At 46.1% G+C, this 69530-nt stretch overlaps 6 protein-coding genes across 10 annotated transcripts; 2 read left to right on the top strand and 4 right to left on the bottom strand.

Annotated features, from left to right (window-relative positions):
* The first annotated feature begins 7594 nt into the window (after nucleotides 1-7594).
* On the top strand, nucleotides 7595-9069 carry LOC125547617 (uncharacterized). Its single transcript, XM_048711436.2, has 2 exons — nucleotides 7595-8007; nucleotides 8100-9069. The coding sequence occupies exons 1-2, from the start codon at nucleotides 7741-7743 to the stop codon at nucleotides 8826-8828; spliced, it is 996 nt and encodes a 331-aa protein (XP_048567393.2). The 5' UTR covers nucleotides 7595-7740; the 3' UTR covers nucleotides 8829-9069.
* A 6838-nt stretch (nucleotides 9070-15907) lies between these two features.
* On the bottom strand, nucleotides 15908-21261 carry LOC147977800 (uncharacterized). 3 transcript variants are annotated; one of them, XM_087545966.1, is made up of 8 exons: nucleotides 21096-21261; nucleotides 20886-21005; nucleotides 19838-19928; nucleotides 19209-19309; nucleotides 18818-18892; nucleotides 17654-18205; nucleotides 16477-17493; nucleotides 15908-16379 (listed from the first exon to the last, which is right to left on the bottom strand). In XM_087545966.1, exons 6-7 carry the CDS (start codon nucleotides 18195-18197, stop codon nucleotides 16478-16480), a joined length of 1560 nt encoding a protein of 519 aa, XP_087402092.1. In that variant the 5' UTR covers nucleotides 18198-18205; nucleotides 18818-18892; nucleotides 19209-19309; nucleotides 19838-19928; nucleotides 20886-21005; nucleotides 21096-21261; the 3' UTR covers nucleotides 15908-16379; nucleotide 16477. The 3 variants fall into 3 exon arrangements, with proteins under 3 accessions (XP_087402092.1, XP_087402094.1, XP_087402093.1); XM_087545968.1 differs by having other exon boundaries at nucleotides 17654-18141; XM_087545967.1 differs by lacking the exon at nucleotides 18818-18892.
* Nucleotides 21262-22450: 1189 nt separating this feature from the next.
* On the bottom strand, nucleotides 22451-25180 carry LOC125547611 (beta-fructofuranosidase, insoluble isoenzyme 3-like). The gene is made up of 7 exons (XM_048711431.2): nucleotides 24908-25180; nucleotides 24762-24770; nucleotides 24271-24664; nucleotides 23622-24111; nucleotides 23103-23506; nucleotides 22915-23008; nucleotides 22451-22817 (listed from the first exon to the last, which is right to left on the bottom strand). The coding sequence occupies exons 1-7, from the start codon at nucleotides 25077-25079 to the stop codon at nucleotides 22623-22625; spliced, it is 1758 nt and encodes a 585-aa protein (XP_048567388.2). The 5' UTR covers nucleotides 25080-25180; the 3' UTR covers nucleotides 22451-22622.
* Nucleotides 25181-40647: 15467 nt separating this feature from the next.
* On the top strand, nucleotides 40648-42122 carry LOC125547612 (uncharacterized). Its single transcript, XM_048711432.2, has 2 exons — nucleotides 40648-41060; nucleotides 41153-42122. The coding sequence occupies exons 1-2, from the start codon at nucleotides 40794-40796 to the stop codon at nucleotides 41879-41881; spliced, it is 996 nt and encodes a 331-aa protein (XP_048567389.2). The 5' UTR covers nucleotides 40648-40793; the 3' UTR covers nucleotides 41882-42122.
* Nucleotides 42123-48957: 6835 nt separating this feature from the next.
* On the bottom strand, nucleotides 48958-54311 carry LOC125529930 (uncharacterized). Of its 3 annotated transcripts, none has more exons than XM_087545969.1 (8): nucleotides 54146-54311; nucleotides 53936-54055; nucleotides 52888-52978; nucleotides 52259-52359; nucleotides 51868-51942; nucleotides 50704-51255; nucleotides 49527-50543; nucleotides 48958-49429 (listed from the first exon to the last, which is right to left on the bottom strand). In XM_087545969.1, exons 6-7 carry the CDS (start codon nucleotides 51245-51247, stop codon nucleotides 49528-49530), a joined length of 1560 nt encoding a protein of 519 aa, XP_087402095.1. In that variant the 5' UTR covers nucleotides 51248-51255; nucleotides 51868-51942; nucleotides 52259-52359; nucleotides 52888-52978; nucleotides 53936-54055; nucleotides 54146-54311; the 3' UTR covers nucleotides 48958-49429; nucleotide 49527. The 3 variants fall into 3 exon arrangements, with proteins under 3 accessions (XP_087402095.1, XP_087402097.1, XP_087402096.1); XM_087545971.1 differs by having other exon boundaries at nucleotides 50704-51191; XM_087545970.1 differs by lacking the exon at nucleotides 51868-51942.
* A 1189-nt stretch (nucleotides 54312-55500) lies between these two features.
* On the bottom strand, nucleotides 55501-58230 carry LOC147977799 (beta-fructofuranosidase, insoluble isoenzyme 3-like). The gene is made up of 7 exons (XM_087545965.1): nucleotides 57958-58230; nucleotides 57812-57820; nucleotides 57321-57714; nucleotides 56672-57161; nucleotides 56153-56556; nucleotides 55965-56058; nucleotides 55501-55867 (listed from the first exon to the last, which is right to left on the bottom strand). Exons 1-7 carry the CDS (start codon nucleotides 58127-58129, stop codon nucleotides 55673-55675), a joined length of 1758 nt encoding a protein of 585 aa, XP_087402091.1. The 5' UTR covers nucleotides 58130-58230; the 3' UTR covers nucleotides 55501-55672.
* Nucleotides 58231-69530: the final 11300 nt, after the last annotated feature.

Here is a 69530-nt window from a genome sequence, read left to right as displayed (position 1 = left end):
GCCACCCACGTGAAGGAGGCGAACATTCGGTCTATGGGGACATGTGTCCTGGTTATCCAATGGGTCAATAGGTGCATCGCGATTGGCAGATAAAGTAACGTCTGGGACTATACGGTTTGAAGGGAAAGTTGGAAAGTTGATTATTAACCTGACGAACAGTGCTGTACTAGGCGGTGGAACAGGTTGGTACAGGATCTGCCGGCAGGGACGACGCGCTTTCCATCATCCATGGATAAATGCTGTACTGTAGGAACACTTCACCTTTTTGCAAGAACGAGGTCTTTGCCAGAGGCCTGTCGTCAACGTAGCTTGGTTAAGTGGGCGCGTAAGAATGTCTTTGCGTGTGGTACAAATGAACTAAGAGCAATTTTAATGGGGCGACCCATTTCGTTCGCGGCCGTCCGTTTGGGTCGGTGCGGACAAAAAAGCCAGTCCAACGCGCCGACCTAAATGGACGTGCGTCCGCTTTCGTCCGCCTGTCGACCCATTCCCGGCCCATTTTTGAGGCTGATTTGCGTCAGCGCGGACATAAGATGGACGCGCACGCGCTCGCTTTCTTTTCTCACCGGGCCCGCTGGTCGGTGGCACATTGGATTCACACACTCGCTCGTCTGCTACGTCGCCGATGCGGTGCCGAGGACGAGACGTTTCTCGCGAAACCAGATCTCGGCGGAGAAGGCGCCGGAGCGGCGCTCGCGGACTCCGCGAAAATCCGAAGCGCATAGGCAACGGATCGACATGGTGGTGTAGAGGCGGCGAGAGTGGGTGGCCGACAGAGTGTGGAGGGAGCGCCTTCTTTTATAGCGAGCGCCGACAGCGGCGCGCGCTGGAGCGCCAAAACCAGCGCGCGAACCTTTCCCACGTGCTGGAGCGTCAAAATCAGGGCGACGGCACGATGTTAAACGCGCGCGGACATGAAAATGGGTCGGCCCGTTGGGTGCACTGCCGACCCAAAACTAAAAGAGGGTAAACGGCGGGCGGCCGGCCGACCCAAACGGATAAAAAAGCGGACAAAAATGCCGTCCGTTTAGGTCGGCCCGTTGGAGTTGCTCTAAACTGTCATGTTTTGAAAAGATCGGCAGGAAAAAGGGACTAATTAAATAAGTATAAAAAGTAGATTTATTCAGGACTAATTAAATAAGTACAAAAATTAATTGGTAGTATAGCGGAGGGGAATTTGGTTCTTTGTACATATGTATCCTAAATGAAAAACTAAATTAGAAATTCAACAAAAAGTCAAAAATTTATGAATTTTTTTTTTGAAATAAACTTGACCTTTAATTGTACTAGTGAGAGAAGTTTCACAAAAAGAATTTTTCTCTTTGACTTCTTTCCAAAGAAGACAAATTTTCAATCAAAATAGCGTGAATAGTGACATTTAATAGCAAATAAATTTTCCCTTCTATGCTGTGAAGTCAAGGTTTTTTCTTCGTGAAGTCAAGTTTAATCTAAAAATACTTTTGAACTATTTTGACTTTTTATTTAATTATTTATAAAATAATCCCCATATAGGGGGTATATACATGTGGGAGCGAAAGGGGATTTCCCGTAGTATAGCTCACTATTCATTATTTTTATTGAAAAAACATTAGACTGCTTTGATAAAGGTAGTCAGAAGGAGATTTCTTTCTATTGATTATCTACAATGACTACAATAAAAAATCGATATTATATGGAAAAACAATTGCAGAAACTATTGACTTATTGTGGAATTACAGATTTTTGTAGTACAAGGGTGTAGGTGTCCCCATACACCATTGTAACGAGTACAAGAAATCTGCGTCTGCGGTTTTTTTGGTCGGTTTAAGAAACTAGGAAACTATGAGATTAATTATTTTTCCGTGATGATTGTCTGATTGAAGTTGTCTTGCTCAATCCCCGTCGTGTGTAGTGATAAAACATGTGATTGGCTATAGGATCTCCTTTATTGTCTAATATTTAATTACAAAATCTATTGCATGTGGTCTTTGTTACTATTTTATTTTCTGAAGTACAAGGGAAATATTTAGTTATTCCCCAAAAAAATGTACTAATAAGAACAAAGGAAAATGTAATTAATAAATGATGGAAAAAGTGTAGGTTGCTGGTTTAAACGGGGGGAGAATATTGCAGTAACATTATATAATAAGTTTTTGGTGGGGAAAAACCCAATGTTTCCTGGGGAAATATGTACCCTGTAAGGTGATTTTTTTAATGGTTAAACAAAAAGTCAAAATAGTTAACTATTTTTAGAATAAATTGGAGTAACTTGCGCAATAGTATATAAATTTTCACAATAAAAGAAGCTGCATTAACTTCATAGCGAGAAAGCCAGAATTTATTTGCTATTATAGGTCATATTCATAGCAAGGGAAAAAATGAATCTAGATAATTAGTTTTTAGTGTCATGTGGCAGTTAATATAAATGAAACTAGTGCGTCATTTATTATTAGTACTAATCCTTGGCAGGTGAATATGAAACCAAAGTACTACGTAGATGATGTCTGGAGTAATCATATTCATCAGCGAGTAATCAAGTCGCTTATCTGTAAGTGTATGCATTTGTCTCGATGGTGTACAAAGTAAAGAACAACAATCATCCAGGGGAACCGGATCCTCTAACATTCTCAAGGAATGTCATGTAAACTACAGTAATCGTGACATTCCTTCTTCATTGAGAATGTCACGTAAACTACAGTAACCATGACATTCCTTCTTCACATCTATATGGTTAAGCCCAAAATGATTATAATTAATTTGCAAATTACAAATCAATTGTATACATTTACAAAAATTACATACAAACAAAATTATGGTGTAATAAAATTATTTTGTAATTTATTTTGTAATTATGGTGGTCATATTGTTGTTTTTTGTTGGTGGCAGGTAGCTAGCCTATATGCCGTATGTGCCGATCGATGACAGTGGGAATGGTGGGATGTGTGGTGATCTGGGTGAGAAGTTGTGACGCGTCTGCGTTGCTCCTTTGTACTATCTGGTTACGCGTGTCCCTTGTGGTGACACATGTATCCTTTTCTTTTTATGGGCTCTCACGTGTTTGTTGGTGTTGTCATCCAGTGATGGAGCCAAAAGCACTCCACTGTTAATCAATGAAGCAGGCACATGTGCAAAAAAGAACAAAACTTGCGCTTACAATTATGTTCCTCAATGTTTCTAGAACAACATGGACCTGCAATCGTCAACCTTTTATCGCACGTTTGTAGGTACTTGAAAGAGAAGACAACATGAATACATGGACAAACTAGCAATAATGAAATTGATTAAGAACACGGCTTATATATATACCATATATAAGTTTGGGAATGGAAACCACAGTGGTGACCCACAATTTGGCTCGTATATCATGAAGAGCATTGGCAAGGTACTCAATTTGGCTCGTTTATCATGAAGAGCACTGGCAATGTACTCCACTAGTCCACTCAATGGTCCGTCTGACCCTGGAAGTACTTGGCCGCATCGCCATCGCTCGTCGCCAAATCCATATACACATCCTCCGAGCTCCACAGCCGATCCAGGGGGCATACCATGGATCTCCGAACTTCCTCCGCAACATAAAGGATTTCCCAGCTACAATATCCTCGGCTTCCTGCAGCTCCTCCTTCTTTGCCCTCATAGCAGAGCGGAGGTCCTTTCTTGTCGTAGCAGCCTTCTCAAGGTCCGATGCCTTCGCCTGGTTTTCCTTTTCAAGAACCCGGCAACGGTCGGCGGCGGCTTTTAATTCTATGGCCATCTTGGCCATCTTGTCTCGGCTCTCGCCATGTGCGGCCTTCTCGGCTTGCAACTCTTCGGCCGCCTTTAAAGCAGCCGCATTACCCAACCTCGCTTGTTCCTTGGCTCGGGCAAGTTCTGCCCGCAAGGCTTCAACATTGGCAGCCCCATCTGCAGTCACAACATATTAAAGATACTGGCATCATGCTACTCTTCCTATGTGACGTTCACCAGATAATGACACTTACCCCGTGCCTCGTCAAGCCTTTTGTTAACAAGCTCGATGTCGGCGTCTGTCGCATCCAACTGCCGTTCTAAATGGGCAAAGTTGCTAGTCCGGCTAGCCACCGGAGCTTCCATCACCTGCACATCGAGAAAGTATGGTTATTACCTGGGAATATGATCCTCTGTTTGTCGTCGTTTCCGACGACAACCAGAGTCTTAGGGGATACTATCTACACAGGGCACACCTACTATGTGCAGGACTATCATACATTATTTTACGTACCTCAAACCCTGTTAGTAGACTCGTAAAAGCTTTATGCAATCCGCTTTCGGCGGACGAGATTCTCTCCATCACCGTATTCATCTGCACACGGTGTTCATCTAAGATGGCCGCTCGCCCCACCAACTCCCTCAGAAATCCGACCGCACACTAGACGGTGCCGGACTCGTTTGTCTGCTCTCTTCGGGAGCCGGACACTGGGAACTTCGGGGGTCGACAGGATTATCTTCTGGCCTCGCCGAACTCGGAGAGGCCCTCCGCGACGACACTTCAGGGTCGCCCGCTTCCGGAGCGGAGGAGTCCGAAGGGGGCGTTTCGCTCTCTATCATCTCTGGAAGAAGATCCCCCGAAGACGAGCTCATTTGAGAGGGGCTAAGGCCCGAACTGCAAAGATACATGCAGCGGTTATCTTCTCAGAAGAAAATATGACATATCTGTACTATTAAGGTATTTTGGGTCACTTACGACTCATGGGAGAATTGATCCCCTCGCGGACTTTGTGCGGCAACGGCGCCCCCGAGGTAGGACCCTCTGTGGGAGACTTCTTCCCTCGTTTGGAAGTTTCGGCTTCCGAATCCCCGGGCGCAATTCTTTTCCTCTTCTGGTCGTCTTCCTTCATGGAGACGCTCGCTCCCTCGGCTAGAATGGGCAGCGTTGAGGGCCTGCGTCCGCCCGCATTACCATCCATAGTATTTTCCTTTAAAGGCTCCGGGCAGGGTGTGGTCTGGAGCATCTTCTCCAATACCGGATTTTCCAAACCCTCGGGGAGGGGGGCCGAACACCGAATCAACTTCGCCTTTGTTAGCCAGTCCTGGTCAAAAAGCGAACTCTTAGAAATAGCTTCGTAACAAAGGAGAGATAGTACGTTCGGCCGGAAGATGCCTTACCTGTTCGGCGGCGCGGTTGCTACTCAGGCCCGCGTCCTCGGTGATTTCCGGACACTCCACTTGAGGTTCGAAGAACGACTTGTACATCTCCTCGAGCGTCAGGCCGAGGAAATTTTGAATGGCCCGCGGTCCCTCGGGATTAAACTCCCACAAGCGAAGAGGCCGGCGTTTGCAAGGCTGGACTTGGTGAACCAGCATAACTTGTGCTACCGCAACCAAACTGAAATCTCCATTAAAGAGATCTTGAATGCGGCTCTGCAGTATAGGCACGTCCTTGGCCGGACCCTAGCTCAATCCTCTGCTAATCCATGACATCAGTTGTGGTGGAGGGCCCGGGCGGAAGACAGGGGCGGCCGCCCACTTGGCACTTCTAGGAGCCATGATGTAGAACCACTCCTGTTGCCACAATTCAGACACCTCTGGAATGGAACCTTTGGGCCATGCAGCTCCAGTCATCTTGCGTATTGAGGCACCTCCACACTCCGCATGTTACCCCTCGATCATCTTCAGTTTTACTTCAAAAGTCTTGAGCCATAGGCCAAAGTGAGGGGTAACCCGGAGGAAGGCCTCGCACACAACAATAAATGTCGTGATATGAAGAAAGGAGTTTGGAGCTAGATCATGGAAATCTAGCCTGTAGTAAAACATCAAGCCCCTGACAAAAGGATCCAATGCAAGGCCTGGACCTCGGAGGAAGTGGGAGACGAACACGACGCTCTCGTTGGGTTCGGGGGAAGGGACGGCCTGCCCCCGGGGAGGCAGCCGATGCAGAATCTCGGCGGTCAGATATCTGGCCTCCCTCAACTTTTTGACGTCTTCTTCCGTGACGGAAGAAGGCACCCATCAGCCTTGAAGGCTAGATCCGGACATGACTGAAGGTTCGAAGCACCTAACCTGAACTTTGGGCGTTTGAGCTTGAGGTGGGGGAAGGATTCGATTGAGCACGGGAGGGGAAAATAAAAGGCCTCGTCCCTTTATAAAGAGGGTGGATATCGAGCGTCCTCCCCGTGTCCGTTTGGACTTGCCTATGATCTAGGAGTCCTAGAAGCGGTTGGGTTACCCACGCCCGTATTGATGAGAATCCCGGAATAAGGGGACACGATCTCTGCTTTAACAAGACGTGCCAAGGAAACCGCCTCGCATAACACGCTAAGATGGGACAGTAAAACGGTTCGAATAAAAGCTTGGCCGTGGTGTGATGTCACACTACGGAATACGTCGGCAGATTAGATTTGTGTAAACATTATTCTCTCTATGGCAATATGTGGAAACTTATTTTGCAGAGCCGGACACTATCTTTGTGTTCAAAATCTTCTAGAAGTACTTGGAGGAGGAACCCGCCTTGCAATGCCGAAGACAATTTGCGAGCCGGACTCGTCGTCGTTGAAGCCTGGTTCAGGGGCTACTGAGGGAGTCCTGGATTAGGGGGTGTTCGGATAGCCGAACTATACCTTCAGCCGGACTCCTGGACTATGAAGATACAAGATTGAACACTCCGTCCCGTGTCCGGAAGGGACTTTCCTTGGCGTGGAAGGCAAGCTTGGCGATACGGATGTTCAGATCTCCTACCATTGTAACCGACTCTATGTAACCCTAACCCTATCCGGTGTCTATATAAACCGGAGGGTTTTAGTCCGTAGGACAACATACACATCAACAATCATACCATAGGCTAGCTTCTAGGGTTTAGCCTCTCTGATCTCGTGGTAGATCTACTCTTGTACTACCCATATCATCAATATTAATCAAGCAGGACGTAGGGTTTTACCTCCATCGAGAGGGCCCGAACCTGGGTAAAACTTCGTGTCCCTCGCCTCCTGTTACCATCCGGCCTAGACGCACAGTTCGGGACCCCCTACCCGAGATCCGCCGGTTTTGACACCGACAGCGGGCACGGCAACAGTGCCACGCCGCACGAAGATCTCCTCAGTACGGTGTACTGTGACCATGCTTGCCCTTGGAAAGGGGTGGGAGCAGTCTTCACTGTAGCCACTCCCCTGTCCTGTCCCTGTTGATGAGGACATGGGGTTTTGCTGGAATCGTGGGCCGACTCCCCAAGGTCGGCTTCTCTGGAAGTCGCCAGTCAAGAGTCGGCTTATCTGAATTCGTCCCCGGGACTCGGCCGTGAGTGGGCAGTCGGTCGCCTTGCCTGCCCCGATGTCTTAAAAGGTTCTGGAGCTCGGGTTAGCCTACAGTGGCCCATTACTCCGACAGTTCCTCAATGTTTCTAGAACAACATGGACCTGCAATCGTCAACCTTGTAGGTATTTGAAAGAGAAGACAACATGAATACATGGACAAACTGACAATAATGAAATTGATTAAGAACACGGCTTATATCTATACCATATACTCGTTTGGGAATGGAAACCACAGTGGTGACCCACAATTTGGCTCGTATATCATGAAGAGCATTGGCAAGGTACTCGATTTGGCTCGTTTATCATGAAGAGCATTGGCAAGGTACTGGTACTCCACTAGGTTAATGCTATCCAGGACCGGTCAATGAGGAAGGAAGGAAAGCATTTTTAGTCTACTTGGAACAGTGTGGAACTTTTGTTCTTGGACCTCTCCACTTCTCTCTCTCTCTCCCATCTCCTGCTAGAAAGGTTTTCTTTCCCCAAAGTCCGGCCAGCCAGGATGCAGGGCGCCGCCGCCGAGGGGAGGAGCAGGGCTTCGCCGGACCAGGCCGACGAGGAGAGCGCCAAGAAGCCGCGCCTGGACCTGCCCGACGCCCGCGTGAAGCAAGAGCTCGTCGCCGGAGGAGGGGAAGGGAGCCCCGTCGTCGCGGCGGCGGCGGCGGCGGCGGCGCCGTACAGCCCGAGAGAGGAGCTCGCCGTGAGGATCGACAAGCGCCTGCTCCACTGCCACCTCTGCACCCTCCCCTTCAAGCCCCCCGTCTTCCAGGTTCCGCTCTTTCTTTCCTCGATTGGCGCTGGTGAAAGCTCGATTCTTTCCTTCCTCAAGATTCGATTTGTGCTCCTCTCCTGCTGCTGCAGTGCAAAGCCGGGCACCTGGCCTGCGGCGGCTGCGTCGCCCAGCTGCCCTGCGGCCAGTGCAAGGTGTGCGTCGACGGGGGCGGCTTCTTCGACCCCTGCCCCGCGCTCGACGCCGTCGTCTCCTCCACCAGGATCGAGTGCCCCAACCCCGGCTGCACGAGGTACGTCACCTACCACGAGGTCGCCGACCACCAGACCGCGTGCCCGCACGCGCCCTGCCGCTGCACCGAGCCCGGCTGCGGCTACGTCGGCGCGCCGCAGGCGCTCGCCGGCCACCTCCACACCGTCCACTCGGTGCCGGTGCGCGCCCTGCAGTACGGCAAGGCCAGCCAGCTCCGGCTCCCGGTCTCAACGCCGCGGCTCGTGCTCCTCGGCGACGACGACAACCGCGTGTTCCTCCTCACCGTGGGCGCGCTCGGCGCCGGCGTGACCGCCGTGTCCGTGGTGTGCGCCAGGGCCAGCGCGGCGACGCGGCCCCGGTTCGCGTGCAAGATGTGGGTCAACCTCGAGGCGGCGAACTGCGGCAAGGAGGACATGGTGCTGGTGGACATGCACATGAGGAGCAGCTCGTCGCCCGGCGCCGTGGTCGCCGCGGGCGAGCCCACGTTCCTGATGGTGCCGCCAATGTACCTGGTGCCAGCAGCAGCAGGGGATGGGGCTGCGTCCATGGAAGTGCCTCTGCACATCCGCATCGACAAGCTCTCCCCTTGGTCCGACGCATTGGTGTGATTAGCTCCAGCACTCAAGGCAGTTCGTGGTTGCTTAGTATTTTGGTGTTCCAGCTTAAACTAAGTATTTGGGTCATGTTATAATTAGGGGATGCAGTTCATCTTTGATGGTAGTCCTAAATCATTGTAGGGTACTTACCTAAATCGGAGGATATTAAGCTTGGTGCTAATCGGAGGATATCTTCTTCCGGTGTTATGTCATTCCAACTTGCAAGCATTTCATTTGCATCTGTTGCAATCTATCTATCTCAAGTCAAGAGCAGAGCTCAATCTCATGTCAAGAAATGTTATCCATGACACCAAAGCGACGCTTAATGCGGGTTTACTGGAGCATAGCAAGGAAGAAAGGAGGCCTTCTGTCAAACAATCTCCCTTCTTCTTTTTTTGCGGGACTGTCAACTCTTCTCTATGTATGAATTTGAATATTCAACATGCATGATACCTAGCCAATGTTGATGAAGCTTCTCTCAGAGTCTTCCTAAGGAATGGATCAAGCAACCATTCCATATTTGTTCAAGCGTCTGCTATGAAAGTTTGTTCAGTTTTGCAGGCACAAGCAAATCAATGGGACTTCTTCTAGTTCTAGCGGCTGCAGTCGTCAATGCTTTGAACTGGAACACTGTTTCTTTTTTCCTCTGATTGCAGGACCTCGGTACAAGTTCCGGAGGCCAAGGATTTGATTTGGCATCCTGGACATTGGAGCATACGACATGCTTTGTTGATTTCTTTGATCTTGTCTTCACTCTTCATTCTTACATGATTGAGCACATTGCAAGGAGCAAAAGTCTTATGGCTCATAATCTTGCTAAGAAAGCCTCCTCTAGCTCTACTTTTCTTTGCAGCAAAGGTTCTAGATGTAATTCCAAAAGGTCTTTTCAAGCCATCTCCTTCCTAAGGGGGAAACTTATGTCTGTACACTCCTTAGATTGCTAATAATAAAGTGTTAAGCCCTCTCTGAGGGCTGGAGTTTGCCCCCAAAAAAACTAGTAACTTTTACTACACATGGCCACAATTCTTCTTTTATATGAATGCGCTTTGTTGGCAAAAAAAACCATTTTCTAACAAAACAATCTTTCTATATTAAAATAAAAGCAAGTCATCGACACTATAAGAGTAAACATCTGCTGGGCATATGTTTACTCTAACAAACTGTTGGTATTGACTGATGGGCATGGCATGCGTTTGTATAACTCCCAAAATTTTAGATCCGACTCACTGATTTTTGATTTATTTTTTGGTTTTATTGATAGCAGAAGACTACGTCAGCTAGTGGAGCATGAAAACGCTTGCTTTTTTTAGCTGCCCCTTTTGATTTTCCGCCCGATGCATGTCGGCATATTTAAAAGCGGGGTACCCCGAGCGTAATTACAAATGGACCAGCCCAAAAAGCCACGTCGGTAAGGCTTTTTACTTCAGAAACGGAAAAAATTTGGACGTCATAAAAATATGTAAAATTTTGAAAATTCGAAAGTTATTTTGGATTTTGAGTTTCAAAGGTCAACATTTTTTATTGATTTTAAAACGAATTTAAATTTTAGTTTGAATTTGGCTTGAAATTTCAGGGTTGCAAGTATTTCAGACTCCACTGAAATATGCGAGATTTTGTTGAAAATTTGAATCCTCGGTGCGAGAAGAAACTACACTGGAATTCCTCTTCACAATTAATACTACAACATCCCAGAAGGAGCTAATTACGTGGCGGCATGCGGACCTTTGTGTAGGTTTACTGTCAATTTAAAATACCCTGGTTAAACTTGATCTACCAAAACGTCAGCAGTGACGTTTTGGGACGGTGCTAGGTGTCACGAACACGGGCCTCCTCAACACACCTGCCTCACGTGTAGACAACTTTCACAGAGGCCGTGTGAGGTCACGTTTTCGTCCACACATTTAATGTGAGTGCAGGCTATGGCGCATAGCCTACCGCTATCGGGGGTGACAAGTGTCGAGAAGTCCGCCTCGGTCATCAAAGACGACTTCCCCACACAACCGACACTCTCGGTCAAGCCTATCAACTCCACATGCTCCCGCATGGACTTCCCGAAGTTGCTCTTTCATGGGGACATCAAGCAACATATATCTTTTTATATTACAGAGTGTGATTTAAAAAAAATCAATTTGTCTCATGCAAGCGTTTGATTGCATATATATATATATATATATATATATATATATATATATATATATATAGTTACTATTCATCACCCAGGGTGCATAATAAATTATTCTTCACCTGAGGTAATCTTACGATTATTTCATAATTAAATTATGTTTCAAATTCAAATAGTTATTTTCATATTGATTCATTACGTAAAATTTGGCATAAGAAAATAAAAATATAGGTCATAAGACTAGAAAATTTGCAATTTATGTGTATTTTACACTATGTTTTTACGTTTGTAATTTTACATAACATAAAATATTTTTTATGACGATTATATATTTTCTTACGGTCTCTTTTTACGTCAGAAATAAGACAGAACTTACGCAACGTAAAATTACGGTGCATTGATGGTAAAATAGAGGGGGTGAAAAATAACTATTCCTCACTCAGGGTGACGAATAGTCAATCCCTATATGTCTTTGTTTTTCTCATGGCTTTTCAGTACTATTATTGATGCAAATGGTATGATGCGTCAAACTTGATGAAAACGGACCTCACTAAATGTCCGGAGACACATGCAGCGGCTTGTTCGGACGCATTCTATCTCAAGTCAAGAGTAGAGCTCAATCTCATGTAAGAAATGCATGCATTTTGTGCATACCATTGCTATCTGATGGAACCTTTTTTCCCCTGCACAGTAAAATGCTCTGTTCAGCTAGTAACTTCTACTACCACACGTGATCATAATTCTTTTTATTATATGAATGACCTTTGTGAGCAAAAAATATCATTTCCTGGCAAAGTAATCTTTCTATATTAAAATAGAAACAAGTCATCGACACCAAAACAATCTACTTACAAACTCAATGGCAGCGGAGAGTTACCCTGCCAAAATATTGGAGTTGACTGATAGGCATGGCACGCATTTGGGTAACTCCCAAAAAATTTAGGGCTCTAGCCCAGCGGTAAGGACACATTGGTGTTCCTTTGAGGACCGGGGTTCGACTCCCATCGAAAGCAAATTTTCACGATCTCATATGGATGGGTTCCTTCTATAAAAAAATTGGATCCAAACCAGTTGTTTCTTTTGTTCCATTCATAACAGAAGTATGTCAGCTAGCGTAGAGTGAAAACCCTTGCTTTTTCGGTTGCTCCTGCTGATTTTGCGCCCATGAGCGTGATTCACGTGGCCACGACATCCCTTTTTTGTAAATTCACCCATGTTTTGGTATAACGGGTGCACACACAATCCAGAAGGGCCCGTAAATGCCCACATCACCTACGACGCCCCATCAGGCCATAGGGATCGCCATCATGTCGTAGTTACCGCCCCAGACGACGACCTCCGCCCGGTGCCGCTCCTCCAAGAAGAAGAGCATGGCACACTTTGACAATGGGGCCCACCATCATCTTGGAGATTGGACCCCGCAGCCGCATTGCGAGCATGACGGGGCACGAGAAATGCCGGGCCCGGGGAAGAAACCCTTGGCCTTTGCTTTCTCGAATGAACACAATCATAAATTTATTAAAATAGAAAACAAGTCAATGAGACTAATGGCAGCCGGAAGTTACCTTACCAAATTGTTGGCTTTAGCGATGGGTGAGGCATGCATTTGGATAACTCTTATGCCGCATGTAGTGGCCCGTAGTATCCAAGATGAATTCCAACTGTGGATTAGAGCCAAGATAGGTGGACTAGCGAGAGATGTAACGTAGCAAAGCTATAGATTGGTCCTGTGGACTGCGCTCTTTGCGCTGTGTAGTCATCTTGTAAATGTTCTATCGTCTCTCTTAAATGAAAAAGCGCGCAATGCTCTTCGGTAACTACGGGGTACCCCGAGCGTAACTATGGATGGACCAGCCCAAAAGGCCATGTCGGTAAGGTTTTTTATTCCAGAAACGGAAAAAAATCGGACATCACCAAAATATGTAAAAAAAATCAGAAATTTGGGACTTATTTCGGATTTTGAGTTTCAAAATTCAAAAATTACTAATGATTTTTAACCTAATTTAAAATTTTAGTTTGAATTTGGCTCGAAATTTCAGGTTTGCAAGTATTCTGGACTGAACTGAAATACGCAAAATTTCGTTGAAATTTTGAACCGTCGGTACGAAAAGAAACTACACTGGAATTCCTCTTCACAATTAGTACTACAACATCCAGAAGAAGCTAGTGGAGAGTGAAAACGCTTGCTTTTTCAGTTGCCCATGCTGATTTTGCGCCCAACAAGTGTGATTCACGCAGTCACGACATCCTTCTTTTGTGAATTCGCCTACGTTTTGGTATGACGGGCGCACACACAATCCAGAAGGGCCCATAAATGCCCACATCACCTATGACGCCCCATCGGACCATAGGGAACGTCACCATGTCGTAGTCACCGCCCTAGACGACAACCTCCGCCCGGTGCCGCTCCTTCAAGAAGAAGAGCATGGCACACTCTGACAATGCGGCCCGCCTCCATCTGGAAGATTGGCCCTTGCAGCCGCATTGGGAGCATGACGGTACGAGAAAGGCCAAGTCCGGGAAGAAGCCCTTGGCCTTTGCTTTCTTGAATGAACACAATCATAAATAAATTTATTAAAAACAGAAACAAGGCAACGAGACTAATGGCAGCCCGAAGTTACTTACCAAAATTTGGGCTTTACCCATGGATGGGGCATGCATTTGGATAACTGTCAAAATTTTGGATCCGAGCCAATTTTTTGTTGCCCCTCCCAATTTTGCGCACAGGGTGAAAGATTCGTGTGGCCGCGAGATCCTTTATCAACAAATTGGCGTCCCCCATGTTTTGGCATGGTGGATGCACGCACAATTCAGAGAGGCGATAAAATCCCGAAACCCCCTATGACACCCCATCGGCCATATGAATCACCACCATGCAAAAGTTACGACAAACCACCGCCGACCACCCCTCTGTCGTCGGCCACAGGCTCCGGACAAAGGTGCTGCTCCTCCGGGAAGACCACCCGCCACACTTTGACAGCCGGAGGGGGAAGCGGTGGCCGACAAAGCATTTTTCACGTGGCGGCTGCATAGGGTTGTGAAAAAACCCATGGCATTCGGACGTCGTTTGGCTTGGTGATTCTTCCCGACGAACGGCACCAAGTAGCAAGTAGGGTGTGTGCATCGCCTCGCCGGGCCGAGATTTCAATGGCCGTGTGATGCCGGAGATGGGAACGAGACAAGCACCAGCAGTTCACAGCACTCATTGCAGGGTCAGGTTTGAAACAGAAAGCTAGTACGTAAAATGCTTTGCAGGCCCAGTCCTTTACGTACGTGCAGCACAGCACTAGCCACCGATCCCATGGGGAAGGTGAGGGGTACTACTACTTTGAGTGGTCAGTTCCCAGAGCAGTACTACTAGCACGCAGCTTTACCCACTCCGAGTAGACTGCTGTCTGTGTGGCGTGTGAGACAAGGGAAAAGATTGATCCAATCTCTTTAATTTATACTCGTACGTATGTATGACCCAGATTGTTCTTTTGTACTGTACTAGTATAGTCCAAATGCATCCATCTTACTAGTGCATGCTACTCCCACACCCTCAGGCCCTTTCAAAATTCAAATAAGATGGCATTTTGTTGCTCAACTGGAAAATATCGATCATGCTTGTACTCCATTACCATCAGCTTCTTTCTAACTAGTACTTCCATACATCTACCTAGTGCTATATTTTTCTGCCATGTGTTCTAGAAATTGAAATGTGTGTCTCGATAATAATAATAAGAAAAATTGAACTTCTAACTCGACCTTTTAAAAAAGGATAGCTACTCATAGCCTTTTCCCAAAAGGAATAATCATTCTTTTCTAAAAAAAACAGATTTTAGGCCTCATTTAGTATGAAGGATTTTCATAGAAAAAACATAGGAGCAAGGATTCCGTAGCAGAATTTTCTAGAGATGCATCCGGTTTGTAGGGTACATGTACATGAATTTCATAAAAATACTATTCATTTCTCATGTTTTCAGAGGAAACGACGCGCCCACTCAAAGCTCTTCTTTTTGCGTAGAAACAAGGCAAGAAATTTTTTTAGGATCCTACCAAATTTCCGTACTACTTTTAATTCCTACGTTTTGATTTCCTCCAAGTTGAATGAGTCCTTAAAGGCTTAAACCAAAGGATATTAGATCGAGTAGTCAAATTCCCCACCCTATAAAAAGACTAGTCAAATTTGTAGGAGAAAATCCTGCATTTAACATCTTTTCTAACAGCGTGAAACATTTCCCCTTTTTTCTCAAATATCTCTGAGTTGTTCACTTGATCTTGTCAAGTTAAAGAAAAAGAAGTTGTTCACGCTCACTAACTATTGTCTCTTTCCATTTTTGTTACATGCAGGTGGTATGTCTACAATTTTCTGTTCATAGTTAGAGCATCTACAGCCGTATATGACAAATATGACCCCTTAAACGTCCACGGATGCGTCCGGACGTGTCCGCGGGCAGTGACCGGACACTCTTTAAACTAACACAACTGCATCCGGACATCTCATATTAGATTCTCAAATCCATTTTTCTGCCATGTGTTCTAGAAACTGAAATGTCCGCATCGTCCGGTGCTTGCACGGCTACATCGTCATCTCCTCCTCGTCCTCCGACGGCTCCGACGTCGACCCACCTCCTGCTACGGACACCTACAACATCTTTTCTAACAGCGCAAAACATTTTCCCCTTGTTTTTCAAATATCTCTCGGTTGTTCACTTAACAAGAACAAGTTAAAGAAAATGAAGTTCTTCACGCTCACTAACTATTGCCTGCTCTCTTTCCGTTTTCGTTACATGCAGCTGGCATGTCTACAATTTACTCTTCACAGTTAGCATCAAGTCTTGTGTGTGCTTGTTTTTTTCTCCTTCTGAGCAACCTGGACTTTGTAGTTCTAAACATGCTCCAAAAGTTAGCGTTCACGATTCAAATAAATCCTGGTGTGTTATATCTGTGTTTCTGAACCAACCATATCAACAACACCCCTGTCCTGTCCTGAATATCATCAGTTATACAGTTTTAGTGTTCTGAACTAGTATTTGAAAAATATGAGACGATTTCAGACAATATGTCTCTGCAATATTATTATGCTTACAGTTGCTCACAAATTATAAGAGTATATGCTCCGGCTCGGAACTTCGAGCAAGTACCCTCGCCAAAAAGAAATTACTTCCAGTAAGTAGCACTAACCGACGTTGTTCAACATTCACAGTTGTAAATTCCCCTGTGAACACAACTAAATATAGTTCCAGCCTCCAAATAAAAAACAGAGTTTTTCACAAATTTCACACAGCAGTTGCTCACAATTTTCAACCTATTGCTGGTTGGTTACATGATTAGTGCACACTTGCATCTCAGCTTGCAGCCTGATGTTGTTTCTCAACTCCCAAGGAACAGCTTTCTTCAAGTACTACTGATGTTGTTCAGCCTTCACAGTACATGGGGCAACGTGAGCTCCGGCCACACTACAAATGCAACAATGGTGGTTCAGTAAACATGCATGAGACAATCTAGAGAAACAACAGTTCGAAAGTTTCATGGGGATCATATTCAGTCGACTACCTTAGTTCAGAGAGTCAGTAGACGGGGCCTTCGCAGATTCTGCATTGTCAGGAGAGGCAATTAATTCTTCTAGTGTGCGGAACCTCTTGTGATCGGCTGCCGGTTCTTCCACGGGCCCCTTGCGACGTTCATGCTTCAGTTGAAACCTAGGACTTGTCCTAGGAATGCCAGTATGGTAGTCCTTCCTAGCATGTTTCACCTTGCCCCTCACCAGCTCTGCATCAGCACCATCAGAGGTCAGAGCCTCAGCTGGCAGCTCTTCCACAGGCCCGTTACGACATTCACGCTTTGTTTCAAACCTAGGACTTGTCCGAGGAGTGCCGGTATGGTAGTTCTTCCTAGAATGTTTCACTTCCCCTCTCACCAGCTCAGCATCACCACCTTCAGAGGTCAGAACCTTGGCTGGCATTTCTTCCGCAGACCCGTTATGACATTCACGCTTCGGCTCAAACCTAGGACTTGTCCTAGGAGTGCCAGCAGGGTAGTTCTTCCTAGGATGTTTCAGCTTCCCTCTCACCAGCTCCACGTCGCCAACTTCAGAGGTCCGTGCCTCGGCCGGCAGCTCTTCCACAGGCCCGTTATGATATTCATGCTTTGGTTCAAACCTAGGACTTGTCCGAGGAGTGCCGGTATGGTAGTTCTTCTTAGGACGTTTCACCTTCCCTCTCACCAACTCCGCATCGCCACCTTCAGAGGTCAGAGCCTCGGCTGGCAGCTCTTCCACAGGCCCGTTATGACATTCACGCTTCGGTTCAAACCTAGGACTTGTCCCAGGAGTGCCGGTATGGTAATCCTTCCCAGGATGTTGCATCTTCTCTCTCACCAGCTCCGCGTCGCCACCTTCAGAGGTCAGTGCCTCGGCTGGCAGCTCTTCCAGAGGCCCGTTCCGACATTCAGGCTTCAGTTCAAACCTAGGACTTGTCCTAGGAGTACCGGTGTGGTAGTTCTTCCTGGGACGCTTCACCTTCCCTCTTACCATCTTTGCATCGCCACCTTCAAAGGTCGGAGCCTTCAGAACTGTAGAAGTCGGGCATGCAGAAGGTGAATGTTAATTTTTTTTTTCTGAGAAGGGTGCTGTTAACTTCAAATAATAATAATTTGTTGCAATGTTTGCATGATATGGACTGTTTGCAAGATAAACACACAACTGTACTGAGAAAGGGATAGAGGAATATACTGGGGAACGGCGCTGATGTGGGAGTGCGAGGACAGTTGTGCGATTCAGCCATATCAAGAGGTGCTTTTTCAGTAACCAAAGGCGACGCTGTAGCTTCCAAACCATTTCCAGAGTCAGCAGCTTCTTGACTTCCTTCAGTAGCTGCAACAAGCACAACCTTCACATCTTGGCTTCCTTCACGAGCTGCAACAAGCACAACTTGCACATCTTGGCTTCCTTCACTAGCTACAAGAAGAGGTTCTTTTTCCGTAACCAAGGACGATGTGGTGGCTTCCAAAGCATGTCTGCAATCAGCAGACTCTTGTCTTCCTTCACTAGCCGCAGCAAACACAACCTGCAGATCTTGCCTTCCTTCACTAGCTGCAACAAACACAGCCTGCACATCTTGGATTCCTTCACCAGCTACGACATGCATAGTCTGCCTATCAAGCGACGCCGCCCGGTGCTGAGTTGCAATATGATCCTCCTGAACAGTCTCGTCATCGCTGCTGCTCAAGTCAATAATATCATGATCACTCAGATCTATGAAATCTATTACAGTCATTTTGTGGCCTGAAATAGTAAAATTGCGTGAGCAATGATTAATGAAGAATGGTGCAGGAATAAAAACAAGCTGAAGCTATATCCATCCATCAGACATTTCACCCCTAAGGGAAAAGAAACAAGTAGCAAGGATAATAAAAATAACCAAAGTCACCTACCCTTTTTAAGAATCGAGATATTTGAACATTTATGTAGCTATTATAACATGAATGGCTCTTTAACTTGGAGCACCGGCCATGAACTCTCTTTTTTAGTACATGTGGTAAAAAAACAATGAATGTACTATCGAAGACAAATGCAGTAAGATTATTTTCATATAACCCGTCATATATATTTTAATGTGCAAATTCAAATAACTCTGAATCCAGAGCTCTAGCGGTTGCTTTGATTCCTACATATCCATTTAGTATATCTTGATTGAAAATGAAGCTATCATTTCCTTCTGTATATTGCTAAATGAATAGATTTCACAAGAGGTCGAGAAGCTCGAGTAGTAGTAAGAATTAGAGTTCTTCCTCAATTATGGATTTTTTTCACATAGCTCGGGTCAATTAGCATCTCCATGTGTTGAGTTAAAAAGTAACGGCGACGTTGCTAAAAATCGAACAAAAATGGCTTTACCGGATCCAAGTGTGACCAAACTGTCGCTTTCTTGATCGTATCCACTAGAATGAGGCTATTTGTGAATCTTGAGACCTGAATTTGATATAACCTTTAGGATAGCAAGAGCTGGAGCTGTTGTAAATAGTACAAGCGCTTGAAGTTGTAATGAGTGCTAATGCAAAAAACTCATTGTAATGCAAAATAATAAGAAAAGAGAAAAAAATAACATTGAATCCTACAGAAAAAGATCATTGGATGATATTATCTAGGTTCACAGTTTTGAGACATAGGAAAGGATAATGTTTGTACAAGTCTTCATTAACAAGAATAATGGGTCAAAAAAATTCAAACAACATTTGTTTCACCAGCAATGAATAATGACAAGGCATGTAAGGCAAGACCAGACTACCTTCAGCTCAAATTTCATCCTTGCAATAACTTGAAGGCCAAGGTTCTTAGCTTTCACCCCATTGACTAGTGCAATTGCAGCAGCACCATCACTGTACAGTGCTGGAAGATAAGAAAGGCACTGCAGTTACACTTTAATGTAACATCGCTTCGCTTAATTCATCTTAACCGTGCAAAAAAGAATAAAATTTGAGCTCTGAAATAATCTAGCTCTTCAGTACTCTCTTAAGATGACACAGAACAGACCGATGATTTATACTACTGAATATATACAACATTGTTTGGCTGAAGCTCTGAAATAATCTAGCTCTTCAGTACTCTCTTAAGATGACACAGAACAGACCGATGATTTATACTACTGAGTATATACAACATTGTCTGGTCATGTAAAAATAAATCTACAATGCTAGACCAAGCAGTATCATAAATCTGAATGAAAGTGTTATGTTAACAAATACTGAATAGCGGCACTTTAAGCACATAGCTCAATTCTAGTAGCTGGATGTTTTTATTCAGGATTATGGTACCATACTGGAATATTGCTGTTTAAACTATTTTGCAAAGTTACCATCTAAGTAAATATCCATATAAAGAAGTAAAACAAATAACAAGGGTACGAAAATTGCAAACCTTATATATAGTAGATAGAAGAAGTGCCAGCAGTTACAGGCCCATTCTTCTTAAACGCTGGCCCAAGTTTCCTCAGTTTCACTGGATCAATCTGCACACGTAGATGACCAGAGAAACCATGAAGAAGCAGTATGGAAAAAAAAAGGTATGCTGATGGTTATGTATTTGCTTTGTCTTGATGTGTTATTCTTCTGTGTACCACAAAACTATATTGAATCTGTAAGTCAAAACGGGACCATGTTGGTCTATCAATAAAAATGAAACCACGTGCAGATGACATTGAAGAAATTCAACACATTCCACAAATTTAGTAATCTGTAAGTTCAACACTAGTATAAGCTGACTACTGGATTTTCAACTAACCCCTGTTTAAGAATGGGGATACTAATATCATATCAACGAAACAACTATCTTTCCTTAATTAACTGCTATTTTCGCCTTTGCATTGAGAGCCTCTCCGACTTTGAAGGACCGGCCATGATGAACTCTCTTCACTTAATACACGTGGTAAAATATTAAACGGTGGAATTACTGTTAATGACAAATGCATTAACATTATTTTCATGCAGCCAATCACAAACATCCCACATGTATTTTAGCATGCGAATTTGAAGAACTCCGATTGTAAAAATCTAGAATTTTCTGCAAGATTTGTTCACAGCAGTTCGTCAATCGAAGTTGAAGACGCGCCTGGTTGGCGGAGAAAACTTTGATGATTGCAATTTAGCTCATTTAGGAGAGCAGCAGGCTCGTTCGTCGCTAAACCTTACTTTTTTTTCTCTGCCCTTGGCCAAGTACTTTGGCTGAAAGGTGTGCTTAGCATAAACAAATCATACTCCTACAGTTAACTAGTACCACCACCAATGTCAGGAGATCTCTGTTTTACTGTTCAACATGCTACTAGTACGGAGTACTAGTTTAAGCTGACTTGGGTGGGAATGGGATCAGTGAGCTCTCGAACGCTACGAGGAAAGATTTCGCAAATCGCAAAGAGGCCATCTGAAAAGAAGAAATCTGGAAGAGAAAGGCGCAGGCGGAGGCAGCAGACCTTGGTTCCTCTGCTTCCCCATCTCACCCCACCTTCAGGCTACTTCCTTGCTCGCTTCGCCCCCCTCCCCTCCGCTTGGCCTCCAACAAAACGGCCGGGAATCAAAGCGCGATCGGTGCTCTGCAAGGAGACCAGCAGAGATCGTTGAGCGGCGACGAGCAAGAACCAGCTTAAAATCAGCTCCAAGAAAAGAAAGACGGGGTTCCTCACCCGCGGGACGGATCGAGCGGAGGCCTTCGCTCTGCGCCCACGGCAGCGCGGTCCACCGGAGGAGGAGGAGGACGGCGAGCTGATCTGGTGGGGTGGGGGATGCTCTCCGAGGGAGCCACGGGAGGATGATCACGTGGGGGTTCCTGCGCCGTGGGACCCACCGAGATCAGTGGGCAGGCCCAACAAAAAGAACATGGGAATATCTTTTTGACAATTAATATTTGTTGACCACAGTAAGTTTAGTTCATAAGCATGATAAATCGACTCTCAGTTTATTTTTTGTCAAAAAAATTGCCGTGCTTGCTAACTAAGCTTGTCATCCTCGCGTCAACTAAAATCACCATATAAACGTTCAATCTACCATGGTCAAATCCCGAACGTTCATAATTTATCAATCCCGAACGTTCATAATCTACCATGGTAAGCAAGTGATGATCTTTAAGAATTAGACTTGCATGGACAGATATGTAGTAACTCCAAATTTTACCGGACCTTGAAGTTTTTTCATACTTCATTGAATTTCCATGAAGTTCCTACGCACATAAGGGAAAACAAGTAATTGTGCTTGTCTTGCAATTAGTAGTAGGTTAGTCCAAATACATATCAAAGTTTGCATAAAAAATAAGATAGTGGCATGAAACATACAAAAAAAAATATAGATACGTCGGAAACTTATCAAGGGCGAGATGTGGCAAGATGCTCACATGTCGCAGAGGTGGTAGGCTGGATGGGATGGCAGGGCCATGGGTTTGGGAGGGGGAGACTGCTGCCAAAAGCCGTGCTCCGACTGAGGCTGGAGTCGTCAATGACGGCGCCTACAGGCACCCTTTTTCCTTGTTGAAGGCATTGATGTTGCGGCCCTCCCTTACTAAATTCGGTCTTCCTTGGACTGAAATAATATGTTAGCATGCATCCACGCTGCTTGAGCACCTTTTTCTCAACTGAGAATATTATCATGCTTGTACAATATTATCAAGGGCTATGCTCAAGGTCAGAGCTTCATATAAGTAGCACTAATAACTGATTATGTTCAACCTTCATATAGCTCCAGCCGTCATGTACCAAACCACATACTCCGCAGAAATTTTACGTTACAGTTGCTCTCACAAATTTCAACCTATTGCTGTTTAGTTACATCTCAGCTTGCAGCCAGGATGAGAAGAACAAACATTTATTTTTCTTAACTGACAATTAAATAACACTACTTATGTGCCTTTTTTATGTACATCAAAACAACACCTTAGAAAATGTGCATGTCAAAACAAGTTAGAAATCTCTTGGAAATATTTAACTGGAAGTTCACCAGCAGCTTGTCGAACAAAGAGGGACATAAACTGATCTGCAATTCTTCAAGGCGAAAATGGACTCATCCACCAAAACCTTTATTCATTCCCATGTTTCCGTGGGCAGCAAGTGTACAACTACATTTTTAACTTCAGCCTCTCCTAATTAATCCATCTCATTTAAACTAATAAGCTGGCTAGCTACGGCTAGGCTACTTCTACTCCTCGATCGTCCAGGCTGCTGCTACTGCTCCAGCAGCTTGTTCATCATGGGGGTCTTCATCTCCCACGCGTGCAGGTTGGTGACCTTGATGTCCGACTCACCGTTGTTGAAGACGAAGAGGTGCGCGTCGTCGCCGATGGCTTTCCTCGGGTAAACCCTCGTCAGGATGCACGTCTTTCCGCCGGCCCCGAAGCTCTCCACCACAGAATGGTCAATCTGAAATGAAGTTCGCGACATGCCTTAGACCCCTCTTTCAACGGTTTAATCCACTCCAGAGCATACACTGATCATGTGGTTACATATATACATATACCAATGTTCTGAGGGCGATCTTCTTGGTCTTGGCTATGTCGACGTTGACAAAGCCGGCGAAGGTCGGCCTGTAGATCTGTGACTCGTACGATGACCTATTTGATAGTGACCATTGGGAATTACTGTTGGATCTGGATGCACGGATAATCCAACATTGCAAGTTTTATACTACCATGTAATGTGACTTACCTTGTCGGGTCATTACACATGAGGATGGCGTAATTGGTGTCGTTGGTCTTGAACACCCTGAAGAAGACGGCTGTCCTCTCCTCGAGGTCGTCGGAGGCCAGCAGCCAGAGCCCGAACGGCCCAACGCCGCCCTTGACGTGCGAGTTGAACTTCTTGCATAGCCCCTGTGCGTCGGTCCGCCACGCCAGGTCGAACTTCTCCGCTTTGTCCAGGTCCCTGATGGCGAACGCCGCCTCCACGTCTGACTGCACGGATTTGAAGCCGGTGATCTCGAAGTACTCGCCGCCCTTGACGGCCTTGTTGCTGACATTTACGTGCTTTGAGCGCAGCGACTTGACCTCCTCCACTGGCCATTGGATCAGCTGTCTCCCGCTTCGCGATAGGAAGATCTTCCTTGGTATCGCCTGAGAAAATCAGCAACAACAATACGTCTCGATCTCAGGCTCTCAGCACATACAGTGGAAAACATACTAGCAAAAGTAATTTTGTTCATGTGCAAGCGTAGCTAGTTCCAGTGACCTGGATGCCGGCCCAGCCCTTGTGGCGGTCCTCGGTAACGGTGTCAGACTCATTGGCCCAGCCCCAGAGCACTCGGCGTCTCTTGGCCGGGTCGAAGAAGGACTTGGAGGCGTAGAAGTCACCATAGTCGTAGCGGAGGTCGTAGTCATTGTCCAGGAAGGCGTGGTCGGGGGTGTACCTCTCCTTGTCGTGGTCGTATGTGCCAATTGTGTAGTAATCGTATCGTGTCAGTTCTAGACTCACCTTGAGCACGTACTTGACCTCCTTGGCCACAACACGGTCGTGCAACTCCACGATGTCCACACCACTCTGGTGGTTACGGCTGCCTCCGGCTACCGCCACAGGGAAGAAGTCAGGGCACTCCCACATTCCTGTGAGTCCCGCGTGCAATGAGTGGCGCGCCTTGACCCACTTCTTGAAGTCTCGGCTCCGGTACAACACCGCGATCCCCCTCATGTTCTCCTTGGTGCCCACCACCAACCTCCAGTGTCTGCACATATATCAGGTACAACATATATTCTTTATGCATACTCACAACACAATATATAGTTTTGGGGGGGGGGGGGGGGGGGCACCGCCCCCTCCCCCCAAGCTCTGGGCCAACTTGTGAAGAAAATTTGTTCGGAGGACGAAAATAAAATGTACATACCCGTCGGGTCCGTACCACGCTGTGGTGGGATCACGGAAAGCGCTCGCGTTGATGCCGTGGTCGGGGCTGATGATTGGATTGTAATCGGGCTTGACCCACTGCCGGAGGTATGGGTCGGAGAGGTTGGCCGGGTACGCGACGTTCTGCACCTGGTTCTTGTGGGGGTCGATGCCGGTGTACATGATGACAGGGACGCCGTTGGGCAGCAGTGTGGCGGAGCCCGACCAGCAGCCGTTGACGTCGAAGGGCATGGTCGGGTAGATCGCAGGCTCCAGCGCCACCCAGTGAATGAGGTCGGTGGAGACGGAGTGCGCCCAGATGATGTTCCCCCACACGGCGCCCTTGGGGTTGTACTGGTAGAAGAGGTGGTACAGCCCCTTGTAGTACATCGGCCCTGCATCCATCCATCCGCACGTAGGTAGGTTTAGATACATGCCATGCAAGCAAATATCCACTCTAAGTTAGTTAGTTACTACACGTACGTTACGTACCATTGGGATCTGATTGGTTGTTGCGTCGTCATGTGAAGGGAAGTAGGTCAATGCCATGCAAACAAAGGAGACGAGGAATGAGTAACACAAAAAAGTGCTCCACAAACACGCAGACGTAGATAGATGGAAAGAAAATACGTAGGCACCATTGATCCAGTGCTTGGGGGGCTGGAAGTGGTAGCCGGTGCGCAGCTCCGTGGCGACCTCCTTGGCCTCCAGCGACTGGAGCTCCGGGTAGACGACGTGCGACGCGTGCGCCGCCGTCCAGCACAGCAGCGACACGACGATCGCTAGCGCCAAGGCCGCCGCCGTCCCCATTCCCTCTCCTCTTCTCTGATCGAGCACCCACCACTCGTACGTACGAGACTAGAGTAGCCTGAAGGAGACGTAGGAGATGAGTGAGTGAGCAATGCGATTGCGGTGTGTGGGTCCGTACGCCGGTACGCAGGGGTATACGTATATATAGTCGGGTTTGGATAAGCAGTCCACATGGGATGGACTGAGGAGGCACTGAGATCCTTCCCTAGGATGGATGGATTCCACGTGGTGGCCGTGCTGTATTGACAGTCAAAGACGACGTGGATAAGAACGCACACATGGAATGGAGCGAACCCAGGTCCTAGTATTCCACAGGGTCAGGGTGGACCGCCGGCGCGCATGGATAGGCCACGGGCTCTCCTCTCCTAGCTACCTAGTAGTGGATGAACCAGCCAGCCGGCGGTACGATTTGACCGTACGTGTCACGACGCCCGGATGCATGCATGTATATCCGCTGGTCCACGGCGAACGTCGCCGCGGCGTGCTGCTGCTTTGGATACGGCGACCGCCTAGCCGCCGTAGGTGGATAGAGGTACACGATGTTTATAATGGGTTAACTTAACTCCGCACGTGCCCCTCCGTTTAATAAATGTAAATTCCGTACGTGTAATAGCTTAGAACTTGATTGATTCGTAAAACACCATCAAACTATCCTAGGCACGTGCTCAATCTGTGATGTTGAAGATGAGTGTTTTTCATTGATTTAGTTTTGCCAAAAAAACAAAGAAGTCGAATGAATACACACATGTGCTAGCATCAATGAATAATGTCGGATTCAGAGGGCCATGTTTGATTTACATGATTTTTATCAGAATTCTTTGACAAAACGTCGATAAAACTCAGTCCACCCAAGAATACTCTAGCCAGCCAACTCTTAATGGCTTCAATTTTGGCCCCATCCACTTCAACTCCCCGTGAAGTTTTCCGCACAAAAAAAAAACTCCCTATGAAGTTACAATATAGCCACGGAAGCCCTACTCGACCAATTCAAAATATGGATCTTTTTAAATACAAATAATAGTTGCACCAAGATGGCCTTTCGCCCCCGCGTCGCTCCCCTGGGGCTACTCGGGTGGCGACTAGTCCAATAATGCTACACGTACGAAGGATTACGGGGTGTTATGGGGGCTGATTCAACGTGGCCATTAATGATTGGGGTTAGTTGTGGAAGCGGACCCACCCTATGAAAATCAGGGGGATGAACGTTTAGTAAATTGGAAGGAGTTTGTAAAGCCCCGTAACTATTCGTACAACTAGCATTTTTGCGACTAGTCCAGTCTCCGCCACACCTCTCCTTTCCTTCGCCCACCTCGTCGTCGCTTGAGAGGGTTGCCAGGCTCGCCTCTCGGGCTCCTGAGGGCGGCGGCGGCGGTGGGGCCTCCTTCGAGTGTTGCTTGCGGTTGCAAGGGTGGCGCGCTCCTGTTGTCTATCTAGTGCAGCAGAGTTCATTCCTGGTGACGGGGTGGCTGACCCGGTGAACATCAACGGGTGGGCAGTGCTTGGGCTTCAAATCGCACAGATCTGGGGCATGAGGGCCATTGGATGCCTCGGCCTGAGTGTGTGCACAGTCGGCCAGGAGAGCTGGGTGGCTTCAACTAGGGTCCGACCACCCATTCTCGGCGGCGGTTGCAGTCCTCCGTCGTGTCTAGGATGGCTCTGGCTGCTTCTTCCCCCTACTTGTCTTGGTCAGCTATTGTTCACATCAAATCCCACAGGTTTTTCTGTTGGGCTTGTTTTCCTCCTTCCTTCAGATCGGGATTTCCTCTGGGACAAGCCGGCCTCAGTGGCGTCGTCTTGGGTGGTGGGTTCGCCGATGATTCAGTGTCCCTAGGTTAGGAGGCGGCCACAAATGTTGGGACTGTAGTCACCGTTTGCCGGAACCAGCAGTGGCGATTGCTACCACCACGGTCATCATTTGTCGGATCCGGTGTTAATTTTGGATGGAACTGTTTTCTTTTTTGCTTCAACTACATTGGGAGGTTTTGTTGCTTAGATTTTGTGCTGCAACACGGCGGTGCTAGTCGACGATGGTGGCAGCCGGAGCCGGTGACGTGGGGGATGCTGCAACCATGGTGTTTGTGCACTGGAACCGGACGGTGTTAGAGACACAAGGGCGACCATGCCGCAATCCCGACGGTCGCGAGGCAGGGGAAGGCAAGTGACAGCACGCTAGTGTTGTCAGATGTGAATAGTGTAAATGCTGCTTTTGTAATTCCAGATGTGAATAGTGTCAATGCTGCTTTTGTAATTCTAGATATGAATAGTGTCAATGTTGCTTTTGTCCTTTTACACTATTCATACTAGATTTCACATCTTTATTTCTCAATATGCGTTTCGAGTATGGATCCGAAAATTTTAGGGGTTGTAGTCACATTCATTGTGAACATTCACATTTTTCTTTTCTTTTTTTGAAAATTTAAAAACATTTTTTCTCAATGTGCGTTTTGAGCTGGGAGCACCGCGATACTTTCACTTGGTTCCCTGGCTGCTTCATAACGCGCGTCTCTCGGCCAAACGCATCGGCAGAAGATTCATGGCAGGAAGTACGGGGCCAAGCAAGCACGCCGTGATTGAGCTCGCGGCACTCCTCGACGCGGCAGGACGTGTTGCCATCACACGGGTAGCAAGGGAAGCTGGCGGAGGCAGGCGGCCGGTTGCCTGGTGGAGTCAGATATGCGGCGTAGGATTGTGAAGAAATTGTTTGTGCGGCGTCGTCGTGGCCAAGGACTAGGGAGTCATGCGACGCACATGATAGACGTATTCATATGCGTATGGATAAATTAGAACCATTATTATATTAGAATCTATAACATGTGAAAGAACTACCTAAAATTACCAGAATGTCCTTGGGCTAAAATCAAGACTGATTCTCGTTAAAGTCGGCAGTATAATGTATCGTAAAAAATCCCTGAAGAAAATCCCTCCCCATCAGTCCACCCAGTGAAGGAGCTCGCTGCCTGTACCAAGAACCTAAACTCATTGCTCATTACATGCAAGTTCTAATGAAGCCTCTGAAGCCCGGCCAAGCCCCAAGGACCAAATTCCTCGTGAAACACTTACTCTATGTGCCCAGAACAGTCTATCGCATTCTGACGAGTACAATGAATCCTATCAAATGCCACGACTCATCTGATGAGGAAATAGTTGGCATCATGAATAATCTGCTATTCAATATCATTCATAGCATTCCTGTCAATTAATATGATTTCTTCATGAGGACTCTGACAAATGTTGCACTCTCTCCGTTTGAGTTGAAGCCTTATGCTCCTTGGATTATGAGATTTCTCAGAATAAGGTCTTCACTCAACTACAAGGTTGGTTTTCAGAATCAGCTCAGCTACCTGCCCCCGATTGAAGTCCTCAAGCAGACTTATACCTCAACTGATGAAAAAGGGAAGGCACATGTTGTCATTGATGAAGGCATTCGTCCATTGGATGGTCAGTTTCACAAAACTGCATCTTATTCCACCAATGATGACTCTGCCACTCATGACTCTGCTGCAAATGCATCCAAGTCAAATCCTCAAGCCACAGCTCCCAGGGTGATGACTGACCGTGAGCTACTTCTTAGTCTTCACCAGAAGGTGGATCGTAATAATAAATGTGTTAAGCGTCAGTTTGGTTCAATTCTTCACAACATGACTGCTAAACATAATGCAGTAAAGAAAAACCATTACTACCTCCATGAAGTTTTCGGTCGCACCTGGGCTGTCTTATCACGTCTGTATGGTGAAGAAAATCTGAAGCAAATGGGTCTCAAGGAGAACTTTTACTGGTCTGCACCTCCACCGAAGAAATTCAAGAAGGTCAAAGTTCCTACCTTGGTGGCCAGCTCCTATTCTTCATCCCGCGACATCGACGAGTATGAAGACTTAGACGACACTGCGGCTGGCCCTACAATGACAAACGGCCCCAACAACGCTGGCGCTCCTCCATCAATTTGATATTCTTCAGGGGCGTTAGTCCTTATTTTCGATCCTTTTGGTCATTCGATGACAAAGGGGGATAAATTTGAGTCTTCAAGCGGGTCTACCTATATGGTCATTTTTTTAAAGTTACAACTCTCATTCTTTCAAAGACTTTGCTGGATCGAGTTGTAACCTTAAACTTTATGGTGGTCTAATATTTTGCCTGAGTTTTTCTGCATGTTTATTCCTCATTAATGTTAATGCATGCATGCTGAATTACATCAGTCACCATATTTCATCATGCATTTCAAATTCTTCATATTATATGTTAAATGCGGTATGAATTACAAGATATAGGGGAAGATCTCCATAATTCTACTCTTCAAAGTGTGCATTGCTTTAAAAGCAAATTCCTCACTATGCACATCTTCAGGGGGAGTTCCTCTATATCTTGCAATCAAATTCCTCAATATCAGTATTTACACTTCATATATTTATCCCCGATGAAAACTTAACCTATATTGTCATCAATCACCAAAAAGGGAGAGATTGTAAGTGCATCTAGTGCCCCTTAGTGATTTTGGTGTACTGAAGACTTATAGGTTAAGGGACTCACGCGTTTGTGAGTGTACACAGGTCTATAAGTATATGAGGAGTTTGATATTTACAGAGAAAGTCGACCCCAAAAAATGAAGTTCTTCAACTGAAGACTTTGTATTTCTAAAGACTTTGAAAGTGAAGAAATTGATGTAATCCTGAAGACTTGGTATTCATTTGAGGAACATGAAGTATGAAGACTTTTGTTTTCATAGTTTTATTTTCTTTTTCTTGAGTCATAGGAAACACCGTACTGTTAAAGGGGTCGAGGAAATACTAAGAAAAATTTTCCATGTGATGCTCAACTCAAAATCCTACACCTATCAATCCCTTCGAGTGAAGCCATTGGAAATCTCATACAGTTCGGTCAATTTCTTCAGTGACAGAGACGAAGTTCTTCTGGTCTTTGAGTAATTTGTTCTGACTGAGGAGTTAGGAATTCGCCAGTGTGGATTGGTTACACGGTGAGGAACATGATAGCCCTGAGGATTTGATACTCAAAATTCCGACCGTTGCTGTGCTATGTGCCAGTTGTCCCAAAATATCTACCCACCTAACGGTCATATCATTGAAGGGCATTTATGTCTTATCATGTCGGGCTGCTCCCTAGGCTATAAATAGCCGCCCCCTATAACCACTAGCTGGTTGGCTACTCCGAGAGAAACTGACACTTGTCATTTGAGAGCATCCCATCCTCCGAGGACTTTGAGTGGAAATCATCAAGTGAGGAAAACCCAAACTCAAACACCTACAAACCCCAAGTGATTGAGCATCACTGAAGAGATTGATCCTGCGTGGATCCGACGCTTGTTACCTTCGAAGACTGTGCATCTTCCAGACGGTTAGGCGTCATGGTCTAGAGCATCCAAGAGGAAATTGTGGATAGCCGAGTGACCGAGTCTGTGAAGGTTTGGAAGTCATCTGAAGACTTACCATGAGTAATTGGGCGAGATCTGTGTGACCTTAACTCAAGGGGAATACGGTGAGAACTGGGTGTTTTGGACTAAGTGTCCTTGACTGGGTGTCCGGGACTGTGTGTCCTCGAGTATAAATACTCAGCCGCTCCAACCAGACGTACAACTGAGACAACAGTTGGAACTGGTCTACCAAATCATTGTCTTCACCGAGCTTACTGGTTCTATTTCCTCAACCCTTCCATTTCCTCTTATCTGTGTTGTGTGCTTGTTCATAACTGTTTGAAGACTTTCTCTATTTCCTTAGTTCAATTTCTTCAGTCCGTTTGTCTTATCCTGTGTTTACGCTTTCTGTACTCTGTGCTTGTTTACATTTCTTAATGAAGACCATGCTCATGCTCTGTTAGGTTTACTTCTGAATACTTATTCCGCTGCAAGTAGTTCTTCACTCAGGAATTTTCTCACCCTGAAATTCTTCAGTGAAGAATTCATAAAAATCGCCTATTCACCCCCTCTAGTTGATATAACGCACTTTCATATCCCCAGCCCATCAGGGTTCAAATCCTGGTGCTCGCATTTATTCCTGGATTTATTTCAGGATTTCTAGCGATGCGCATTTAGTGAGAGGAGACGTTCCCATCGACGACGAGGCGCCTACGGTGACTTCGTAAATCTCAAGATGATATACCGACTCAGTCTTTCGAAGGTGCTCATAGGGGTAGGGTGTGTGTATGTGCGTTCATAAGGGTGAGTGTATACGTGTGTATATGAGCGCTTGTATCTGTACTGAACTTTCCTTTTGGATCTCGACCCGTGACCGTGGGCTGTGATTCATTTCTTTTCCTTGTCGTGTCTGTGAGACTGTCCGGCGGTACACGGGAGTTGTATGGTTCTTTGTGTGCCTCGTGGACAAGAATTTCCATGCCAAAGGTTATTCAGTAAAGAATATGTACCACAATTCTGTCAAAAAGAAAAAAGACTATGCACCACAAGTTTATACCGGAAACCATATTTCCTCCCTCATTTTTCTTAGTTTAATCGAGCCGGGGAGCCTTTCGTGTTGATCTAAAAACAAAACAATATTTCTGAAGATGCTGGAGGAGCCACCCATCGCCGCGTGGAACCCGCGCATGGTGGGCCAGCGGTGGAGCTGGTCGTCCATGGCATCAGAGATGGCCGACGCGGTGGGTGTCAGGTCATGGTCACCCCACGCTGCTGAGCAGGAGCCACGGGAGGAGGTGGTGCAAGCGCCTCCAATCTGGAAGGGACACGCGTGTTCCTTCGTTGGCGCTTCTTCATAATTTGGACGCGGATGACTTCCTCCTCTTCTGGCAACTCGCAAATTTTATCCCGCATTCATCCACGAACTGGGAGAGACCAGTTCGTGGACACGGATGCGGGAGGACGACATCCAACGCAGCAGCATATATTTTGACAACAATTCAAACTAACCAGGCGAAATTCATTCAAACACGGCCGGATTTCACGCGCGCCCTCGTTTGAGAGCAGAATTTGGTGATCCGTGCCATGGCCGGACTACCACCAAAGGAGGGGAAGGAGGACAACAACAGGAAGAACAACTCCGACGATGAGTAGATCCGTATCGATCCCAACTGTGTCTTCGACCGGTACTTTCTCGAGAAGGACGACGGTGGCACCGGGAAGGGCAAGGGAAACCGGGGATGATCTTCTCCACCATAGTCAAACATGCCAAATTTTGGTACTCCAATGGCATATTGTAATGTAGTAGCCGGATGATGTGTAATGCATCGTTTACGTAGTTGTATGAGTTTATATGGATTTGAGATATGCTAATTAAGGTGTTTGATTGTGAGAAAAGAAATTTGAGGCTTGATCAACCGGTGTTCGGACCCGAACGCGTCCGCAGCCATTTAAGGGGTCGGATTTGAGTCCGATGCTTTGACTCGACCCGTGGTTGGTTCTCTCGTTGCGATGACAGCACCACGGTTTGTCAAAACCTATCTGGCCTTCACCGGCGGTACTAGGGACACCATTATTTTTTTTTATTTTTTTAGGACCCTCAAAAGAATTGGCCTTAGTTAGACTGACATCTAGGATGAAAAATCCTTGTCACGGCCTCACAGGGACAAGCCTCCACAGAAGCATAGTGACTTAGTCATAGGTGTTTTTAGCTCATTTCATGTCTGTCTTTCTGTCAATGTCAATCACGCCATGTTCTCGGCTTCCTGTTTCCGCTTGTAATTAAATGCTCTAGCCTCGACGAAGAGATGAACAATCCACGTTGAAACAGCCAAGGCTCCACCACCTCGCCCAGCTTTGCCATGCCTTGTCAACATATTCCCCTTGGGGTTGAGCCTCAAGCCACAGTCCACAGGCTTTTGATAGGTACCAGCACTAGCTCAGTCAGTTCCTTGTTGTCGTGTTGATGCCGGCTGAGCTGACCTCCGAACGGGCAAAGTGGAGAATACTTCTTTTCCCAAACCGGGGGCTGGCGCTGGTGCAGGCCGAGCCAGTGGGCGGGCATGAACATGGCAAGGTATGTGGGTGGTGCTATACTGTGCTGTGCAGGAATAGCCACCCACGTGAAGGAGGCGAACATTCGGTCTATGGGGACATGTGTCCTGGTTATCCAATGGGTCAATAGGTGCATCGCGATTGGCAGATAAAGTAACGTCTGGGACTATACGGTTTGAAGGGAAAGTTGGAAAGTTGATTATTAACCTGACGAACAGTGCTGTACTAGGCGGTGGAACAGGTTGGTACAGGATCTGCCGGCAGGGACGACGCGCTTTCCATCATCCATGGATAAATGCTGTACTGTAGGAACACTTCACCTTTTTGCAAGAACGAGGTCTTTGCCAGAGGCCTGTCGTCAACGTAGCTTGGTTAAGTGGGCGCGTAAGAATGTCTTTGCGTGTGGTACAAATGAACTAAGAGCAATTTTAATGGGGCGACCCATTTCGTTCGCGGCCGTCCGTTTGGGTCGGTGCGGACAAAAAAGCCAGTCCAACGCGCCGACCTAAATGGACGTGCGTCCGCTTTCGTCCGCCTGTCGACCCATTCCCGGCCCATTTTTGAGGCTGATTTGCGTCAGCGCGGACATAAGATGGACGCGCACGCGCTCGCTTTCTTTTCTCACCGGGCCCGCTGGTCGGTGGCACATTGGATTCACACACTCGCTCGTCTGCTACGTCGCCGATGCGGTGCCGAGGACGAGACGTTTCTCGCGAAACCAGATCTCGGCGGAGAAGGCGCCGGAGCGGCGCTCGCGGACTCCGCGAAAATCCGAAGCGCATAGGCAACGGATCGACATGGTGGTGTAGAGGCGGCGAGAGTGGGTGGCCGACAGAGTGTGGAGGGAGCGCCTTCTTTTATAGCGAGCGCCGACAGCGGCGCGCGCTGGAGCGCCAAAACCAGCGCGCGAACCTTTCCCACGTGCTGGAGCGTCAAAATCAGGGCGACGGCACGATGTTAAACGCGCGCGGACATGAAAATGGGTCGGCCCGTTGGGTGCACTGCCGACCCAAAACTAAAAGAGGGTAAACGGCGGGCGGCCGGCCGACCCAAACGGATAAAAAAGCGGACAAAAATGCCGTCCGTTTAGGTCGGCCCGTTGGAGTTGCTCTAAACTGTCATGTTTTGAAAAGATCGGCAGGAAAAAGGGACTAATTAAATAAGTATAAAAAGTAGATTTATTCAGGACTAATTAAATAAGTACAAAAATTAATTGGTAGTATAGCGGAGGGGAATTTGGTTCTTTGTACATATGTATCCTAAATGAAAAACTAAATTAGAAATTCAACAAAAAGTCAAAAATTTATGAATTTTTTTTTTGAAATAAACTTGACCTTTAATTGTACTAGTGAGAGAAGTTTCACAAAAAGAATTTTTCTCTTTGACTTCTTTCCAAAGAAGACAAATTTTCAATCAAAATAGCGTGAATAGTGACATTTAATAGCAAATAAATTTTCCCTTCTATGCTGTGAAGTCAAGGTTTTTTCTTCGTGAAGTCAAGTTTAATCTAAAAATACTTTTGAACTATTTTGACTTTTTATTTAATTATTTATAAAATAATCCCCATATAGGGGGTATATACATGTGGGAGCGAAAGGGGATTTCCCGTAGTATAGCTCACTATTCATTATTTTTATTGAAAAAACATTAGACTGCTTTGATAAAGGTAGTCAGAAGGAGATTTCTTTCTATTGATTATCTACAATGACTACAATAAAAAATCGATATTATATGGAAAAACAATTGCAGAAACTATTGACTTATTGTGGAATTACAGATTTTTGTAGTACAAGGGTGTAGGTGTCCCCATACACCATTGTAACGAGTACAAGAAATCTGCGTCTGCGGTTTTTTTGGTCGGTTTAAGAAACTAGGAAACTATGAGATTAATTATTTTTCCGTGATGATTGTCTGATTGAAGTTGTCTTGCTCAATCCCCGTCGTGTGTAGTGATAAAACATGTGATTGGCTATAGGATCTCCTTTATTGTCTAATATTTAATTACAAAATCTATTGCATGTGGTCTTTGTTACTATTTTATTTTCTGAAGTACAAGGGAAATATTTAGTTATTCCCCAAAAAAATGTACTAATAAGAACAAAGGAAAATGTAATTAATAAATGATGGAAAAAGTGTAGGTTGCTGGTTTAAACGGGGGGAGAATATTGCAGTAACATTATATAATAAGTTTTTGGTGGGGAAAAACCCAATGTTTCCTGGGGAAATATGTACCCTGTAAGGTGATTTTTTTAATGGTTAAACAAAAAGTCAAAATAGTTAACTATTTTTAGAATAAATTGGAGTAACTTGCGCAATAGTATATAAATTTTCACAATAAAAGAAGCTGCATTAACTTCATAGCGAGAAAGCCAGAATTTATTTGCTATTATAGGTCATATTCATAGCAAGGGAAAAAATGAATCTAGATAATTAGTTTTTAGTGTCATGTGGCAGTTAATATAAATGAAACTAGTGCGTCATTTATTATTAGTACTAATCCTTGGCAGGTGAATATGAAACCAAAGTACTACGTAGATGATGTCTGGAGTAATCATATTCATCAGCGAGTAATCAAGTCGCTTATCTGTAAGTGTATGCATTTGTCTCGATGGTGTACAAAGTAAAGAACAACAATCATCCAGGGGAACCGGATCCTCTAACATTCTCAAGGAATGTCATGTAAACTACAGTAATCGTGACATTCCTTCTTCATTGAGAATGTCACGTAAACTACAGTAACCATGACATTCCTTCTTCACATCTATATGGTTAAGCCCAAAATGATTATAATTAATTTGCAAATTACAAATCAATTGTATACATTTACAAAAATTACATACAAACAAAATTATGGTGTAATAAAATTATTTTGTAATTTATTTTGTAATTATGGTGGTCATATTGTTGTTTTTTGTTGGTGGCAGGTAGCTAGCCTATATGCCGTATGTGCCGATCGATGACAGTGGGAATGGTGGGATGTGTGGTGATCTGGGTGAGAAGTTGTGACGCGTCTGCGTTGCTCCTTTGTACTATCTGGTTACGCGTGTCCCTTGTGGTGACACATGTATCCTTTTCTTTTTATGGGCTCTCACGTGTTTGTTGGTGTTGTCATCCAGTGATGGAGCCAAAAGCACTCCACTGTTAATCAATGAAGCAGGCACATGTGCAAAAAAGAACAAAACTTGCGCTTACAATTATGTTCCTCAATGTTTCTAGAACAACATGGACCTGCAATCGTCAACCTTTTATCGCACGTTTGTAGGTACTTGAAAGAGAAGACAACATGAATACATGGACAAACTAGCAATAATGAAATTGATTAAGAACACGGCTTATATATATACCATATATAAGTTTGGGAATGGAAACCACAGTGGTGACCCACAATTTGGCTCGTATATCATGAAGAGCATTGGCAAGGTACTCAATTTGGCTCGTTTATCATGAAGAGCACTGGCAATGTACTCCACTAGTCCACTCAATGGTCCGTCTGACCCTGGAAGTACTTGGCCGCATCGCCATCGCTCGTCGCCAAATCCATATACACATCCTCCGAGCTCCACAGCCGATCCAGGGGGCATACCATGGATCTCCGAACTTCCTCCGCAACATAAAGGATTTCCCAGCTACAATATCCTCGGCTTCCTGCAGCTCCTCCTTCTTTGCCCTCATAGCAGAGCGGAGGTCCTTTCTTGTCGTAGCAGCCTTCTCAAGGTCCGATGCCTTCGCCTGGTTTTCCTTTTCAAGAACCCGGCAACGGTCGGCGGCGGCTTTTAATTCTATGGCCATCTTGGCCATCTTGTCTCGGCTCTCGCCATGTGCGGCCTTCTCGGCTTGCAACTCTTCGGCCGCCTTTAAAGCAGCCGCATTACCCAACCTCGCTTGTTCCTTGGCTCGGGCAAGTTCTGCCCGCAAGGCTTCAACATTGGCAGCCCCATCTGCAGTCACAACATATTAAAGATACTGGCATCATGCTACTCTTCCTATGTGACGTTCACCAGATAATGACACTTACCCCGTGCCTCGTCAAGCCTTTTGTTAACAAGCTCGATGTCGGCGTCTGTCGCATCCAACTGCCGTTCTAAATGGGCAAAGTTGCTAGTCCGGCTAGCCACCGGAGCTTCCATCACCTGCACATCGAGAAAGTATGGTTATTACCTGGGAATATGATCCTCTGTTTGTCGTCGTTTCCGACGACAACCAGAGTCTTAGGGGATACTATCTACACAGGGCACACCTACTATGTGCAGGACTATCATACATTATTTTACGTACCTCAAACCCTGTTAGTAGACTCGTAAAAGCTTTATGCAATCCGCTTTCGGCGGACGAGATTCTCTCCATCACCGTATTCATCAGCACACGGTGTTCATCTAAGATGGCCGCTCGCCCCACCAACTCCCTCAGAAATCCGACCGCACACTAGACGGTGCCGGACTCGTTTGTCTGCTCTCTTCGGGAGCCGGACACTGGGAACTTCGGGGGTCGACAGGATTATCTTCTGGCCTCGCCGAACTCGGAGAGGCCCTCCGCGACGACACTTCAGGGTCGCCCGCTTCCGGAGCGGAGGAGTCCGAAGGGGGCGTTTCGCTCTCTATCATCTCTGGAAGAAGATCCCCCGAAGACGAGCTCATTTGAGAGGGGCTAAGGCCCGAACTGCAAAGATACATGCAGCGGTTATCTTCTCAGAAGAAAATATGACATATCTGTACTATTAAGGTATTTTGGGTCACTTACGACTCATGGGAGAATTGATCCCCTCGCGGACTTTGTGCGGCAACGGCGCCCCCGAGGTAGGACCCTCTGTGGGAGACTTCTTCCCTCGTTTGGAAGTTTCGGCTTCCGAATCCCCGGGCGCAATTCTTTTCCTCTTCTGGTCGTCTTCCTTCATGGAGACGCTCGCTCCCTCGGCTAGAATGGGCAGCGTTGAGGGCCTGCGTCCGCCCGCATTACCATCCATAGTATTTTCCTTTAAAGGCTCCGGGCAGGGTGTGGTCTGGAGCATCTTCTCCAATACCGGATTTTCCAAACCCTCGGGGAGGGGGGCCGAACACCGAATCAACTTCGCCTTTGTTAGCCAGTCCTGGTCAAAAAGCGAACTCTTAGAAATAGCTTCGTAACAAAGGAGAGATAGTACGTTCGGCCGGAAGATGCCTTACCTGTTCGGCGGCGCGGTTGCTACTCAGGCCCGCGTCCTCGGTGATTTCCGGACACTCCACTTGAGGTTCGAAGAACGACTTGTACATCTCCTCGAGCGTCAGGCCGAGGAAATTTTGAATGGCCCGCGGTCCCTCGGGATTAAACTCCCACAAGCGAAGAGGCCGGCGTTTGCAAGGCTGGACTTGGTGAACCAGCATAACTTGTGCTACCGCAACCAAACTGAAATCTCCATTAAAGAGATCTTGAATGCGGCTCTGCAGTATAGGCACGTCCTTGGCCGGACCCTAGCTCAATCCTCTGCTAATCCATGACATCAGTTGTGGTGGAGGGCCCGGGCGGAAGACAGGGGCGGCCGCCCACTTGGCACTTCTAGGAGCCATGATGTAGAACCACTCCTGTTGCCACAATTCAGACACCTCTGGAATGGAACCTTTGGGCCATGCAGCTCCAGTCATCTTGCGTATTGAGGCACCTCCACACTCCGCATGTTACCCCTCGATCATCTTCAGTTTTACTTCAAAAGTCTTGAGCCATAGGCCAAAGTGAGGGGTAACCCGGAGGAAGGCCTCGCACACAACAATAAATGTCGTGATATGAAGAAAGGAGTTTGGAGCTAGATCATGGAAATCTAGCCTGTAGTAAAACATCAAGCCCCTGACAAAAGGATCCAATGCAAGGCCTGGACCTCGGAGGAAGTGGGAGACGAACACGACGCTCTCGTTGGGTTCGGGGGAAGGGACGGCCTGCCCCCGGGGAGGCAGCCGATGCAGAATCTCGGCGGTCAGATATCTGGCCTCCCTCAACTTTTTGACGTCTTCTTCCGTGACGGAAGAAGGCACCCATCAGCCTTGAAGGCTAGATCCGGACATGACTGAAGGTTCGAAGCACCTAACCTGAACTTTGGGCGTTTGAGCTTGAGGTGGGGGAAGGATTCGATTGAGCACGGGAGGGGAAAATAAAAGGCCTCGTCCCTTTATAAAGAGGGTGGATATCGAGCGTCCTCCCCGTGTCCGTTTGGACTTGCCTATGATCTAGGAGTCCTAGAAGCGGTTGGGTTACCCACGCCCGTATTGATGAGAATCCCGGAATAAGGGGACACGATCTCTGCTTTAACAAGACGTGCCAAGGAAACCGCCTCGCATAACACGCTAAGATGGGACAGTAAAACGGTTCGAATAAAAGCTTGGCCGTGGTGTGATGTCACACTACGGAATACGTCGGCAGATTAGATTTGTGTAAACATTATTCTCTCTATGGCAATATGTGGAAACTTATTTTGCAGAGCCGGACACTATCTTTGTGTTCAAAATCTTCTAGAAGTACTTGGAGGAGGAACCCGCCTTGCAATGCCGAAGACAATTTGCGAGCCGGACTCGTCGTCGTTGAAGCCTGGTTCAGGGGCTACTGAGGGAGTCCTGGATTAGGGGGTGTTCGGATAGCCGAACTATACCTTCAGCCGGACTCCTGGACTATGAAGATACAAGATTGAACACTCCGTCCCGTGTCCGGAAGGGACTTTCCTTGGCGTGGAAGGCAAGCTTGGCGATACGGATGTTCAGATCTCCTACCATTGTAACCGACTCTATGTAACCCTAACCCTATCCGGTGTCTATATAAACCGGAGGGTTTTAGTCCGTAGGACAACATACACATCAACAATCATACCATAGGCTAGCTTCTAGGGTTTAGCCTCTCTGATCTCGTGGTAGATCTACTCTTGTACTACCCATATCATCAATATTAATCAAGCAGGACGTAGGGTTTTACCTCCATCGAGAGGGCCCGAACCTGGGTAAAACTTCGTGTCCCTCGCCTCCTGTTACCATCCGGCCTAGACGCACAGTTCGGGACCCCCTACCCGAGATCCGCCGGTTTTGACACCGACAGCGGGCACGGCAACAGTGCCACGCCGCACGAAGATCTCCTCAGTACGGTGTACTGTGACCATGCTTGCCCTTGGAAAGGGGTGGGAGCAGTCTTCACTGTAGCCACTCCCCTGTCCTGTCCCTGTTGATGAGGACATGGGGTTTTGCTGGAATCGTGGGCCGACTCCCCAAGGTCGGCTTCTCTGGAAGTCGCCAGTCAAGAGTCGGCTTATCTGAATTCGTCCCCGGGACTCGGCCGTGAGTGGGCAGTCGGTCGCCTTGCCTGCCCCGATGTCTTAAAAGGTTCTGGAGCTCGGGTTAGCCTACAGTGGCCCATTACTCCGACAGTTCCTCAATGTTTCTAGAACAACATGGACCTGCAATCGTCAACCTTGTAGGTATTTGAAAGAGAAGACAACATGAATACATGGACAAACTGACAATAATGAAATTGATTAAGAACACGGCTTATATCTATACCATATACTCGTTTGGGAATGGAAACCACAGTGGTGACCCACAATTTGGCTCGTATATCATGAAGAGCATTGGCAAGGTACTCGATTTGGCTCGTTTATCATGAAGAGCATTGGCAAGGTACTGGTACTCCACTAGGTTAATGCTATCCAGGACCGGTCAATGAGGAAGGAAGGAAAGCATTTTTAGTCTACTTGGAACAGTGTGGAACTTTTGTTCTTGGACCTCTCCACTTCTCTCTCTCTCTCCCATCTCCTGCTAGAAAGGTTTTCTTTCCCCAAAGTCCGGCCAGCCAGGATGCAGGGCGCCGCCGCCGAGGGGAGGAGCAGGGCTTCGCCGGACCAGGCCGACGAGGAGAGCGCCAAGAAGCCGCGCCTGGACCTGCCCGACGCCCGCGTGAAGCAAGAGCTCGTCGCCGGAGGAGGGGAAGGGAGCCCCGTCGTCGCGGCGGCGGCGGCGGCGGCGGCGCCGTACAGCCCGAGAGAGGAGCTCGCCGTGAGGATCGACAAGCGCCTGCTCCACTGCCACCTCTGCACCCTCCCCTTCAAGCCCCCCGTCTTCCAGGTTCCGCTCTTTCTTTCCTCGATTGGCGCTGGTGAAAGCTCGATTCTTTCCTTCCTCAAGATTCGATTTGTGCTCCTCTCCTGCTGCTGCAGTGCAAAGCCGGGCACCTGGCCTGCGGCGGCTGCGTCGCCCAGCTGCCCTGCGGCCAGTGCAAGGTGTGCGTCGACGGGGGCGGCTTCTTCGACCCCTGCCCCGCGCTCGACGCCGTCGTCTCCTCCACCAGGATCGAGTGCCCCAACCCCGGCTGCACGAGGTACGTCACCTACCACGAGGTCGCCGACCACCAGACCGCGTGCCCGCACGCGCCCTGCCGCTGCACCGAGCCCGGCTGCGGCTACGTCGGCGCGCCGCAGGCGCTCGCCGGCCACCTCCACACCGTCCACTCGGTGCCGGTGCGCGCCCTGCAGTACGGCAAGGCCAGCCAGCTCCGGCTCCCGGTCTCAACGCCGCGGCTCGTGCTCCTCGGCGACGACGACAACCGCGTGTTCCTCCTCACCGTGGGCGCGCTCGGCGCCGGCGTGACCGCCGTGTCCGTGGTGTGCGCCAGGGCCAGCGCGGCGACGCGGCCCCGGTTCGCGTGCAAGATGTGGGTCAACCTCGAGGCGGCGAACTGCGGCAAGGAGGACATGGTGCTGGTGGACATGCACATGAGGAGCAGCTCGTCGCCCGGCGCCGTGGTCGCCGCGGGCGAGCCCACGTTCCTGATGGTGCCGCCAATGTACCTGGTGCCAGCAGCAGCAGGGGATGGGGCTGCGTCCATGGAAGTGCCTCTGCACATCCGCATCGACAAGCTCTCCCCTTGGTCCGACGCATTGGTGTGATTAGCTCCAGCACTCAAGGCAGTTCGTGGTTGCTTAGTATTTTGGTGTTCCAGCTTAAACTAAGTATTTGGGTCATGTTATAATTAGGGGATGCAGTTCATCTTTGATGGTAGTCCTAAATCATTGTAGGGTACTTACCTAAATCGGAGGATATTAAGCTTGGTGCTAATCGGAGGATATCTTCTTCCGGTGTTATGTCATTCCAACTTGCAAGCATTTCATTTGCATCTGTTGCAATCTATCTATCTCAAGTCAAGAGCAGAGCTCAATCTCATGTCAAGAAATGTTATCCATGACACCAAAGCGACGCTTAATGCGGGTTTACTGGAGCATAGCAAGGAAGAAAGGAGGCCTTCTGTCAAACAATCTCCCTTCTTCTTTTTTTGCGGGACTGTCAACTCTTCTCTATGTATGAATTTGAATATTCAACATGCATGATACCTAGCCAATGTTGATGAAGCTTCTCTCAGAGTCTTCCTAAGGAATGGATCAAGCAACCATTCCATATTTGTTCAAGCGTCTGCTATGAAAGTTTGTTCAGTTTTGCAGGCACAAGCAAATCAATGGGACTTCTTCTAGTTCTAGCGGCTGCAGTCGTCAATGCTTTGAACTGGAACACTGTTTCTTTTTTCCTCTGATTGCAGGACCTCGGTACAAGTTCCGGAGGCCAAGGATTTGATTTGGCATCCTGGACATTGGAGCATACGACATGCTTTGTTGATTTCTTTGATCTTGTCTTCACTCTTCATTCTTACATGATTGAGCACATTGCAAGGAGCAAAAGTCTTATGGCTCATAATCTTGCTAAGAAAGCCTCCTCTAGCTCTACTTTTCTTTGCAGCAAAGGTTCTAGATGTAATTCCAAAAGGTCTTTTCAAGCCATCTCCTTCCTAAGGGGGAAACTTATGTCTGTACACTCCTTAGATTGCTAATAATAAAGTGTTAAGCCCTCTCTGAGGGCTGGAGTTTGCCCCCAAAAAAACTAGTAACTTTTACTACACATGGCCACAATTCTTCTTTTATATGAATGCGCTTTGTTGGCAAAAAAAACCATTTTCTAACAAAACAATCTTTCTATATTAAAATAAAAGCAAGTCATCGACACTATAAGAGTAAACATCTGCTGGGCATATGTTTACTCTAACAAACTGTTGGTATTGACTGATGGGCATGGCATGCGTTTGTATAACTCCCAAAATTTTAGATCCGACTCACTGATTTTTGATTTATTTTTTGGTTTTATTGATAGCAGAAGACTACGTCAGCTAGTGGAGCATGAAAACGCTTGCTTTTTTTAGCTGCCCCTTTTGATTTTCCGCCCGATGCATGTCGGCATATTTAAAAGCGGGGTACCCCGAGCGTAATTACAAATGGACCAGCCCAAAAAGCCACGTCGGTAAGGCTTTTTACTTCAGAAACGGAAAAAATTTGGACGTCATAAAAATATGTAAAATTTTGAAAATTCGAAAGTTATTTTGGATTTTGAGTTTCAAAGGTCAACATTTTTTATTGATTTTAAAACGAATTTAAATTTTAGTTTGAATTTGGCTTGAAATTTCAGGGTTGCAAGTATTTCAGACTCCACTGAAATATGCGAGATTTTGTTGAAAATTTGAATCCTCGGTGCGAGAAGAAACTACACTGGAATTCCTCTTCACAATTAATACTACAACATCCCAGAAGGAGCTAATTACGTGGCGGCATGCGGACCTTTGTGTAGGTTTACTGTCAATTTAAAATACCCTGGTTAAACTTGATCTACCAAAACGTCAGCAGTGACGTTTTGGGACGGTGCTAGGTGTCACGAACACGGGCCTCCTCAACACACCTGCCTCACGTGTAGACAACTTTCACAGAGGCCGTGTGAGGTCACGTTTTCGTCCACACATTTAATGTGAGTGCAGGCTATGGCGCATAGCCTACCGCTATCGGGGGTGACAAGTGTCGAGAAGTCCGCCTCGGTCATCAAAGACGACTTCCCCACACAACCGACACTCTCGGTCAAGCCTATCAACTCCACATGCTCCCGCATGGACTTCCCGAAGTTGCTCTTTCATGGGGACATCAAGCAACATATATCTTTTTATATTACAGAGTGTGATTTAAAAAAAATCAATTTGTCTCATGCAAGCGTTTGATTGCATATATATATATATATATATATATATATATATATATATATATATAGTTACTATTCATCACCCAGGGTGCATAATAAATTATTCTTCACCTGAGGTAATCTTACGATTATTTCATAATTAAATTATGTTTCAAATTCAAATAGTTATTTTCATATTGATTCATTACGTAAAATTTGGCATAAGAAAATAAAAATATAGGTCATAAGACTAGAAAATTTGCAATTTATGTGTATTTTACACTATGTTTTTACGTTTGTAATTTTACATAACATAAAATATTTTTTATGACGATTATATATTTTCTTACGGTCTCTTTTTACGTCAGAAATAAGACAGAACTTACGCAACGTAAAATTACGGTGCATTGATGGTAAAATAGAGGGGGTGAAAAATAACTATTCCTCACTCAGGGTGACGAATAGTCAATCCCTATATGTCTTTGTTTTTCTCATGGCTTTTCAGTACTATTATTGATGCAAATGGTATGATGCGTCAAACTTGATGAAAACGGACCTCACTAAATGTCCGGAGACACATGCAGCGGCTTGTTCGGACGCATTCTATCTCAAGTCAAGAGTAGAGCTCAATCTCATGTAAGAAATGCATGCATTTTGTGCATACCATTGCTATCTGATGGAACCTTTTTTCCCCTGCACAGTAAAATGCTCTGTTCAGCTAGTAACTTCTACTACCACACGTGATCATAATTCTTTTTATTATATGAATGACCTTTGTGAGCAAAAAATATCATTTCCTGGCAAAGTAATCTTTCTATATTAAAATAGAAACAAGTCATCGACACCAAAACAATCTACTTACAAACTCAATGGCAGCGGAGAGTTACCCTGCCAAAATATTGGAGTTGACTGATAGGCATGGCACGCATTTGGGTAACTCCCAAAAAATTTAGGGCTCTAGCCCAGCGGTAAGGACACATTGGTGTTCCTTTGAGGACCGGGGTTCGACTCCCATCGAAAGCAAATTTTCACGATCTCATATGGATGGGTTCCTTCTATAAAAAAATTGGATCCAAACCAGTTGTTTCTTTTGTTCCATTCATAACAGAAGTATGTCAGCTAGCGTAGAGTGAAAACCCTTGCTTTTTCGGTTGCTCCTGCTGATTTTGCGCCCATGAGCGTGATTCACGTGGCCACGACATCCCTTTTTTGTAAATTCACCCATGTTTTGGTATAACGGGTGCACACACAATCCAGAAGGGCCCGTAAATGCCCACATCACCTACGACGCCCCATCAGGCCATAGGGATCGCCATCATGTCGTAGTTACCGCCCCAGACGACGACCTCCGCCCGGTGCCGCTCCTCCAAGAAGAAGAGCATGGCACACTTTGACAATGGGGCCCACCATCATCTTGGAGATTGGACCCCGCAGCCGCATTGCGAGCATGACGGGGCACGAGAAATGCCGGGCCCGGGGAAGAAACCCTTGGCCTTTGCTTTCTCGAATGAACACAATCATAAATTTATTAAAATAGAAAACAAGTCAATGAGACTAATGGCAGCCGGAAGTTACCTTACCAAATTGTTGGCTTTAGCGATGGGTGAGGCATGCATTTGGATAACTCTTATGCCGCATGTAGTGGCCCGTAGTATCCAAGATGAATTCCAACTGTGGATTAGAGCCAAGATAGGTGGACTAGCGAGAGATGTAACGTAGCAAAGCTATAGATTGGTCCTGTGGACTGCGCTCTTTGCGCTGTGTAGTCATCTTGTAAATGTTCTATCGTCTCTCTTAAATGAAAAAGCGCGCAATGCTCTTCGGTAACTACGGGGTACCCCGAGCGTAACTATGGATGGACCAGCCCAAAAGGCCATGTCGGTAAGGTTTTTTATTCCAGAAACGGAAAAAAATCGGACATCACCAAAATATGTAAAAAAAATCAGAAATTTGGGACTTATTTCGGATTTTGAGTTTCAAAATTCAAAAATTACTAATGATTTTTAACCTAATTTAAAATTTTAGTTTGAATTTGGCTCGAAATTTCAGGTTTGCAAGTATTCTGGACTGAACTGAAATACGCAAAATTTCGTTGAAATTTTGAACCGTCGGTACGAAAAGAAACTACACTGGAATTCCTCTTCACAATTAGTACTACAACATCCAGAAGAAGCTAGTGGAGAGTGAAAACGCTTGCTTTTTCAGTTGCCCATGCTGATTTTGCGCCCAACAAGTGTGATTCACGCAGTCACGACATCCTTCTTTTGTGAATTCGCCTACGTTTTGGTATGACGGGCGCACACACAATCCAGAAGGGCCCATAAATGCCCACATCACCTATGACGCCCCATCGGACCATAGGGAACGTCACCATGTCGTAGTCACCGCCCTAGACGACAACCTCCGCCCGGTGCCGCTCCTTCAAGAAGAAGAGCATGGCACACTCTGACAATGCGGCCCGCCTCCATCTGGAAGATTGGCCCTTGCAGCCGCATTGGGAGCATGACGGTACGAGAAAGGCCAAGTCCGGGAAGAAGCCCTTGGCCTTTGCTTTCTTGAATGAACACAATCATAAATAAATTTATTAAAAACAGAAACAAGGCAACGAGACTAATGGCAGCCCGAAGTTACTTACCAAAATTTGGGCTTTACCCATGGATGGGGCATGCATTTGGATAACTGTCAAAATTTTGGATCCGAGCCAATTTTTTGTTGCCCCTCCCAATTTTGCGCACAGGGTGAAAGATTCGTGTGGCCGCGAGATCCTTTATCAACAAATTGGCGTCCCCCATGTTTTGGCATGGTGGATGCACGCACAATTCAGAGAGGCGATAAAATCCCGAAACCCCCTATGACACCCCATCGGCCATATGAATCACCACCATGCAAAAGTTACGACAAACCACCGCCGACCACCCCTCTGTCGTCGGCCACAGGCTCCGGACAAAGGTGCTGCTCCTCCGGGAAGACCACCCGCCACACTTTGACAGCCGGAGGGGGAAGCGGTGGCCGACAAAGCATTTTTCACGTGGCGGCTGCATAGGGTTGTGAAAAAACCCATGGCATTCGGACGTCGTTTGGCTTGGTGATTCTTCCCGACGAACGGCACCAAGTAGCAAGTAGGGTGTGTGCATCGCCTCGCCGGGCCGAGATTTCAATGGCCGTGTGATGCCGGAGATGGGAACGAGACAAGCACCAGCAGTTCACAGCACTCATTGCAGGGTCAGGTTTGAAACAGAAAGCTAGTACGTAAAATGCTTTGCAGGCCCAGTCCTTTACGTACGTGCAGCACAGCACTAGCCACCGATCCCATGGGGAAGGTGAGGGGTACTACTACTTTGAGTGGTCAGTTCCCAGAGCAGTACTACTAGCACGCAGCTTTACCCACTCCGAGTAGACTGCTGTCTGTGTGGCGTGTGAGACAAGGGAAAAGATTGATCCAATCTCTTTAATTTATACTCGTACGTATGTATGACCCAGATTGTTCTTTTGTACTGTACTAGTATAGTCCAAATGCATCCATCTTACTAGTGCATGCTACTCCCACACCCTCAGGCCCTTTCAAAATTCAAATAAGATGGCATTTTGTTGCTCAACTGGAAAATATCGATCATGCTTGTACTCCATTACCATCAGCTTCTTTCTAACTAGTACTTCCATACATCTACCTAGTGCTATATTTTTCTGCCATGTGTTCTAGAAATTGAAATGTGTGTCTCGATAATAATAATAAGAAAAATTGAACTTCTAACTCGACCTTTTAAAAAAGGATAGCTACTCATAGCCTTTTCCCAAAAGGAATAATCATTCTTTTCTAAAAAAAACAGATTTTAGGCCTCATTTAGTATGAAGGATTTTCATAGAAAAAACATAGGAGCAAGGATTCCGTAGCAGAATTTTCTAGAGATGCATCCGGTTTGTAGGGTACATGTACATGAATTTCATAAAAATACTATTCATTTCTCATGTTTTCAGAGGAAACGACGCGCCCACTCAAAGCTCTTCTTTTTGCGTAGAAACAAGGCAAGAAATTTTTTTAGGATCCTACCAAATTTCCGTACTACTTTTAATTCCTACGTTTTGATTTCCTCCAAGTTGAATGAGTCCTTAAAGGCTTAAACCAAAGGATATTAGATCGAGTAGTCAAATTCCCCACCCTATAAAAAGACTAGTCAAATTTGTAGGAGAAAATCCTGCATTTAACATCTTTTCTAACAGCGTGAAACATTTCCCCTTTTTTCTCAAATATCTCTGAGTTGTTCACTTGATCTTGTCAAGTTAAAGAAAAAGAAGTTGTTCACGCTCACTAACTATTGTCTCTTTCCATTTTTGTTACATGCAGGTGGTATGTCTACAATTTTCTGTTCATAGTTAGAGCATCTACAGCCGTATATGACAAATATGACCCCTTAAACGTCCACGGATGCGTCCGGACGTGTCCGCGGGCAGTGACCGGACACTCTTTAAACTAACACAACTGCATCCGGACATCTCATATTAGATTCTCAAATCCATTTTTCTGCCATGTGTTCTAGAAACTGAAATGTCCGCATCGTCCGGTGCTTGCACGGCTACATCGTCATCTCCTCCTCGTCCTCCGACGCTCCGACGTCGACCCACCTCCTGCTACGGACACCTACAACATCTTTTCTAACAGCGCAAAACATTTTCCCCTTGTTTTTCAAATATCTCTCGGTTGTTCACTTAACAAGAACAAGTTAAAGAAAATGAAGTTCTTCACGCTCACTAACTATTGCCTGCTCTCTTTCCGTTTTCGTTACATGCAGCTGGCATGTCTACAATTTACTCTTCACAGTTAGCATCAAGTCTTGTGTGTGCTTGTTTTTTTCTCCTTCTGAGCAACCTGGACTTTGTAGTTCTAAACATGCTCCAAAAGTTAGCGTTCACGATTCAAATAAATCCTGGTGTGTTATATCTGTGTTTCTGAACCAACCATATCAACAACACCCCTGTCCTGTCCTGAATATCATCAGTTATACAGTTTTAGTGTTCTGAACTAGTATTTGAAAAATATGAGACGATTTCAGACAATATGTCTCTGCAATATTATTATGCTTACAGTTGCTCACAAATTATAAGAGTATATGCTCCGGCTCGGAACTTCGAGCAAGTACCCTCGCCAAAAAGAAATTACTTCCAGTAAGTAGCACTAACCGACGTTGTTCAACATTCACAGTTGTAAATTCCCCTGTGAACACAACTAAATATAGTTCCAGCCTCCAAATAAAAAACAGAGTTTTTCACAAATTTCACACAGCAGTTGCTCACAATTTTCAACCTATTGCTGGTTGGTTACATGATTAGTGCACACTTGCATCTCAGCTTGCAGCCTGATGTTGTTTCTCAACTCCCAAGGAACAGCTTTCTTCAAGTACTACTGATGTTGTTCAGCCTTCACAGTACATGGGGCAACGTGAGCTCCGGCCACACTACAAATGCAACAATGGTGGTTCAGTAAACATGCATGAGACAATCTAGAGAAACAACAGTTCGAAAGTTTCATGGGGATCATATTCAGTCGACTACCTTAGTTCAGAGAGTCAGTAGACGGGGCCTTCGCAGATTCTGCATTGTCAGGAGAGGCAATTAATTCTTCTAGTGTGCGGAACCTCTTGTGATCGGCTGCCGGTTCTTCCACGGGCCCCTTGCGACGTTCATGCTTCAGTTGAAACCTAGGACTTGTCCTAGGAATGCCAGTATGGTAGTCCTTCCTAGCATGTTTCACCTTGCCCCTCACCAGCTCTGCATCAGCACCATCAGAGGTCAGAGCCTCAGCTGGCAGCTCTTCCACAGGCCCGTTACGACATTCACGCTTTGTTTCAAACCTAGGACTTGTCCGAGGAGTGCCGGTATGGTAGTTCTTCCTAGAATGTTTCACTTCCCCTCTCACCAGCTCAGCATCACCACCTTCAGAGGTCAGAACCTTGGCTGGCATTTCTTCCGCAGACCCGTTATGACATTCACGCTTCGGCTCAAACCTAGGACTTGTCCTAGGAGTGCCAGCAGGGTAGTTCTTCCTAGGATGTTTCAGCTTCCCTCTCACCAGCTCCACGTCGCCAACTTCAGAGGTCCGTGCCTCGGCCGGCAGCTCTTCCACAGGCCCGTTATGATATTCATGCTTTGGTTCAAACCTAGGACTTGTCCGAGGAGTGCCGGTATGGTAGTTCTTCTTAGGACGTTTCACCTTCCCTCTCACCAACTCCGCATCGCCACCTTCAGAGGTCAGAGCCTCGGCTGGCAGCTCTTCCACAGGCCCGTTATGACATTCACGCTTCGGTTCAAACCTAGGACTTGTCCCAGGAGTGCCGGTATGGTAATCCTTCCCAGGATGTTGCATCTTCTCTCTCACCAGCTCCGCGTCGCCACCTTCAGAGGTCAGTGCCTCGGCTGGCAGCTCTTCCAGAGGCCCGTTCCGACATTCAGGCTTCAGTTCAAACCTAGGACTTGTCCTAGGAGTACCGGTGTGGTAGTTCTTCCTGGGACGCTTCACCTTCCCTCTTACCATCTTTGCATCGCCACCTTCAAAGGTCGGAGCCTTCAGAACTGTAGAAGTCGGGCATGCAGAAGGTGAATGTTAATTTTTTTTTTCTGAGAAGGGTGCTGTTAACTTCAAATAATAATAATTTGTTGCAATGTTTGCATGATATGGACTGTTTGCAAGATAAACACACAACTGTACTGAGAAAGGGATAGAGGAATATACTGGGGAACGGCGCTGATGTGGGAGTGCGAGGACAGTTGTGCGATTCAGCCATATCAAGAGGTGCTTTTTCAGTAACCAAAGGCGACGCTGTAGCTTCCAAACCATTTCCAGAGTCAGCAGCTTCTTGACTTCCTTCAGTAGCTGCAACAAGCACAACCTTCACATCTTGGCTTCCTTCACGAGCTGCAACAAGCACAACTTGCACATCTTGGCTTCCTTCACTAGCTACAAGAAGAGGTTCTTTTTCCGTAACCAAGGACGATGTGGTGGCTTCCAAAGCATGTCTGCAATCAGCAGACTCTTGTCTTCCTTCACTAGCCGCAGCAAACACAACCTGCAGATCTTGCCTTCCTTCACTAGCTGCAACAAACACAGCCTGCACATCTTGGATTCCTTCACCAGCTACGACATGCATAGTCTGCCTATCAAGCGACGCCGCCCGGTGCTGAGTTGCAATATGATCCTCCTGAACAGTCTCGTCATCGCTGCTGCTCAAGTCAATAATATCATGATCACTCAGATCTATGAAATCTATTACAGTCATTTTGTGGCCTGAAATAGTAAAATTGCGTGAGCAATGATTAATGAAGAATGGTGCAGGAATAAAAACAAGCTGAAGCTATATCCATCCATCAGACATTTCACCCCTAAGGGAAAAGAAACAAGTAGCAAGGATAATAAAAATAACCAAAGTCACCTACCCTTTTTAAGAATCGAGATATTTGAACATTTATGTAGCTATTATAACATGAATGGCTCTTTAACTTGGAGCACCGGCCATGAACTCTCTTTTTTAGTACATGTGGTAAAAAAACAATGAATGTACTATCGAAGACAAATGCAGTAAGATTATTTTCATATAACCCGTCATATATATTTTAATGTGCAAATTCAAATAACTCTGAATCCAGAGCTCTAGCGGTTGCTTTGATTCCTACATATCCATTTAGTATATCTTGATTGAAAATGAAGCTATCATTTCCTTCTGTATATTGCTAAATGAATAGATTTCACAAGAGGTCGAGAAGCTCGAGTAGTAGTAAGAATTAGAGTTCTTCCTCAATTATGGATTTTTTTCACATAGCTCGGGTCAATTAGCATCTCCATGTGTTGAGTTAAAAAGTAACGGCGACGTTGCTAAAAATCGAACAAAAATGGCTTTACCGGATCCAAGTGTGACCAAACTGTCGCTTTCTTGATCGTATCCACTAGAATGAGGCTATTTGTGAATCTTGAGACCTGAATTTGATATAACCTTTAGGATAGCAAGAGCTGGAGCTGTTGTAAATAGTACAAGCGCTTGAAGTTGTAATGAGTGCTAATGCAAAAAACTCATTGTAATGCAAAATAATAAGAAAAGAGAAAAAAATAACATTGAATCCTACAGAAAAAGATCATTGGATGATATTATCTAGGTTCACAGTTTTGAGACATAGGAAAGGATAATGTTTGTACAAGTCTTCATTAACAAGAATAATGGGTCAAAAAAATTCAAACAACATTTGTTTCACCAGCAATGAATAATGACAAGGCATGTAAGGCAAGACCAGACTACCTTCAGCTCAAATTTCATCCTTGCAATAACTTGAAGGCCAAGGTTCTTAGCTTTCACCCCATTGACTAGTGCAATTGCAGCAGCACCATCACTGTACAGTGCTGGAAGATAAGAAAGGCACTGCAGTTACACTTTAATGTAACATCGCTTCGCTTAATTCATCTTAACCGTGCAAAAAAGAATAAAATTTGAGCTCTGAAATAATCTAGCTCTTCAGTACTCTCTTAAGATGACACAGAACAGACCGATGATTTATACTACTGAATATATACAACATTGTTTGGCTGAAGCTCTGAAATAATCTAGCTCTTCAGTACTCTCTTAAGATGACACAGAACAGACCGATGATTTATACTACTGAGTATATACAACATTGTCTGGTCATGTAAAAATAAATCTACAATGCTAGACCAAGCAGTATCATAAATCTGAATGAAAGTGTTATGTTAACAAATACTGAATAGCGGCACTTTAAGCACATAGCTCAATTCTAGTAGCTGGATGTTTTTATTCAGGATTATGGTACCATACTGGAATATTGCTGTTTAAACTATTTTGCAAAGTTACCATCTAAGTAAATATCCATATAAAGAAGTAAAACAAATAACAAGGGTACGAAAATTGCAAACCTTATATATAGTAGATAGAAGAAGTGCCAGCAGTTACAGGCCCATTCTTCTTAAACGCTGGCCCAAGTTTCCTCAGTTTCACTGGATCAATCTGCACACGTAGATGACCAGAGAAACCATGAAGAAGCAGTATGGAAAAAAAAAGGTATGCTGATGGTTATGTATTTGCTTTGTCTTGATGTGTTATTCTTCTGTGTACCACAAAACTATATTGAATCTGTAAGTCAAAACGGGACCATGTTGGTCTATCAATAAAAATGAAACCACGTGCAGATGACATTGAAGAAATTCAACACATTCCACAAATTTAGTAATCTGTAAGTTCAACACTAGTATAAGCTGACTACTGGATTTTCAACTAACCCCTGTTTAAGAATGGGGATACTAATATCATATCAACGAAACAACTATCTTTCCTTAATTAACTGCTATTTTCGCCTTTGCATTGAGAGCCTCTCCGACTTTGAAGGACCGGCCATGATGAACTCTCTTCACTTAATACACGTGGTAAAATATTAAACGGTGGAATTACTGTTAATGACAAATGCATTAACATTATTTTCATGCAGCCAATCACAAACATCCCACATGTATTTTAGCATGCGAATTTGAAGAACTCCGATTGTAAAAATCTAGAATTTTCTGCAAGATTTGTTCACAGCAGTTCGTCAATCGAAGTTGAAGACGCGCCTGGTTGGCGGAGAAAACTTTGATGATTGCAATTTAGCTCATTTAGGAGAGCAGCAGGCTCGTTCGTCGCTAAACCTTACTTTTTTTTCTCTGCCCTTGGCCAAGTACTTTGGCTGAAAGGTGTGCTTAGCATAAACAAATCATACTCCTACAGTTAACTAGTACCACCACCAATGTCAGGAGATCTCTGTTTTACTGTTCAACATGCTACTAGTACGGAGTACTAGTTTAAGCTGACTTGGGTGGGAATGGGATCAGTGAGCTCTCGAACGCTACGAGGAAAGATTTCGCAAATCGCAAAGAGGCCATCTGAAAAGAAGAAATCTGGAAGAGAAAGGCGCAGGCGGAGGCAGCAGACCTTGGTTCCTCTGCTTCCCCATCTCACCCCACCTTCAGGCTACTTCCTTGCTCGCTTCGCCCCCCTCCCCTCCGCTTGGCCTCCAACAAAACGGCCGGGAATCAAAGCGCGATCGGTGCTCTGCAAGGAGACCAGCAGAGATCGTTGAGCGGCGACGAGCAAGAACCAGCTTAAAATCAGCTCCAAGAAAAGAAAGACGGGGTTCCTCACCCGCGGGACGGATCGAGCGGAGGCCTTCGCTCTGCGCCCACGGCAGCGCGGTCCACCGGAGGAGGAGGAGGACGGCGAGCTGATCTGGTGGGGTGGGGGATGCTCTCCGAGGGAGCCACGGGAGGATGATCACGTGGGGGTTCCTGCGCCGTGGGACCCACCGAGATCAGTGGGCAGGCCCAACAAAAAGAACATGGGAATATCTTTTTGACAATTAATATTTGTTGACCACAGTAAGTTTAGTTCATAAGCATGATAAATCGACTCTCAGTTTATTTTTTGTCAAAAAAATTGCCGTGCTTGCTAACTAAGCTTGTCATCCTCGCGTCAACTAAAATCACCATATAAACGTTCAATCTACCATGGTCAAATCCCGAACGTTCATAATTTATCAATCCCGAACGTTCATAATCTACCATGGTAAGCAAGTGATGATCTTTAAGAATTAGACTTGCATGGACAGATATGTAGTAACTCCAAATTTTACCGGACCTTGAAGTTTTTTCATACTTCATTGAATTTCCATGAAGTTCCTACGCACATAAGGGAAAACAAGTAATTGTGCTTGTCTTGCAATTAGTAGTAGGTTAGTCCAAATACATATCAAAGTTTGCATAAAAAATAAGATAGTGGCATGAAACATACAAAAAAAAATATAGATACGTCGGAAACTTATCAAGGGCGAGATGTGGCAAGATGCTCACATGTCGCAGAGGTGGTAGGCTGGATGGGATGGCAGGGCCATGGGTTTGGGAGGGGGAGACTGCTGCCAAAAGCCGTGCTCCGACTGAGGCTGGAGTCGTCAATGACGGCGCCTACAGGCACCCTTTTTCCTTGTTGAAGGCATTGATGTTGCGGCCCTCCCTTACTAAATTCGGTCTTCCTTGGACTGAAATAATATGTTAGCATGCATCCACGCTGCTTGAGCACCTTTTTCTCAACTGAGAATATTATCATGCTTGTACAATATTATCAAGGGCTATGCTCAAGGTCAGAGCTTCATATAAGTAGCACTAATAACTGATTATGTTCAACCTTCATATAGCTCCAGCCGTCATGTACCAAACCACATACTCCGCAGAAATTTTACGTTACAGTTGCTCTCACAAATTTCAACCTATTGCTGTTTAGTTACATCTCAGCTTGCAGCCAGGATGAGAAGAACAAACATTTATTTTTCTTAACTGACAATTAAATAACACTACTTATGTGCCTTTTTTATGTACATCAAAACAACACCTTAGAAAATGTGCATGTCAAAACAAGTTAGAAATCTCTTGGAAATATTTAACTGGAAGTTCACCAGCAGCTTGTCGAACAAAGAGGGACATAAACTGATCTGCAATTCTTCAAGGCGAAAATGGACTCATCCACCAAAACCTTTATTCATTCCCATGTTTCCGTGGGCAGCAAGTGTACAACTACATTTTTAACTTCAGCCTCTCCTAATTAATCCATCTCATTTAAACTAATAAGCTGGCTAGCTACGGCTAGGCTACTTCTACTCCTCGATCGTCCAGGCTGCTGCTACTGCTCCAGCAGCTTGTTCATCATGGGGGTCTTCATCTCCCACGCGTGCAGGTTGGTGACCTTGATGTCCGACTCACCGTTGTTGAAGACGAAGAGGTGCGCGTCGTCGCCGATGGCTTTCCTCGGGTAAACCCTCGTCAGGATGCACGTCTTTCCGCCGGCCCCGAAGCTCTCCACCACAGAATGGTCAATCTGAAATGAAGTTCGCGACATGCCTTAGACCCCTCTTTCAACGGTTTAATCCACTCCAGAGCATACACTGATCATGTGGTTACATATATACATATACCAATGTTCTGAGGGCGATCTTCTTGGTCTTGGCTATGTCGACGTTGACAAAGCCGGCGAAGGTCGGCCTGTAGATCTGTGACTCGTACGATGACCTATTTGATAGTGACCATTGGGAATTACTGTTGGATCTGGATGCACGGATAATCCAACATTGCAAGTTTTATACTACCATGTAATGTGACTTACCTTGTCGGGTCATTACACATGAGGATGGCGTAATTGGTGTCGTTGGTCTTGAACACCCTGAAGAAGACGGCTGTCCTCTCCTCGAGGTCGTCGGAGGCCAGCAGCCAGAGCCCGAACGGCCCAACGCCGCCCTTGACGTGCGAGTTGAACTTCTTGCATAGCCCCTGTGCGTCGGTCCGCCACGCCAGGTCGAACTTCTCCGCTTTGTCCAGGTCCCTGATGGCGAACGCCGCCTCCACGTCTGACTGCACGGATTTGAAGCCGGTGATCTCGAAGTACTCGCCGCCCTTGACGGCCTTGTTGCTGACATTTACGTGCTTTGAGCGCAGCGACTTGACCTCCTCCACTGGCCATTGGATCAGCTGTCTCCCGCTTCGCGATAGGAAGATCTTCCTTGGTATCGCCTGAGAAAATCAGCAACAACAATACGTCTCGATCTCAGGCTCTCAGCACATACAGTGGAAAACATACTAGCAAAAGTAATTTTGTTCATGTGCAAGCGTAGCTAGTTCCAGTGACCTGGATGCCGGCCCAGCCCTTGTGGCGGTCCTCGGTAACGGTGTCAGACTCATTGGCCCAGCCCCAGAGCACTCGGCGTCTCTTGGCCGGGTCGAAGAAGGACTTGGAGGCGTAGAAGTCACCATAGTCGTAGCGGAGGTCGTAGTCATTGTCCAGGAAGGCGTGGTCGGGGGTGTACCTCTCCTTGTCGTGGTCGTATGTGCCAATTGTGTAGTAATCGTATCGTGTCAGTTCTAGACTCACCTTGAGCACGTACTTGACCTCCTTGGCCACAACACGGTCGTGCAACTCCACGATGTCCACACCACTCTGGTGGTTACGGCTGCCTCCGGCTACCGCCACAGGGAAGAAGTCAGGGCACTCCCACATTCCTGTGAGTCCCGCGTGCAATGAGTGGCGCGCCTTGACCCACTTCTTGAAGTCTCGGCTCCGGTACAACACCGCGATCCCCCTCATGTTCTCCTTGGTGCCCACCACCAACCTCCAGTGTCTGCACATATATCAGGTACAACATATATTCTTTATGCATACTCACAACACAATATATAGTTTTGGGGGGGGGGGGGGGGGGGCACCGCCCCCTCCCCCCAAGCTCTGGGCCAACTTGTGAAGAAAATTTGTTCGGAGGACGAAAATAAAATGTACATACCCGTCGGGTCCGTACCACGCTGTGGTGGGATCACGGAAAGCGCTCGCGTTGATGCCGTGGTCGGGGCTGATGATTGGATTGTAATCGGGCTTGACCCACTGCCGGAGGTATGGGTCGGAGAGGTTGGCCGGGTACGCGACGTTCTGCACCTGGTTCTTGTGGGGGTCGATGCCGGTGTACATGATGACAGGGACGCCGTTGGGCAGCAGTGTGGCGGAGCCCGACCAGCAGCCGTTGACGTCGAAGGGCATGGTCGGGTAGATCGCAGGCTCCAGCGCCACCCAGTGAATGAGGTCGGTGGAGACGGAGTGCGCCCAGATGATGTTCCCCCACACGGCGCCCTTGGGGTTGTACTGGTAGAAGAGGTGGTACAGCCCCTTGTAGTACATCGGCCCTGCATCCATCCATCCGCACGTAGGTAGGTTTAGATACATGCCATGCAAGCAAATATCCACTCTAAGTTAGTTAGTTACTACACGTACGTTACGTACCATTGGGATCTGATTGGTTGTTGCGTCGTCATGTGAAGGGAAGTAGGTCAATGCCATGCAAACAAAGGAGACGAGGAATGAGTAACACAAAAAAGTGCTCCACAAACACGCAGACGTAGATAGATGGAAAGAAAATACGTAGGCACCATTGATCCAGTGCTTGGGGGGCTGGAAGTGGTAGCCGGTGCGCAGCTCCGTGGCGACCTCCTTGGCCTCCAGCGACTGGAGCTCCGGGTAGACGACGTGCGACGCGTGCGCCGCCGTCCAGCACAGCAGCGACACGACGATCGCTAGCGCCAAGGCCGCCGCCGTCCCCATTCCCTCTCCTCTTCTCTGATCGAGCACCCACCACTCGTACGTACGAGACTAGAGTAGCCTGAAGGAGACGTAGGAGATGAGTGAGTGAGCAATGCGATTGCGGTGTGTGGGTCCGTACGCCGGTACGCAGGGGTATACGTATATATAGTCGGGTTTGGATAAGCAGTCCACATGGGATGGACTGAGGAGGCACTGAGATCCTTCCCTAGGATGGATGGATTCCACGTGGTGGCCGTGCTGTATTGACAGTCAAAGACGACGTGGATAAGAACGCACACATGGAATGGAGCGAACCCAGGTCCTAGTATTCCACAGGGTCAGGGTGGACCGCCGGCGCGCATGGATAGGCCACGGGCTCTCCTCTCCTAGCTACCTAGTAGTGGATGAACCAGCCAGCCGGCGGTACGATTTGACCGTACGTGTCACGACGCCCGGATGCATGCATGTATATCCGCTGGTCCACGGCGAACGTCGCCGCGGCGTGCTGCTGCTTTGGATACGGCGACCGCCTAGCCGCCGTAGGTGGATAGAGGTACACGATGTTTATAATGGGTTAACTTAACTCCGCACGTGCCCCTCCGTTTAATAAATGTAAATTCCGTACGTGTAATAGCTTAGAACTTGATTGATTCGTAAAACACCATCAAACTATCCTAGGCACGTGCTCAATCTGTGATGTTGAAGATGAGTGTTTTTCATTGATTTAGTTTTGCCAAAAAAACAAAGAAGTCGAATGAATACACACATGTGCTAGCATCAATGAATAATGTCGGATTCAGAGGGCCATGTTTGATTTACATGATTTTTATCAGAATTCTTTGACAAAACGTCGATAAAACTCAGTCCACCCAAGAATACTCTAGCCAGCCAACTCTTAATGGCTTCAATTTTGGCCCCATCCACTTCAACTCCCCGTGAAGTTTTCCGCACAAAAAAAAAACTCCCTATGAAGTTACAATATAGCCACGGAAGCCCTACTCGACCAATTCAAAATATGGATCTTTTTAAATACAAATAATAGTTGCACCAAGATGGCCTTTCGCCCCCGCGTCGCTCCCCTGGGGCTACTCGGGTGGCGACTAGTCCAATAATGCTACACGTACGAAGGATTACGGGGTGTTATGGGGGCTGATTCAACGTGGCCATTAATGATTGGGGTTAGTTGTGGAAGCGGACCCACCCTATGAAAATCAGGGGGATGAACGTTTAGTAAATTGGAAGGAGTTTGTAAAGCCCCGTAACTATTCGTACAACTAGCATTTTTGCGACTAGTCCAGTCTCCGCCACACCTCTCCTTTCCTTCGCCCACCTCGTCGTCGCTTGAGAGGGTTGCCAGGCTCGCCTCTCGGGCTCCTGAGGGCGGCGGCGGCGGTGGGGCCTCCTTCGAGTGTTGCTTGCGGTTGCAAGGGTGGCGCGCTCCTGTTGTCTATCTAGTGCAGCAGAGTTCATTCCTGGTGACGGGGTGGCTGACCCGGTGAACATCAACGGGTGGGCAGTGCTTGGGCTTCAAATCGCACAGATCTGGGGCATGAGGGCCATTGGATGCCTCGGCCTGAGTGTGTGCACAGTCGGCCAGGAGAGCTGGGTGGCTTCAACTAGGGTCCGACCACCCATTCTCGGCGGCGGTTGCAGTCCTCCGTCGTGTCTAGGATGGCTCTGGCTGCTTCTTCCCCCTACTTGTCTTGGTCAGCTATTGTTCACATCAAATCCCACAGGTTTTTCTGTTGGGCTTGTTTTCCTCCTTCCTTCAGATCGGGATTTCCTCTGGGACAAGCCGGCCTCAGTGGCGTCGTCTTGGGTGGTGGGTTCGCCGATGATTCAGTGTCCCTAGGTTAGGAGGCGGCCACAAATGTTGGGACTGTAGTCACCGTTTGCCGGAACCAGCAGTGGCGATTGCTACCACCACGGTCATCATTTGTCGGATCCGGTGTTAATTTTGGATGGAACTGTTTTCTTTTTTGCTTCAACTACATTGGGAGGTTTTGTTGCTTAGATTTTGTGCTGCAACACGGCGGTGCTAGTCGACGATGGTGGCAGCCGGAGCCGGTGACGTGGGGGATGCTGCAACCATGGTGTTTGTGCACTGGAACCGGACGGTGTTAGAGACACAAGGGCGACCATGCCGCAATCCCGACGGTCGCGAGGCAGGGGAAGGCAAGTGACAGCACGCTAGTGTTGTCAGATGTGAATAGTGTAAATGCTGCTTTTGTAATTCCAGATGTGAATAGTGTCAATGCTGCTTTTGTAATTCTAGATATGAATAGTGTCAATGTTGCTTTTGTCCTTTTACACTATTCATACTAGATTTCACATCTTTATTTCTCAATATGCGTTTCGAGTATGGATCCGAAAATTTTAGGGGTTGTAGTCACATTCATTGTGAACATTCACATTTTTCTTTTCTTTTTTTGAAAATTTAAAAACATTTTTTCTCAATGTGCGTTTTGAGCTGGGAGCACCGCGATACTTTCACTTGGTTCCCTGGCTGCTTCATAACGCGCGTCTCTCGGCCAAACGCATCGGCAGAAGATTCATGGCAGGAAGTACGGGGCCAAGCAAGCACGCCGTGATTGAGCTCGCGGCACTCCTCGACGCGGCAGGACGTGTTGCCATCACACGGGTAGCAAGGGAAGCTGGCGGAGGCAGGCGGCCGGTTGCCTGGTGGAGTCAGATATGCGGCGTAGGATTGTGAAGAAATTGTTTGTGCGGCGTCGTCGTGGCCAAGGACTAGGGAGTCATGCGACGCACATGATAGACGTATTCATATGCGTATGGATAAATTAGAACCATTATTATATTAGAATCTATAACATGTGAAAGAACTACCTAAAATTACCAGAATGTCCTTGGGCTAAAATCAAGACTGATTCTCGTTAAAGTCGGCAGTATAATGTATCGTAAAAAATCCCTGAAGAAAATCCCTCCCCATCAGTCCACCCAGTGAAGGAGCTCGCTGCCTGTACCAAGAACCTAAACTCATTGCTCATTACATGCAAGTTCTAATGAAGCCTCTGAAGCCCGGCCAAGCCCCAAGGACCAAATTCCTCGTGAAACACTTACTCTATGTGCCCAGAACAGTCTATCGCATTCTGACGAGTACAATGAATCCTATCAAATGCCACGACTCATCTGATGAGGAAATAGTTGGCATCATGAATAATCTGCTATTCAATATCATTCATAGCATTCCTGTCAATTAATATGATTTCTTCATGAGGACTCTGACAAATGTTGCACTCTCTCCGTTTGAGTTGAAGCCTTATGCTCCTTGGATTATGAGATTTCTCAGAATAAGGTCTTCACTCAACTACAAGGTTGGTTTTCAGAATCAGCTCAGCTACCTGCCCCCGATTGAAGTCCTCAAGCAGACTTATACCTCAACTGATGAAAAAGGGAAGGCACATGTTGTCATTGATGAAGGCATTCGTCCATTGGATGGTCAGTTTCACAAAACTGCATCTTATTCCACCAATGATGACTCTGCCACTCATGACTCTGCTGCAAATGCATCCAAGTCAAATCCTCAAGCCACAGCTCCCAGGGTGATGACTGACCGTGAGCTACTTCTTAGTCTTCACCAGAAGGTGGATCGTAATAATAAATGTGTTAAGCGTCAGTTTGGTTCAATTCTTCACAACATGACTGCTAAACATAATGCAGTAAAGAAAAACCATTACTACCTCCATGAAGTTTTCGGTCGCACCTGGGCTGTCTTATCACGTCTGTATGGTGAAGAAAATCTGAAGCAAATGGGTCTCAAGGAGAACTTTTACTGGTCTGCACCTCCACCGAAGAAATTCAAGAAGGTCAAAGTTCCTACCTTGGTGGCCAGCTCCTATTCTTCATCCCGCGACATCGACGAGTATGAAGACTTAGACGACACTGCGGCTGGCCCTACAATGACAAACGGCCCCAACAACGCTGGCGCTCCTCCATCAATTTGATATTCTTCAGGGGCGTTAGTCCTTATTTTCGATCCTTTTGGTCATTCGATGACAAAGGGGGATAAATTTGAGTCTTCAAGCGGGTCTACCTATATGGTCATTTTTTTAAAGTTACAACTCTCATTCTTTCAAAGACTTTGCTGGATCGAGTTGTAACCTTAAACTTTATGGTGGTCTAATATTTTGCCTGAGTTTTTCTGCATGTTTATTCCTCATTAATGTTAATGCATGCATGCTGAATTACATCAGTCACCATATTTCATCATGCATTTCAAATTCTTCATATTATATGTTAAATGCGGTATGAATTACAAGATATAGGGGAAGATCTCCATAATTCTACTCTTCAAAGTGTGCATTGCTTTAAAAGCAAATTCCTCACTATGCACATCTTCAGGGGGAGTTCCTCTATATCTTGCAATCAAATTCCTCAATATCAGTATTTACACTTCATATATTTATCCCCGATGAAAACTTAACCTATATTGTCATCAATCACCAAAAAGGGAGAGATTGTAAGTGCATCTAGTGCCCCTTAGTGATTTTGGTGTACTGAAGACTTATAGGTTAAGGGACTCACGCGTTTGTGAGTGTACACAGGTCTATAAGTATATGAGGAGTTTGATATTTACAGAGAAAGTCGACCCCAAAAAATGAAGTTCTTCAACTGAAGACTTTGTATTTCTAAAGACTTTGAAAGTGAAGAAATTGATGTAATCCTGAAGACTTGGTATTCATTTGAGGAACATGAAGTATGAAGACTTTTGTTTTCATAGTTTTATTTTCTTTTTCTTGAGTCATAGGAAACACCGTACTGTTAAAGGGGTCGAGGAAATACTAAGAAAAATTTTCCATGTGATGCTCAACTCAAAATCCTACACCTATCAATCCCTTCGAGTGAAGCCATTGGAAATCTCATACAGTTCGGTCAATTTCTTCAGTGACAGAGACGAAGTTCTTCTGGTCTTTGAGTAATTTGTTCTGACTGAGGAGTTAGGAATTCGCCAGTGTGGATTGGTTACACGGTGAGGAACATGATAGCCCTGAGGATTTGATACTCAAAATTCCGACCGTTGCTGTGCTATGTGCCAGTTGTCCCAAAATATCTACCCACCTAACGGTCATATCATTGAAGGGCATTTATGTCTTATCATGTCGGGCTGCTCCCTAGGCTATAAATAGCCGCCCCCTATAACCACTAGCTGGTTGGCTACTCCGAGAGAAACTGACACTTGTCATTTGAGAGCATCCCATCCTCCGAGGACTTTGAGTGGAAATCATCAAGTGAGGAAAACCCAAACTCAAACACCTACAAACCCCAAGTGATTGAGCATCACTGAAGAGATTGATCCTGCGTGGATCCGACGCTTGTTACCTTCGAAGACTGTGCATCTTCCAGACGGTTAGGCGTCATGGTCTAGAGCATCCAAGAGGAAATTGTGGATAGCCGAGTGACCGAGTCTGTGAAGGTTTGGAAGTCATCTGAAGACTTACCATGAGTAATTGGGCGAGATCTGTGTGACCTTAACTCAAGGGGAATACGGTGAGAACTGGGTGTTTTGGACTAAGTGTCCTTGACTGGGTGTCCGGGACTGTGTGTCCTCGAGTATAAATACTCAGCCGCTCCAACCAGACGTACAACTGAGACAACAGTTGGAACTGGTCTACCAAATCATTGTCTTCACCGAGCTTACTGGTTCTATTTCCTCAACCCTTCCATTTCCTCTTATCTGTGTTGTGTGCTTGTTCATAACTGTTTGAAGACTTTCTCTATTTCCTTAGTTCAATTTCTTCAGTCCGTTTGTCTTATCCTGTGTTTACGCTTTCTGTACTCTGTGCTTGTTTACATTTCTTAATGAAGACCATGCTCATGCTCTGTTAGGTTTACTTCTGAATACTTATTCCGCTGCAAGTAGTTCTTCACTCAGGAATTTTCTCACCCTGAAATTCTTCAGTGAAGAATTCATAAAAATCGCCTATTCACCCCCTCTAGTTGATATAACGCACTTTCATATCCCCAGCCCATCAGGGTTCAAATCCTGGTGCTCGCATTTATTCCTGGATTTATTTCAGGATTTCTAGCGATGCGCATTTAGTGAGAGGAGACGTTCCCATCGACGACGAGGCGCCTACGGTGACTTCGTAAATCTCAAGATGATATACCGACTCAGTCTTTCGAAGGTGCTCATAGGGGTAGGGTGTGTGTATGTGCGTTCATAAGGGTGAGTGTATACGTGTGTATATGAGCGCTTGTATCTGTACTGAACTTTCCTTTTGGATCTCGACCCGTGACCGTGGGCTGTGATTCATTTCTTTTCCTTGTCGTGTCTGTGAGACTGTCCGGCGGTACACGGGAGTTGTATGGTTCTTTGTGTGCCTCGTGGACAAGAATTTCCATGCCAAAGGTTATTCAGTAAAGAATATGTACCACAATTCTGTCAAAAAGAAAAAAGACTATGCACCACAAGTTTATACCGGAAACCATATTTCCTCCCTCATTTTTCTTAGTTTAATCGAGCCGGGGAGCCTTTCGTGTTGATCTAAAAACAAAACAATATTTCTGAAGATGCTGGAGGAGCCACCCATCGCCGCGTGGAACCCGCGCATGGTGGGCCAGCGGTGGAGCTGGTCGTCCATGGCATCAGAGATGGCCGACGCGGTGGGTGTCAGGTCATGGTCACCCCACGCTGCTGAGCAGGAGCCACGGGAGGAGGTGGTGCAAGCGCCTCCAATCTGGAAGGGACACGCGTGTTCCTTCGTTGGCGCTTCTTCATAATTTGGACGCGGATGACTTCCTCCTCTTCTGGCAACTCGCAAATTTTATCCCGCATTCATCCACGAACTGGGAGAGACCAGTTCGTGGACACGGATGCGGGAGGACGACATCCAACGCAGCAGCATATATTTTGACAACAATTCAAACTAACCAGGCGAAATTCATTCAAACACGGCCGGATTTCACGCGCGCCCTCGTTTGAGAGCAGAATTTGGTGATCCGTGCCATGGCCGGACTACCACCAAAGGAGGGGAAGGAGGACAACAACAGGAAGAACAACTCCGACGATGAGTAGATCCGTATCGATCCCAACTGTGTCTTCGACCGGTACTTTCTCGAGAAGGACGACGGTGGCACCGGGAAGGGCAAGGGAAACCGGGGATGATCTTCTCCACCATAGTCAAACATGCCAAATTTTGGTACTCCAATGGCATATTGTAATGTAGTAGCCGGATGATGTGTAATGCATCGTTTACGTAGTTGTATGAGTTTATATGGATTTGAGATATGCTAATTAAGGTGTTTGATTGTGAGAAAAGAAATTTGAGGCTTGATCAACCGGTGTTCGGACCCGAACGCGTCCGCAGCCATTTAAGGGGTCGGATTTGAGTCCGATGCTTTGACTCGACCCGTGGTTGGTTCTCTCGTTGCGATGACAGCACCACGGTTTGTCAAAACCTATCTGGCCTTCACCGGCGGTACTAGGGACACCATTATTTTTTTTTATTTTTTTAGGACCCTCAAAAGAATTGGCCTTAGTTAGACTGACATCTAGGATGAAAAATCCTTGTCACGGCCTCACAGGGACAAGCCTCCACAGAAGCATAGTGACTTAGTCATAGGTGTTTTTAGCTCATTTCATGTCTGTCTTTCTGTCAATGTCAATCACGCCATGTTCTCGGCTTCCTGTTTCCGCTTGTAATTAAATGCTCTAGCCTCGACGAAGAGATGAACAATCCACGTTGAAACAGCCAAGGCTCCACCACCTCGCCCAGCTTTGCCATGCCTTGTCAACATATTCCCCTTGGGGTTGAGCCTCAAGCCACAGTCCACAGGCTTTTGATAGGTACCAGCACTAGCTCAGTCAGTTCCTTGTTGTCGTGTTGATGCCGGCTGAGCTGACCTCCGAACGGGCAAAGTGGAGAATACTTCTTTTCCCAAACCGGGGGCTGGCGCTGGTGCAGGCCGAGCCAGTGGGCGGGCATGAACATGGCAAGGTATGTGGGTGGTGCTATACTGTGCTGTGCAGGAATAGCCACCCACGTGAAGGAGGCGAACATTCGGTCTATGGGGACATGTGTCCTGGTTATCCAATGGGTCAATAGGTGCATCGCGATTGGCAGATAAAGTAACGTCTGGGACTATACGGTTTGAAGGGAAAGTTGGAAAGTTGATTATTAACCTGACGAACAGTGCTGTACTAGGCGGTGGAACAGGTTGGTACAGGATCTGCCGGCAGGGACGACGCGCTTTCCATCATCCATGGATAAATGCTGTACTGTAGGAACACTTCACCTTTTTGCAAGAACGAGGTCTTTGCCAGAGGCCTGTCGTCAACGTAGCTTGGTTAAGTGGGCGCGTAAGAATGTCTTTGCGTGTGGTACAAATGAACTAAGAGCAATTTTAATGGGGCGACCCATTTCGTTCGCGGCCGTCCGTTTGGGTCGGTGCGGACAAAAAAGCCAGTCCAACGCGCCGACCTAAATGGACGTGCGTCCGCTTTCGTCCGCCTGTCGACCCATTCCCGGCCCATTTTTGAGGCTGATTTGCGTCAGCGCGGACATAAGATGGACGCGCACGCGCTCGCTTTCTTTTCTCACCGGGCCCGCTGGTCGGTGGCACATTGGATTCACACACTCGCTCGTCTGCTACGTCGCCGATGCGGTGCCGAGGACGAGACGTTTCTCGCGAAACCAGATCTCGGCGGAGAAGGCGCCGGAGCGGCGCTCGCGGACTCCGCGAAAATCCGAAGCGCATAGGCAACGGATCGACATGGTGGTGTAGAGGCGGCGAGAGTGGGTGGCCGACAGAGTGTGGAGGGAGCGCCTTCTTTTATAGCGAGCGCCGACAGCGGCGCGCGCTGGAGCGCCAAAACCAGCGCGCGAACCTTTCCCACGTGCTGGAGCGTCAAAATCAGGGCGACGGCACGATGTTAAACGCGCGCGGACATGAAAATGGGTCGGCCCGTTGGGTGCACTGCCGACCCAAAACTAAAAGAGGGTAAACGGCGGGCGGCCGGCCGACCCAAACGGATAAAAAAGCGGACAAAAATGCCGTCCGTTTAGGTCGGCCCGTTGGAGTTGCTCTAAACTGTCATGTTTTGAAAAGATCGGCAGGAAAAAGGGACTAATTAAATAAGTATAAAAAGTAGATTTATTCAGGACTAATTAAATAAGTACAAAAATTAATTGGTAGTATAGCGGAGGGGAATTTGGTTCTTTGTACATATGTATCCTAAATGAAAAACTAAATTAGAAATTCAACAAAAAGTCAAAAATTTATGAATTTTTTTTTTGAAATAAACTTGACCTTTAATTGTACTAGTGAGAGAAGTTTCACAAAAAGAATTTTTCTCTTTGACTTCTTTCCAAAGAAGACAAATTTTCAATCAAAATAGCGTGAATAGTGACATTTAATAGCAAATAAATTTTCCCTTCTATGCTGTGAAGTCAAGGTTTTTTCTTCGTGAAGTCAAGTTTAATCTAAAAATACTTTTGAACTATTTTGACTTTTTATTTAATTATTTATAAAATAATCCCCATATAGGGGGTATATACATGTGGGAGCGAAAGGGGATTTCCCGTAGTATAGCTCACTATTCATTATTTTTATTGAAAAAACATTAGACTGCTTTGATAAAGGTAGTCAGAAGGAGATTTCTTTCTATTGATTATCTACAATGACTACAATAAAAAATCGATATTATATGGAAAAACAATTGCAGAAACTATTGACTTATTGTGGAATTACAGATTTTTGTAGTACAAGGGTGTAGGTGTCCCCATACACCATTGTAACGAGTACAAGAAATCTGCGTCTGCGGTTTTTTTGGTCGGTTTAAGAAACTAGGAAACTATGAGATTAATTATTTTTCCGTGATGATTGTCTGATTGAAGTTGTCTTGCTCAATCCCCGTCGTGTGTAGTGATAAAACATGTGATTGGCTATAGGATCTCCTTTATTGTCTAATATTTAATTACAAAATCTATTGCATGTGGTCTTTGTTACTATTTTATTTTCTGAAGTACAAGGGAAATATTTAGTTATTCCCCAAAAAAATGTACTAATAAGAACAAAGGAAAATGTAATTAATAAATGATGGAAAAAGTGTAGGTTGCTGGTTTAAACGGGGGGAGAATATTGCAGTAACATTATATAATAAGTTTTTGGTGGGGAAAAACCCAATGTTTCCTGGGGAAATATGTACCCTGTAAGGTGATTTTTTTAATGGTTAAACAAAAAGTCAAAATAGTTAACTATTTTTAGAATAAATTGGAGTAACTTGCGCAATAGTATATAAATTTTCACAATAAAAGAAGCTGCATTAACTTCATAGCGAGAAAGCCAGAATTTATTTGCTATTATAGGTCATATTCATAGCAAGGGAAAAAATGAATCTAGATAATTAGTTTTTAGTGTCATGTGGCAGTTAATATAAATGAAACTAGTGCGTCATTTATTATTAGTACTAATCCTTGGCAGGTGAATATGAAACCAAAGTACTACGTAGATGATGTCTGGAGTAATCATATTCATCAGCGAGTAATCAAGTCGCTTATCTGTAAGTGTATGCATTTGTCTCGATGGTGTACAAAGTAAAGAACAACAATCATCCAGGGGAACCGGATCCTCTAACATTCTCAAGGAATGTCATGTAAACTACAGTAATCGTGACATTCCTTCTTCATTGAGAATGTCACGTAAACTACAGTAACCATGACATTCCTTCTTCACATCTATATGGTTAAGCCCAAAATGATTATAATTAATTTGCAAATTACAAATCAATTGTATACATTTACAAAAATTACATACAAACAAAATTATGGTGTAATAAAATTATTTTGTAATTTATTTTTGTACATGCTACAGTAAATCTGCATAGTAATTGCTACAGTATCTTGACATTCCTTCTTCGTTTTACACACGCATTTCATTGTAGCTTCGTGATATTCTTTGAGGATGTTAGAGGATCTGCTTCCTCATCCGGGAAGGGGCCAGACGCGGTTTGTGCACTGCTGCATTTCGACATGAACAGTGCTTGACACAGAGATGGGTGGGGAGGTAGCCCGTACAGGTCGGACCGGATCAAGTACATGGACTGCTTGTACAGTTAAAGGGCAAAAGAAGACCAAGTAATATACTAAAAGCCACGGCTTGACCGGTGAGATTCCGCGGACAGATGTCCCCGGAAACCATTGGGTATTTCTCCATGAACGACTACCGGACCGGCAAAGTAGTAGACATCGTTTCTTTTTGAGACCTTGACCATGTTGTGACTTTTTTTTTTACGGGTGAAAACTTGTATTACTCAACCACAAGATGCTTACAATCATCAAAAGTTAAAGACAAAGCAACTTCAGGGCCAGACCCTAACCAATGGTTCTGCCCTCATCTCTAGCAAACTTAGCTAAACTATCACTAACATTATTCTAAATACAATTAACATGAGTAATACAAG

The sequence above is a fragment of the Triticum urartu genome, chromosome 3A (genome assembly GCF_056163025.1).
Source record: "Triticum urartu cultivar PI428250 chromosome 3A, HENAU_Tu73, whole genome shotgun sequence".
NCBI classification, from domain to species: domain Eukaryota; kingdom Viridiplantae; phylum Streptophyta; class Magnoliopsida; order Poales; family Poaceae; genus Triticum; species Triticum urartu.
This window is presented reverse-complemented; position numbering and strand designations above follow the sequence as displayed.

Coding starts and splice junctions, on each gene's coding strand:
- LOC125547617 (XM_048711436.2), top strand. CDS start 7,741: ATGCAGGGCGCCGCCGCCGAGGGGAGGAGCAGGGCTTCGCCGGACCAG. Junction 8,008..8,099: donor TCAAGCCCCCCGTCTTCCAG/GTTCCGCTCTTT, acceptor CTGCTGCTGCAG/TGCAAAGCCGGGCACCTGGC.
- LOC147977800 (XM_087545966.1), bottom strand. CDS start 18,197: ATGACTGTAATAGATTTCATAGATCTGAGTGATCATGATATTATTGAC. Junction 17,494..17,653: donor CACATCAGCGCCGTTCCCCA/GTATATTCCTCT, acceptor CGACTTCTACAG/TTCTGAAGGCTCCGACCTTT.
- LOC125547611 (XM_048711431.2), bottom strand. CDS start 25,079: ATGGGGACGGCGGCGGCCTTGGCGCTAGCGATCGTCGTGTCGCTGCTG. Junction 24,112..24,270: donor GCGTGGTACGGACCCGACGG/GTATGTACATTT, acceptor ATATATGTGCAG/ACACTGGAGGTTGGTGGTGG. Junction 23,009..23,102: donor ATGTGTAATGACCCGACAAG/GTAAGTCACATT, acceptor ACTATCAAATAG/GTCATCGTACGAGTCACAGA.
- LOC125547612 (XM_048711432.2), top strand. CDS start 40,794: ATGCAGGGCGCCGCCGCCGAGGGGAGGAGCAGGGCTTCGCCGGACCAG. Junction 41,061..41,152: donor TCAAGCCCCCCGTCTTCCAG/GTTCCGCTCTTT, acceptor CTGCTGCTGCAG/TGCAAAGCCGGGCACCTGGC.
- LOC125529930 (XM_087545969.1), bottom strand. CDS start 51,247: ATGACTGTAATAGATTTCATAGATCTGAGTGATCATGATATTATTGAC. Junction 50,544..50,703: donor CACATCAGCGCCGTTCCCCA/GTATATTCCTCT, acceptor CGACTTCTACAG/TTCTGAAGGCTCCGACCTTT.
- LOC147977799 (XM_087545965.1), bottom strand. CDS start 58,129: ATGGGGACGGCGGCGGCCTTGGCGCTAGCGATCGTCGTGTCGCTGCTG. Junction 57,162..57,320: donor GCGTGGTACGGACCCGACGG/GTATGTACATTT, acceptor ATATATGTGCAG/ACACTGGAGGTTGGTGGTGG. Junction 56,557..56,671: donor AGGGCTGGGCCGGCATCCAG/GTCACTGGAACT, acceptor TGATTTTCTCAG/GCGATACCAAGGAAGATCTT.